Source organism: Schistocerca piceifrons, chromosome 5, assembly GCF_021461385.2.
Source record: "Schistocerca piceifrons isolate TAMUIC-IGC-003096 chromosome 5, iqSchPice1.1, whole genome shotgun sequence".
Classification (NCBI taxonomy): Eukaryota; Metazoa; Arthropoda; class Insecta; order Orthoptera; family Acrididae; genus Schistocerca; species Schistocerca piceifrons.
In genome coordinates this window covers 593,155,665-593,227,753 of record NC_060142.1, presented here as the reverse complement: position 1 = coordinate 593,227,753, position 72,089 = coordinate 593,155,665, and the positions used below count along the sequence as shown (strand labels likewise).

Sequence of the window (72,089 nt, the reverse complement as noted above, 5' to 3'; positions counted from 1 at the left end):
TTACACCATTAAAATTTTGAAGAAGTTCTTCTAACGTTTGCGGCCTGTCTGTTTCAGGAATGGTGATAGTATTGATTTGCCTCGAATGTAGGACAAGCCTGATCGATCCATTTTTCTTCTCAACAACATGTAATGGATTGTTGTATGAGCTTACTGCAGGCTCAATAATGCCCTCGTCAAGCATAGATTGTATTTCTCTTCTAACACGGTCCCTATAATGCGCCGGAATTACGTATGGTCTAACACAAAATTTAGTATGCTCACGAACACGAAATTGGTATTGAAATCCCTTGATTGTTCGTGTTTTGTGAGTAAAAACTGTGGAATGTGCTTGTAAAATCTCAAAAAGGTCTTGCCTATCAGTGTCATTACAATTCTCAATTGTTTGAATTTTATTCAGAATTAACTCATTAGTATCAAATGCGCCATCGATATCATCCCTGTCAGTAATTGCAGAGTGATTGTTAGTATCAAGTTCCGTCGAAAATTCCGAACTGTTGTCTAACAGGAGGTAAAGCCGATTAATTTCTTCGTCATGGTTTGAGAGCCAATCTTCAAATTTCAAAGCTATTGACTTACCTTCTTTCTATAAACTTATTTCAGCATCGTGAAAGTTTAAGATTGCTTTGTATTCATTCAAAAAGTATACTCCCAATATAATTTCCGTCGACAATAATGGAACAATAAGAAAGTTCATAGAGAAGCTGTGGCTTTGACAAAATAATTCTAAGTTGGTTTGTTGGCGTACATCTACACTTTTTCCAAAGATTGCACCTTGTAATTTCATCTTACGTAACGGAAGTGTGGGGCAATCGTTCGATTTGTTGCATTTGCTAAAGGCTGTTTCACTAATTACTGAAATGGGACTGCCAGAGTCAAGGACTGCCGTAAATTTTACGTCATTTACTGTAATGTGAATCACAGGATATGCAATGTTGTTATGTTTTACGTCGTGTTCCTGGAGTAAGATGTCCCTAATGTCTTCCATTTTTACGTAATTGCTAGCTACGGCAGCTGCGTCGTCAGTTTCAGAAGTACGTTTTGTGGCTGCCAGCGGTATGAGTCATTGCCTATTGTCTCTTTGTTGGCGCGCGTCGTTATTGGGATTTGGAGACCTAACTTCTACAAATTCACCTTGATGGGAGTGCCCCGCCCTGTTTGAATTCCGCCAGTTCTGATGCAATTCAGGTCTGTCGTTGCGGTCATATCGCCTGTCGTCATGTCGGTAGATTCCATAGTTTCTTTCTTGTCGGTTACGTGGTGGAGAATTTCTCCCTGAATCGTAACTGCGCGCTGGACCGTTGCGTCTAAAGTTATTCTGTCTCCCTTGATAATAATTATTTTGGTTCCCATATTGTCTGTTTCTCTGAGTGCCTCTGTGATAGTCACTACCGCGGAGAGGTGATCTTTCCCTGTAATTATTACTACTCTGCCAACGGTTGTCATATGGGTGGTGTCTGTTTTGGTCACGATTTGTGTTGTGAGAATAGCCTTGTCGCGTCCAGTTATTATTTCTTTCATCGCGGAATTGTGACGGATGTGACCCGTAATTGTTGTGTTCTGATCTTGTACTTCCCGGATTTCTCTTTTGTATTGCGTATTAATTTGATTCTAATTTTGTTTGAATTTCTTAATTTGTTCATACTCCTCTGTGTCAGTGATGGCTACAGGTCTTGTGTCATTCAGATCATCATCTACCTTTGCAGATAAGTTAGTGAACTGATCCGAAAGTTCAGCTACTTTCTCCGATAGTGTACTTATTTCCTCAGTGTGTTTTTCTGAACCAAGTTTCAGAGTGTCCATTTGTGTTGAAATCGTATCTACTGTGTTCTTTAAGTTTTCCTGAGTTTTTGCAAGTAGCGTAACCGAATCGGTAGATGCAACTGATTCACTTTTAGCCCACAAGGTCTCATGATTTTCATGAACAATGGTTTGCAGTTCTTTTATGGCTGCTTCGTGATTCTGTAATGCATTTTCATGCCGCGAAAAAATAGATTGAAAATGCTCGCAAATTTGTGTTTTTACGTCATTACAGAGTTTTTGACATTTCGATTCAATGTTATGTAACTCTGTAGTTAAATCTTCACGTGTTTGTTCAAGCGTGGTGTCTAACTTTTGAAGATTTTGTTCCATTGTGTCTAACTTTTGAAGATTTTGTTCCATTGTGTCTAACTTTTGAAGATTTTGTCCCATTTGTTGCATTAATTGTAATAACAATGCACTGGTGTCTCAAACATGTTCCTCAGTGCTTTTCGGCAGTGAATTTGCACCGGCAACATTCACCTTTTGACAAGCAGAAAATGTGTCTTGACTTATTTGAGAAAACGGTGAGGACCCAAAACCTGAATCTACAGTATTTGCGAGATTGTGTCCTGTCCTTTTGGATTCCTGAGGCAAGCTGTTGCCGACCGATCGATCGATAATGCTTCCCTGTTCACTAATTGTTTCACTGCCTACACCATTATTTGCAGCCTGCTCCATTTCCCTATGCACAATTACCAAGTTACTACTTTGAACATTAGTTAATTCATTACACGGTGGCGCTAACACACTGACTCCGTCACCACTGACATGTCTCAGTTTACTTTGGAGCCTAGTATTACGTTTTTCACACGCCATTATTGTCACAATATTTCACACGACAACACAGAAAAGCACAATTTGAAGAGCAAAATAAGAAAACACATTAACATAGCATTGAAAATAATATCTCGTTAATTGCAAGCGCAGCTGCGAAATACTTGGTGCAAATCTACATGCATGCCACAACTGTTTTACTGTACAAGAATGAAAACTACAACTACAAAGGAAATTCTCTCTATGGTTACGCGCTAGCAATAAACAATAGCTACACTAATTACACTAACTACAAGAACAAAATCAGAAGATTCCAGTGAGGTATCCTCGGCTAAGGGTCGACATATGAAACGTCCCCTTAGAGAAATTGTGCATGACTGTGCTTAAACTGACACAATATTTTTAGCGCAACGCAATCTGACTTTCAAAAATCCCTACTAAAGAATGGCCCTGATTAACATTAACCTATACCTTGTCTTACAAATTTCAAAACTCCGCCATTTCTCTCCTCACATCCACCACTGCTGGCGGCTCACCTCTAACTGCGCAACGCTACGCGCTGTTAACATCCAGCTGCCCAACACTACAATAGCCAACAACAATGCAAACCAGCCACAGACTGCACACAGCACAGCCATTGATTTTCATACAGAGCGCTACGTAACGTTGCCAATGAGAAAACATAAACAGCCTACTTACAAGTTCACAGACGGTTCCTGACAAACCCCGGAAAAAGCGCTTTTCATCATTTTTTAGCCGTCAGAGCGTATATCTAAATAACTAACAGCAGAAAATTGCTCAAATTTTAACGGTGTATTTTTTAGGCATTCATCTAGAAGTGTCATCTCGTTTTCAAAAATCTTTAACTTTTAGCGATTAAGAACCCAGTTACATGGTTTTTGGATACTAACACCGAGCCGCGGATCCCAAGACGGCTACACGCAGCAAATGGTTGAAATTTTTACGATGTGTTCCTAAGGTGCAGATCTCGAACAGCCTTGAAAATTTTCTTGATGTCCTCATCCGTTTCCGTAATACAAAGGTTCAAACTTAGCCTACCTGCACACGTAAAATCAGGTGGGAGGCGAAGCCGTAGTTTATTAAGTGACGTAGCGCGACGCACGGAGAAATATGCTCTGAACTCTAAAGGGTCTCCTTTATAACGAGAATGGTTCTTGGAGCCCCTATGTATCACTGAAGCACATGCAAAATTTTTGTACGTCTAAAATCCGGTCTGAGGTGTAAAATTACTTTTGCGTTATTTCAATTTTACATAAGCAAGCATCAAAATTTTACTGATTCATGGAGTTCAAATTCAAATGGCTCTGAGCACTATGGGATTTAACATCTGAGGTCATCAGTCCCGTAGAACCGCAGAACTACTTAAACCTAACTAACCTAAGGACATCACACACACAAATCCCCGAGGCAGGATTCGAACCTGCGACCGTAGCGGTCGCGCGGTTCCAGACTGAAGCGCCTAGGACCGCTCGGCCACTGCGGCTGGCATTCATAGAGTTCTTTTCATATGAGCGATGTGCTCTGCTGTAGGAGGGGAGAGAAGGGAACCAGCGGAAAAATGTTCCAATCGGAGCACAAAAAAGGCGAATGAGCTCCTGTTTAAAACACTCTGAAATGTGTGGCACCATCTGGCTCATTCTACCTTCCTGAGCAGGTTTACAAATTTTCCCAAATATTTTAGCATGCGAACATATTGTTGCATTCTTATGCTGAAAGTGAAGGAGACAGTGCCAATGGGAGAGGAATAAAGAGAAGGAGAAGTGGAAGCGGGTGATGGTCTTTGATAATGTGAGACGGAATCTGTCACAATGACAACGCAGAAGAGAGAGGCAATGAAAGTGAAGAGAGACAGCAGCAATGGAAAGGAGCGAATGAGGCAGTAGCAGTAAGAGAGAGCAAGAGGGAGACAGTGATGGCGAGATGAAACAGTTGTAGCAGAACAGAACGGAGGAGACTGCGGCTGTGAGACGGAAGACAGTGACGGAGAGAAAAAAAGAGACAATGACAGTGAGTTGGCCTCGTGAGAGAGTGAAATGGGTAAGTGAGAGTAGATGGGTATGGGCGACTTACAACGTCGAATGGGGGGATGTGAGCGAGTTACAATTAGAGGGGAGGTGAGCTGCATGTTAGAAAGAGTGCGAATACTTTCGTATCCAAACTTTTTGGTAAAGTTGTTAAACGGTCTTGAGGAGGAAAGAATAAGGCAGAAGATATCTCACTTTTCAGTCAGAGTCTTTTAAACAGGAGGATATTCGTCTATTAACGCTCCGATAGGAGCATTTTTCAACTGGTTATTTCTTGATTCACTATTAATGCAAGCAATGGCCGTCATTTCCTTATGACAGTCCGAAGAAAATAGATAATTTCACACAACAAGGCGAATGTTTGACTCCAATAGTAACAATATTTTGAAAGACTTTTCGAACGTAATACTATTCAATGTTTTCAGAATATTCCCGTAATACCTTTCTTAACACTATTACGCAGCTTGTGGTTTTGCGGTAGTGTTCTCGCTTCCCGCGCACGGGGTCCCGGGTTCGATTCCCGGCGGGGTCAGGGATTTTTCCTGCCTCGTAATGACTGGGTGTTGTTGTGTCGTCTTCATCATCATTCATCCCCATCACGGTCGGAGGAAGGCAATGGCAAACCACCTCCATTAGGACCTTGCCTAGTACAGCGGTGCGGGTCTCCCGCATCGTCCCCTACGCTCCTCGGAGTATGGGACCTCATCATCATCATCATCATCATCACTATTAATATCAGCCATTGCTTGGGACTAATAGAATCGTTATTCGTGTCACTCGCTCTGTTCTCATCTAATAGGATGGCGTGAATAATTTGACTTCTGAATATTACTACCGTCAATGATTAAAAATATATTCTTCTCACCACACGTCATTCTACCACTCAGACAAAAACGACATGTACGACAAGAAATATGCTTCTAACAATCGCAACATTGACTCAAAGACATACAATACGTGTTACCAGAATTAGTATTTTATCATTTCTTTTTTTTACGTTATTCTTTGAGAGAATCCAGTACGTCTTCTGGGCGCTGGCTGTCGGCTGGCCTCGTTACATCCATATACAATTACGTCGAGGGAAAAATGACTGTACGCCTCTACACGCGCCTTTGTCTCTCTCTTCTTATTCTCACTGTCCCTACGCGAGATGTCGGAGGGCGTTACATAAGATTTCCTTTACAAACGCTCTGCACTTACCTGGAACATTTCCAACATATGTTTTCCATTTGTCTTTCCTACCATTTATGTTTTCGTTCCATTTCATTTCGATTCTCTGTAGTACCTGGAAATGAAGTCCCATGCTTCTTTACAGAGCGTAGGGGAACGAGGCGGGAGACCCGCACCGCCTTACTAGGCAGGGTCCTAGTGGAGGTGGTTTGCCGTTGCCTTCCTCCGACCTAATGGGGATGAATGATGATGATGAAGACTACACAACAACACCCAGTCATCTCGAAGCAGGAAAAATCCCTGACCCCGCCGGGAATCGAACCCAGGACCCCGTGCTCGGGAAACGAAAAAACTAAGCACGAAAGTAAATTTCGTACTGATGTGTTACCGCAAGTTAACTTAGCTCATCATCGACCTACTTGGGCCGTACTCAGAAGCACGAGCTACGGTATGTACAGAAGGTAACGGAAAGAAATCAAAACTTCTGTCAGCCGCGCTGGTAAAAGACTGGAAGGCCCTACCGCAAGCACTCCTTAACAACCTTGTGGCCAGCTTGGGAGCACCTTGTACAGCGTGCTTCAGAATGGTTCAAATGGCTCTGAGCACTATGGGACTTAACATCTGAGGTCATCAGTCCCCTAGACTTGGAACTACTTAAACCTAACTAACCTACGGACATCACACACATCCATGCCCGAGGCAGGATTCGAGCCTGCGACTGTAGCGGTCACGCTTGGTTCCGGACTGAAGCGCCTAGAACCGCTCGGCCATAGCGGCCGGCTTACATCATGCCCTGCCGTCCGTGGTGATCGCACACCCTTTTAAGAATCATCTCCCGCCTTTTGTAACGTGCAGGGGAGCATCATAAATCGCGCTGACTTCAGTGTAATTATTGTCCTTGAATCAAAGTGTCAGTTCTGTTCGTTCCATTACATATTTCATTCAGTTACCTTTCGTGCTATACTGTGCAGTTCTTCCTATACTTCATCCACCTACGTTACTTGGCAGCGACACATCATGCGGAAGCTACTTTCGCCCTCAAGTTTTGCTCCTCAGTGTATTCAAACGATGTCATGTACTCTGGATGTGCGCCACGAATCTTGTAATTGAGCAAGATTGTTTGCTTTCTCTTTGGTATCGGCATTGTCGTCTATTTATCAGTATTTGAAGAAAATTGCCCTTCATTACACCAAGTGTAAATTTTTTCCAAGATTTTCTCCATTTCCTTAAGATCGTCTGGTCGACGGTACTGTCGGGTAAACAACAAAATCGCCAGCAAACGTTATGATAACGCTGCTCACTCCATCGGATCAATCATTTATGTACATTGAGAACTGCAGAAGCACTACTACGCTTTGTTGAAGTACATCTGATATAACTTTTGTTTCTGTGGAGCATTCGCCCTCCAGTACGACGTACTGGGTTCTATTAGCCAAAACCTTATGGACACAATCACATAACTGTGAAGATATCCCGCACAACCGTTCTACTCTTACACTTCTTATACGGCTAAGGCGATGTATACATTATACATGCATCATATATCTTTATCCACCGATTACTAATAGTGTATCACTGATAAGTAGTCGAGTTGAGAGTTGCATGCTAAATTGCCTAAGCATGTGCGACGTGCTACTCGGAAGTGGTTTTTCTTGTTTTCTGCGTCATGAGCAGCCTTATTGTGGCTGTAGATTTGCAGCTCTCTTAGCAATTGCTGCTGTCTGGCTCCGTTACTACTCGAGACGCAGCGACGGCATGCATGTTAAGTTCATGTTATTGACACACATTTGCGAACTTCGCTACCCTACTTCAGGTCTTATAGATATTTTAAAAGATCAGTTCGGATTCTCTCCAGCTCACAATTTAGACCCACTTCGTGTATTGTTAAATCTACGTTAGCTGCTTGCAGTTCTTAACATTCTTTCATCAAATTCTGTTTCATAAACCCCCCTCTCCCCTCGAAAAAATAATCACTGAGACTAACTTCAAATCAGCTCCTCCAATGAACAACTACTGTACCACACCCACCTCCTACCCATCACGTTAACAACAAAAGAGTTAGCAGCTTTTGTGTCCCTCAATCTCCAAACAGTTTATAAATGTGGACAGTGGCGGTTCTAGAAGTCGGTCAAGGGGGGGGGGGGGGGGCTAATTGGAGGATAGGAGGGGTTGGGGGAGTGGAATATCTCTTAACAAAAGGAGAGTTGGGGTCCTCCGCCGACAAACTGGTAAAATTTGGTGTTGCTTAAAGCAATTTTTGGTAACTCTTTTGGAGTTACGAGTAAAAGAAACTTATTTCCACATGGGAGATTTTATAAATTACATAAACCATGAAAAAGGTCACCTTACAACAAATAAGAGTTCATTAATTTTCTGGATACAGAAGGTGACATGAATGTAAAAACTTGAACTTGACATGAATGTAAACAAAATTCTGTAACAAAATTCACTGTATATTTCCGTCTTCAGCCCAATTTGTCTTGCTCATTTGCCTCTGTTTCTTTTTACTAAATATGTCAATGATTTGCAAGAGCCAATCCATTTAGTCTCACCTGCTCCTTTGTGTTACGCAAATAAATCTTTATTCGTCTCAAAGTAGAGAAGCTTCGTTCAGGAGTGCTTGTGGTGACAGGAATAGCCTCAAATATTTGAAGTAAAACATATACATTAGGGAAAAACTGCTTGTCACAGTTCTTTAATGCTTCAGTTACTGTTTCAGGTCTTTTACTTTCACCAACCCACTTTTTCTTCCATAGTTTCAGCTCTCCTTTCATTAAAAGCGAAGAAATTTCCAAAAACTGTTCATATTTCTCGGATGCCAGGATCACTTCATCCTCACTGTATTTTAAACAGTATGCAGGAATAAGACCTTCAGGTGGTAAGATGGCGCAAAAATCTTGGAGAAATCTTGTTTCTAGATCGGCAATAAAACGATCCGCAACAGGTAAAAATACTGTTCGCCTGAAGTATTCCTCGGCGTTTGAAGCTGGAACATTGTCTCTTTTGGTTTGTGTTGAAATAGTTCTTGGCATTGCTATTACACTTCCAATATCTTCTGCCAGTTTCACAGCGTCTTCAAAAATACCTCCGAATTCTATTTCCGAATCCATCCTTATATTGTTGAACACCTCAAGCACATCATTGACATGATTTAAGGCAGCTGTTAAATCCATTTTAGGACTTCGGAGCTGTTCGCTTAGTCTTAAAGAGAAGCAATATGCTGCAAAAGCTACTACGAAGTCTCCTCTTTGGACAGCAGAACTAAACATACAAGCTGTACTAGCCGTTTCTGCGTTGGTTTCATGACCACTTGAAAGTTCGTCAAGCAAGGTCATGGCTGGGACAAATAGCTCCTTGAAAGTAATAAGGGTATCGTTGTAAGACGTCGTGGTCTCCTGACCTTCATTGCTTACATATTCCGCCCTCACAATCATATTCCGCACATCAAGACGCTTCATTCGAACCCAAACTCGATAAGATAAAGTCAATGTTGTATGAATTCATGTAAACGATATGCAAATAACTAGTAAATCGCAAATGCGCACTGAGATTGAAATACTCGAGACTGGAGTACACACACACATTCCAGACACGACGGTTGCAGGGGCTTTTAGTTCGGGAGACGCAAACCGCACGCTGGGGCGCCGGTCCCTTCGGAGGACGAGACAACCTATCTACGTCGGCCGGCGACCGCCTGTAGAGCAGACAGCGTTTGCCCGAGTGAAAGGAAGAACGACCCCCTGTTCGGCTTAAAAGCAAATTCCGCTACATTGTGTGGGAGCGCCCAGCCTATGCATTCTTTACAAACATAGCACGCAGTTTCAGAGGTCTTCACAGGGCGACAGCAAACGCCAAACGCCGATGCTACAGATTTCAGGATTGGTCGCCTTAAACGAAACGTCATTCTCCCATTTTAGAAGAGCAATGCTGATTGGCAGACGATATTCCTGACGCCTTGAGCTGAAGGAGTAATGGAAGAGACCGAAAGATATACCCCTTCACATCTGGCGTGGAGAGGAGCCGTTCCATTGTCGCTCTTGGAGCGAGAACACGTAACGAGAGCGTGTGCGCTCGTATGTGTACTCAAAGAGTGAGGAACAAGTCTCTCCTCAGTACTTCACTGGGAGAGCACCTCTGTCGAGAGTGAATCGGAGTGCGGCTCTATATTGAGTCCTTGCGATTAAGCATTGTTCACTGTGTTGGCCGCCACACTTAATGTCCGGTGTGAACGGACAGAGTTATACTTAAACGCCTGAGAGCGACTTTTTGAGTGGCATTGCAGTGGACTGTTTATCTGATCAGTGTACCACGCCGATAGTTAGACTAGGGGCGAATAGGAGTCCTTGACTTCATCAAGGCATAGGGAGAGTTTGATTGGCGAAGGTCAATCCAGACAGAACGAGAGTTATCTTATTTGTCAGCAGCGAGCGGTGCAGGCAGCAGTCATCGCAGCTTACAGTATTGTGCGCTACAGCTCTTGCGAGCCCCATATTTCCTCCACAACAGTACACTTCACTGCATTTCACATGCGACAGCCTCGACCGTACCTAGCAACATTCTAACGGATAATTATTCAAGTTGAGTAGGCGTGGCTCTCAGCCATTCTGCCAAGTCAATAACAATCTTAAACTTTGAATAGAAATTTCATTAGCGAATCCTATCCTTAACAGGTAACTTCACATTCCGAAAAGAACCCGGAAATAACTTGTTCAGTTCATAACTGAAAGTGCCATTGTGATTTCTCAGAATTTTTGCAAAATAAATAATAATTTTCGTTAGTTTCATGTTTTTCTTGCACTAACTAGCACTACTCCAGTACCCAAGAATCCCACTAGTCACGTAAGAAATTTTGTGAATTTTTGTGTCATTCCTTACTCCAGAAAATATTTATTGCTAAAAGTTTTTCAGGTATTTCTCTTTAGAACGTTAGGATCGTCTGTCTGACTTCTGTAGTAGTGTGGGGGTGGAAATTGCATCTTGCAGGAGCCACAGGGTAAAGGGTACATCTCAGATTAATCCGTTGCACAGAATGACAGAATAGCACCCACACACTCTGCTGTGTCTTTCCACCCATCGTGTTGGACACATCGCTTTCAACTTTGTTTTCTTTGTCTCTGTGAACGGTAGTCGTGATATAACTTCCTCTAGGCAGCCAAGAATGCTGAAACTGATCCTACAATTCCCATCACATTACTAACTATTGGAGTATCACAAGACTTCAAAATGCACAAGTTGAAAGAGTGGCTAAAACAGTGGGTATAAATAGCCAACGGTTGTTTACTTAAAATAAGAGCTTGAACTCCTTTAAATCTTCCAGCCATGTTTGAACACCATCATAGCCCTGTCCACAAAGATACTGATGTTTCAGCCCCAGTGTCTTGAGTTCTTCATCGATGGCTTCTGCAGTCGAAGTGCCAGTAGTTGATTTAAGCTCAGTAAAACCCAGAAAGTCTTCTTTGGTAACAAAGGTCTCTATGTCAATGTACTTAATACAAAATGTCATCTGTTCCATAGTGGTGACATCAGTTGTTTCGTCACACACAATGCTAAAATTTAGCCTTTTTCACATTCCTCGATATTGAGGCGCGAATAGCGTCACCAATGCAATGTATGACTTCGTTTTGGACTGTGTTACTTATCATAGAACTGTTTCGGCCACATGTACTGAAATAATGTTTTAAACCTTCATCTCCAGCATCCACACTAAAAGCCAAAAGACTCTGAAATACTCCATGTTTTCCCTCTAGAAGATCATCAGTTTTTGGCTCCATAATGGTGTGGGCTGTGTTTGAATGGAATGGACTGGCTCCTTTGGTGCAACTGAACCGAACATTGAATGGAAATGGTTATGCTCGGCTACTTGGAGATCATTTGCAGCCATTCATGGACTTCATGTTCCATAACATGTCACTGGGCCGCAACTGTTCGCGATTACTTTGAAGAACAGTCCGCACAACTCGAGCGAATCATGTGGCCAACCAAATCGCCCTACATGAATCCCACCGAACATTTTCGTGACAAAATCGAGAGGTCAGTTCATGCATAACATCCTGTACCGGCCACACTTTCGCAATTATGGACGGCTATGGAGGCAGTACGGTTCAATATTTCCGCAGAGTACTTCCAACGACTTGAGTGCACGCCACGTCGAGCTGTTGTACTACGCCAGGTAAAAGGAGGTCCGACACGATATTAGGAGGCATCCCATGACTTTTGTCACCTCAGTGCATTAATAACGAACAAGAGACTCCCTTTTCATACACTACAAATACTATTTTATTTGTTTTAAAGCACTTTTTAACTGGGTACTTTCTTTACAGCACTGTCAAAGATAATACCTGCGACCACAACGGTAGTCCATTATCTCTTCTCATCGTATAAGTTGACTTTTCTAAACGAATGTACTTTCCAAAACGACAAACGGATTGCCGACTTGAATTGTTATTTACGCATTGCTACTACGGCTTATCGCACTTACTGCAACTGAAAATGTTTGTCGAGCTAAAATTATAGTAGGCTATGTGGGTCTAATGACAGTCCCTGATCTCTACCCGCGCACAAACCGAGAAAAACATTCCAAATACGACACACACTTCAGACACATGGAAATGTATATACAAGGATGTATCATATATTCATGACTATTATTTCACGTCGTTCGGTTCAAATGGCTCTGAACACTATGGGACTTAACTTCTGAGGTCATCAGTCTCCTAGAACTTAGAACTACTTAAACTTAACTAACCTAAGAACATCAAACACATCCATGCCCGTGGCAGGATTCGAACCTGCGACCGTAGCGGTCGCGCGGTTCCAGACTGTAACGCCTAGAACCGCTCGGTCACCCCGGCCGGCTCGTTCGGTTCATTTTTAAAGATGTTTTCTGATCATTCCCACAGTTACCCTTATACCAAAATTTACAGTTATTCAAAATACTGACATTATTTAAAAATATAAAAATGCGAACGTTTCGCACAGATCGCCTGATAATACTAAACATGGTTTCAAATGTGCTAAGCTAATCCATAGCATTCTAAACGCACTTTGCTTTTATTCTTATTGTCGTTGTTATTAGTGTAAGTTATTATCATTATTATTGTTATTATTATTGGGGAGGTTTTGTAGTATCTTTGGAATGTATTATTCCTGGCTAGATCTGAAAAAGTGCCTTAAGGCTGTAACCTGGTCACGGCAAAGAAGTAACAAATAAATATAGTCCGCAAACTACTTTTTCGTATATGCAGCATTGTCACTCTCCCGGTTTCCTGTTCCAGTAACGAATGATTCGCGGGAAGAACGATTTTTGGTAAACATCTGTGCGAGCTCGAATCTCTCTAAGGTTACCACCATGGTCCTTGCCGCCATATTACTACTGGAGTCTATGCGCACTCGTAATGACTTTCTTACTGTCTTTTCCCACGAGTTATGAAATAAGATATTCAGTGACATTACATTCTGCTGCAATTCGCTGTGTTTAAGAGACTTTATCATCTACTACGTTTTATGTTCATTTATCTTGCTCTTATCGGACGCGATTTCTTAACGTCAACGAACGGAACTCTGCCCTGTGTGACGGCTCAGCGCATCTCTGTGATGTCGTAACTGACCTTGTCAGTGAATGCAGCAAATGCTCACGTCTTCTCTTACATGTGTGACGCTGCCATTATTTACACTATAATTCTTTCTTTCTTTATTCACTGATTTTCCCATTACAGCAAGTATCGGTAATGACGAGCAGTAATCCATCCATGATTTACTACTTTTTTTTTCAGTAGCCGGAGGCCTGTCTGTTGCTCTAATCGTAAGTCACCCACACGGGAGCCAGCTCATGTGGGCCAGCTGTGTCTGTGAATCGTGTGGAAATCGTTTTGTACATGGCTCTACACCTGTACTCCGCCAAGCTGTCGTCAGGTGTGTGGCGGTGGGCGCATTCTATACCAGTTTCATTTTTCGCCTCTTCCTATTCCGTCTGCAGATGGTAGGCGCAAAGAAATTCTAACGCTATCTCTCCGTATGGGCCAGAACTTCAGCGTCGCGGTCATTATGTGCGGAATGCGTTGGAAGAGGTGGTGCATTTGTTGATTTACGCTATAACAGGTGCTCTCCGAATTCCTGAATAAGGCTGTGTCACAGTGGCAGTGACATCGAGGGATTCCCCCGATCACCAACAGCGGCCGAAGATGGCCGATCTTCCCAAAGCAGCCTGCCAGCACGTGCGCGGTCTTCGTGCAACCGATCTTAACCCTAGGATGCATATATAGGGCCTCCGAGGCCCTTGTATGTTTTCATTTTAAAAAAATTCTGTAATTTTTTGTTTGATTTCAAACTGCTTTCCAGTAGTCTTTCACTAACACTGTGACATTCCTCCTATCAAGTCTGAACGAGATACCTTTTAAAGTTTTTTGTATAATTCAATATATTTACCCATACACCGTGAATGCATTAGCAGGGCTTCAGAAGCCCTCACACATGTATAAATGTTCTTTAGCCTATATTGTCTTCAACATTTGTTTGGGAGCAGTTATTAATTCAACAATAACTGTAGTGGTATTTCCAGCAACAGGAGTGCCAGCAGCAGCAGTAGCTGTAGTAGTAATAGTATAACAAAAAAATAATACACACGACTTTCACATAATGGCGATGTCGGTGTATTATTGATCTTTTTGCTATCAGATGTTTTATTATTGCATAGTATTGTTATCTTGTGCTGCTCTTGTCAGCCTCATTGTTACTGCAGTTTATTTGTTGCTGCAAGGCCCATATTGTTACGAGTGTGACTCGTTTAGTGCTGCACAAGCTACTGTTCGAGAGACACGCCTTTTGCTATGGCTTCGACACGCAAAGCAAGAGTCAGTACGTGCAAATGCAGCTAATTTTGAAAGTGTTATGGCTCAGTGGTTTGAAGAAGATGATTCTTGCAAGGAAGGAAATATTTTCGAAGATGCAAGTAGTGAAGAATCAGCCAATGAATCTGCAGATGTGAATATTGAAGCAGATGACAGTCCTTCCGATAATATTACTTCATCAGAGTCTGAAAATGAAGAACCACCACAAAAAGGTATAGAAGATCACACATACATTAGTCGGAATTGAATGATTTGGAAATTAGATCCTCCTGAAACTTTGCGTACGCCTTTCCATAATATCGTAAAGAAGGCACTTGGTCCAGCCCGTGGTTTGAAACCTGTAAACATAAGGATGCCTGCGACTATTTCATCTCCAAGGAAATACTAGAGGAAATCATCAACTGCACAAATAATGAAGGCAGAAGAGTGGCTGCTTTACGTGGAAACACGTGGAAAAACGTTTCGCTTGCTGAAATGAGGTGTTTTCTTGGTCTTTTACTGCTTTCTGGTGTTGAGAAGAGTTGGGATGTCCCTATTAGAGAATTATTGGATGAAAAGGCAAATCCTACATATAAGGCCACCATGTCAGTAAATAGATTCTAGGATATAAGGAGAATGATTAGATTTGATGACAGGCGTAGCCTTGAAGCTCGATCTGCAGATGACAAACTTGCAGCTGTTCGCTTTCTTTGGGAACTATTTCTTGACAAGTGTAGAAATAGAATGATTCCCAATGATTCGCTCACAGTTGACGAACAGCTAGTCCCATTCCGTGGAAGATGCAGTTTCACCCAGTATATGCCCTCTAAACCAGCCAAGTATGGCATAAAAATATTTTGGTTATGTGATGCTACATCTGCATATACTTTAGACGGAATTGTTTACATGGGAAGGAAGCCCCATGAACCTATTCAGAAAAATCTTGAATTGAATGTGGTGAAAGATATTGCTAAAAGCATTGAAGGATCATAAATAAAATATTGCTGTTGACAACCTCTTTACTAGTGTGCAGCTGGCAGAAGAGATGCTTCAGAAGCAAATTACAGTGGTAGGAACAATCAAACAAAGTAAACCAGAAATTCCTGATGAGATGAAACCATCTGCCTCAAGAGCGAATTCAGTCCTCTTTGTTTGCATTTAGAGGTGACATTATAATGGTGAGTTATTTTCCCAAAAAGAAAAAGTCTGTAGTTATCATTAGCACAATGCATCATGACAGAAACATTGATGAAACTCATGCAAAAAAGAAACCAGATATAATAAACTTCTATAACTCTATGAAGGGTGGAGTAGATCAAATGGACCAGAAAATTCGTTATTACACTAGCAAGAGACAAACAAGAAGATGGCCATTTGCATTATGGATGAATATGATGGACGTCGCAGCAGTGAACAATGAAATTTTATTTTCCGCCCAACATCTGACATACCATAGTGGAAGAAGTGATAAAAGCGTTTGTTCCTAAGAGATTTAGCAGAGGAAATGGTAAGACCACTAATGGAACCTCGTATTCAGATCCCTAATCTTCCAAAGAAAATCGTTGATGCCATGCAAAGACGTGGTGTTCAAAAAGATGTCATATTGCCGAACCAACTACCTGTTTCAGGAAAAAGAAGAAGATGCAATTATTGTCCATATAATAAACACAGGAAAAGTGCTATGACATGCATTAAGTGTAAAACTAACATTTGTAAGGAACATAGTGGCGTTCTTTGTGCTTCTTGTTTGTCACATGTTGAAAACTAAGAAAAATGCAATTTTATGTGAACAATGAATAATAACTTTTTGTCAAAATATTGCCTATATACATAATATTGTGAATAATGAGATTGTTTTAATTGCAGAAATTGGTTGTAATAAATGTTATAAAATGTAAACTGCAACTTATAACAGAATTAATAAAATTATTTGTATATGTTGTATATAAATGGATGGAACAAATAAAAATTCACTCTTAGAGTTTTTTTAAAACATTAATAAAATGTTAATCAGGCCCACCAGATCTTGTTACTGTATCTTAGGAATCTTTCAATATGACAATAAATTTGACATAAATAAATTTAACTCCAAAGAATGATTATATGAAAAGAGGAAAATTTTAAATTAGGGCAGGTCCTTGGAGGCCCTGCATATGCATTCATGTGTGTTTTCGGCACCATGCATCCTAGGGTTAATGCGCCAACATACAGACTTCAGACAACAGTTGGAGGAATTAGATTCGGTTTGTTTTCTTCTGTCGAATTGAGCGACGTTCTCACGTGTAGAACACGAATTTTGAGAAACTTGTGAGTTTAGAACACGACAGGAGTTTGTGGCATCCTGAGAATGAGAAATGTAGTAACAGTTATATATTTCGGAACCCGCGGACTGAAATCGCAACTTTATTGGAAACCACGAGTTTCGAACAACTTAAAAATTTAATAACACAGGCCAACGAATTCTTTTTTAAACTTTTTTACTGTGATAGCTGATCTTTATAGATTTTTATGAGCTGAATACAAGTCTAGCCTTGGTTTTTTTGTATCACCCATAGTTTTCGAGGAAAATTCTTTTTATTATATAGTATAAAAATCCTGTTCTACACGGTAAATGGGGAAATTAATGAAAAGCTTTGTTACAACATAAGCATGGTTTATATTTACAGTAAGCTACTTAAAACAATGATATGTGTTAATAGAGGTTTCACTTGTCAGCTGGAATTGGTTTGTATTTTCTTCCTCTTTTTTCTTTGAAGCTCTATGTGTAGCTTTTTCTACGATAAATGAAATGTCGTGTGACGAGGGCCTCCCGTTGGGTAGACCGTTCGCCTGGTGCAAGTCTTTCGATTTGATGCCACTTCGGCGACCTGCGCGTCGATGGGGATGAAATGATGATGATGATTAGGACAACACAACACCCAGTCCCTGAGCGGAGAAAATCTCCGACCCAGCGGGGAATCGAACCCGGACCCTTTGGATTGACAGTCTGTCGCGCTGACCACTCAGCTACCGGGGGCGGACTTTTCTACGATGAGTCCCTTGCTTAACTTCTCGGTGAAGTGATCAACAATAGTCCCCCATCACGTTGGTGTTCCAGCGGCCTTGGTAGCGTTTTTCCATCACTTTAACGTCCTGGTGAAAACGCTCTCGTTGCTCCTCACTAACACCTCCCATATTGTCCGGGAAGTAATCAAGGTGACTGTCCAAAAAGTGAACTTTCAGGCTCATTAAACACCCTAAAGTTTTAAACTTCTTCAACATTGTAGCTATAGTAGAAACATAAGCTGGGTCTTTTTCATGTCCTAAGAACTTTGTAGCGACTTGCTTATATGATACCCATGCTTCTTTCTCATTTAAGATCATTTTGGATTCAAAGTTAACACCAAAAGTCAATTTTCTAATTTCAGGTTCGACAAAGACGCCTTCTTTCAGTTTAGCCCCTGAAAGGTGTGGGAACTTTTGGCAGAGATACTTAAAACATGGTCCATCTTTAGCCAAAGGCTTTACAATCTGTTTCATTAGGCCTAACTTTATATGTAGAGGTGGCAAGAGTAGCAGCCTACGATTTGTATCTACAAGTTTTTTGCGTAGAATGTTCTTCTCACCAGATTTTAAAGACACCCCCACAGGCCAGTTCTTTCTGCACCAGTGTTGATCCCTAGCCCTACTGGCCCATTCACACAAGAAACATGGAAATTTGGTAAAGCCACCTTGCTGACCAAGGAGCATGAATGTTACTTTTAGATCGCCACATATCATCCAACCATGAGCAGAATAGCCTATTTTATTTAGCACTGTTTCTAGGTTTTCATAGCTTCCTTTCATATGTACAGAATGTCCAACAGGTATAGATGCTACATGTTACCATTGTGTAATAAAACAGACTTTAAACTAGTTTTGGGTGAATCAATAAAGAGCCTCCAGTCTTCCTGTTTGTATTCGATACCAAACTCATTCATCAGACTGGGGATGTCTGAGCAGTATACTAAATCACCCTCTTGAAAAAAACTGGAAAATTGCTGCTCCCTCTTTCTACACATGTATATGCTGGTTCCAACTGCCAGTAAGTTCTTTTGTTTTAATCTAGAGCCAAGCAATTCATCGTTTTCTTTCGTTAAGCCCAGATCCCTAACCAAATCGTTAAGCTCGGTTTGAGTAAACAATTTGGCCTCTAGACTTCCTTATTTCAATGGAATTCATCATCATCTGGTTCATCTAAATCACATCGTACATCAGAAAATACTTCTGTTGGAATAGAATTTAAATCATTTGGCACACCATGCCCAACTGGTAGGATGGCGGATGGAAGGTTAGTGTAGCTTATTACCTTCTTGTTTTTCGAATTATGACCAGTAATATCAACACTGCAAAAGTAGCAATCATCTGAATGATTTCTTAGAAACAGCAGATCTAAAGGCGCAAATCTTCTCCTATTTGGAACATTTTCTCAAATCTTCCACACACACATAACATACCTTATGTGGCGCCCAAGACTTATCTTGATCACCAAGTTTAGATCTAAAGTATGATAGATAAACCTTTCTCACAAAGTCTGTAATGTTTCTTTGCTGTTTTTAATCACAAATTCACCACAAATATAACAAAAACTGTCAGCAGAGTTTTTACAACCACGATTAGACAATGTACTTAGCGCATGTACAGAAAACGGGAAAGTGGGGTTAGGTTGACAGTAAACCAACACGATTTGTTAACACAAAAATAGAATCGACCTTTTTTGCCAGCAAATGTTTTTCAGCAGTGTTACTAACGTCATCTACATTCATTACACTTCTTTTTAAAATTATTTTAACTATACAAAAGCTGTTAAATTCTTTAAAAAAATCGCTTAATTTAATAAATTCAACTGTAAAATGTGAAGAAATGGCGGTGATACAGTTTTTTTAAGTATCATATTTGGATTTCCCACCCTAAAAACATAAGAATAAGGTATTTTTAGCAACAAAGTTTTTCCATCGTTGGCCTCTGTAATTAACTGAACATTTCCTTGTATTACTTTAAGTGTATTCTGTGACTGTCTACCCATCTCAGCTTACCGCATTTGGTTATTGCAGAATGTCATTTGCAACACAAAGGAAATCTTCATCGGAAATTTTAGACCTAGATCATAACCTCAAAAAATTAGGATGTGTTAAAGTGAGAAAGGTGACTATGTTAATTTTGTTGTTTAAAGTTACAGCAGTGGATCTTTTTCAGTTTGTGGTAGCTGAGGATTAGCTGACTATGAATTACTATACTGAAGAGCCAAAGAAACTGGTACACCTGCCTAATATCGTGTAGGGCCCCTCGAGCATGCAAAACCGCCGCAACACGATTTGGTATGGACTCGACTAACGTCTGAAGTAGTGCTGGAGGAAACTGACACCATGAATCCTGCAGGGCTATGCATAAATACGCAGGAGTACAAAGGGTGGAGATATCTTCTGAAGAGGGCGTTTCACACGCCCCACACCATTACAGAGTGTCCACCAGCTTGAACAGTCCCCTGCTGACATGCAGGGCCCATGGATTCATGAGGTTGTCTCCATACCCGTACATGTCCATCCGCTCCATACAATTTGAAGCGAGACTCGCCCAACCAGGCAACATGTTTCCAGTCAGCAACAGTCCAAATTCGGTGTTGACGGGCCCAGGGGAGGCGTAAAACTTTGTGTCGTGCACTCATCATGGGTACACGAGTGGGCCTTCGGCTCCGAAAGTTTATATCGGTGATGTTTCGTTGAACGGTTCGCACGCTGACTCTTGTTGATGACCCAGCATTGAAATCTGCAGCAGTTCACGGAAGGGTTGCACTTCCGTCACTTTGAACGATTCTCTTCGGCCATCGTTGATCCCGTTCCTGCAGGATCTTCTTCCGGCCGCAGCGATGTCGGAGATTTGATGTTTTAACGAATTCCTGATATTCATGGTACACGAGAAAATCCCCACTTTATCGTTGCGTCGGAGATGCTGTGTCCTGTCGCTCGTGCACCGACTATAACACAACGTCAAACTCACTTCAGTCTTGATAACCTGCCATTGTAGCAGCAGCAACCGATCTAATAACTGCGCCAGACAATTATTGTCTTATATAGGTGTTGCCGACCGTAGCGCCGTATTCTGCCTACTTACATATCTCTGTATTTGAATACGCACGCCTATACCAGTTTCTTTTGCGCTTCGGTGTATTACCGCTTACTGATGTTTTTATGCCAGAAGTATGGTGATTCTGTCATATGAGTTGATCTGCGAATGTAGCGTATGTTTTCTCTTCTCAGTGCTTTAGGTGTTTAGGGTATCTTAATCTGAAATTTTTGTTTGTCTTTCGCCCACTTGCTGAGTGACAGTAATTGAAGCTTAACTTACATACGTCTGTTTCGCAAAATTTTTTGAAGCTATTCGTAATCTAGCTTTTCAGTGTCACCTCAGATCACCTCGACTGTGTAATAGAACTTTCCTCTCTTCATTTAATATATTTGTAACACTTGTCTGATTATTCCAGTAACTAGAGAGAATGTACAGTACTCACCACTTTCTTTTCGAGACAGATATAGGTCACTCAGAAGCATTCAGCGTCATTTTAACAGCAAAAGTCATAATTAAGCACTCGACTACAAGTTGGCATACAGAGGCGTCGTGGCGTACATCCCCTCCACAGAGGATATAATAGATTCTAATCTCCCTGACGTAACAGATTCTAACCTCACTGATCGCACCAAAAACTGACGCGTTGTCGGTGCCACTGCTACCGCAGCCTAATGACTTCCTCACACGGAATGATTTAGCTAATGTTGACGTGGAACTGAACGAGTTTTGTGAAGTCCCTTACTGCTATTAAACGTTAAGGAGCCATTTCGTCACGTGAAACACAAAATAAGTTCTACGATTTTTTGGCAATGTGCCGCTAAACTAGACCAATAAGAGGCAAGAAAGCTTCCTATGTCAAAAGGAGAGCTTGGGAGACCCTGTATTGTATGTGTACTTTTCAGTTGAAGCACGTGCTTTGTGGGGTTTTATGATATCACTTACAACCTATTACTATATGCTGTTCGTAAGCTCCAATATATTGAAGTTCTATCGAAATCTCGTCGTTATTGGTATGATTTGTTATAATTAATAACATATCGGCGATTAAAGTCTTCAGAAGATCGTAACATAAAATACCAGGTCGTTCATTATAGAAATTTAGCATAATGTAGTTTAGTTGGTAGACGCGCCGTGTTGAGAAAAGATGTGTAGTGGGCTTCCATCCTTCTGTATCCAGATTTTTTTCATTAAAAGTAAGTGTGCTGTCTCTCAGGAGTAAGTACACAAGTACCTGATTTTGTAACATTCTACAAGCTGATAGCCTTATTGACAGGACATGGAACTTTCTCCATTGTCTTATGACATGTGATGGATATTGAAGCTTTTATTTATGAGTACTATGGGTAGAGCGACATGACTGGCATACGGAAAAGGAAGGAAATGGGCGTTTTAATACAGCTAATGTAGAAATTTTACGCACGTCCATTTTCGTAAACAAACTGTGTGGTTTGCAAGCCAAATAAAGCTGGCAGCTGCTGCTGGAGAACGGTGAGAGCGTAAATCACTTTAATCAAGTCGCTCGGTGGGCCGGCAGTGCCGTGTCTCGTGAATCAGATGTCCCTTCCGCGTCCACGTCTAGGTCAGCTGCATCGTCCTGCATGAGCATTGCTCAAGCCTCCCCACGATGCAAGCCGTCTTGTAGCATCTCCCAACAAGGGGCACACTGCATCCAGGTGCTGGCTCCAGCGGGGAGGGGGGGGGGGAGGGGGGGGCAAAGGCCCAGCCAACACAAAAGGCGTCACTAAAATATTAATTTGTGTTCAAAGCCACGGCGCTAATAATTTTTGGATCACTAGTGCTGGATGAAATATTCAACCAAACTTCAACATAAGCAGGGTACACCAGTAGTTATCAAGGATGGGTACGAGCCCAAAGACAAGAGGGATAGGCAACCTGCTCATCCTTTGATATGATAACATTGTAACTGATAATCAGTAGGTTATCAAATAGACAATGGGAACAGATAAGGATCTTATTTCAAGGTCGCTGATAAGGACTCCTGGTGTTCAGTTACACACTTTGGTGACTCACAATCAAGATCATGCCCCACTCCCCTCTCTCCAGCAGGAAACCACAGGCAATTGATCAATGCCATCCAGAGCAAACCCTCACACACCTCTGGCAAGTGGAGTAGTTATATTCAAGTTCCTGACAAAGCTTGTCGTTGGTCGTATGATATAAAATTTGTGGTAAACCTCTGGACAGTGGGAGCACATTAAAATGTCGGGAATCCCTATGGACCAATGAGATTCTAGCTGGCTCACCACTATCATCCTCTATAACTAACTCAACTGTTTAAGGCTCTTCATTGGGGGCCTGTGCATCATGGGGGAGACACTAAGGTTTGTTATAAGCAAATGATTACTAACATTGGCAATGGCAGGGTTTAGAAATAATAGCAGTGATATAAGAAATTAGCTAACAGTTTATTAAGAACAATTTTGTTCTTGTAATACATTACTTTTTTACAATCATTTATTGTTTGTTAACAATTTTTCTTTTACAAAGCTATTACTTGTACACACAGCATTCTTTTATTTACAGTCAAAATGTTTTGTTGATGTACTTAGACAGCCATTACTTTTTCTTATATATAGGGTTTATTTACAAAGTTATTTTTCTGATAGCTTATGACTATAAGATAGAAGGTAGAAGAACTTACATCAGTTGCTATTATCTTTCTACATTCAGTATTTACAGTTTAATAATTTTATTTACATTTTATTTCTATGTACAGTATTTATATTTCAGTCATTTATTTCTACACATATACACAGAACTTGCATTTTTTCAGTTTTTATATATATAACCTGCAGTTACACACACACACACACACATATATATCTGTGTGTGTGTGTGGGAAATGGAGCCTAGCAGCAGCAGTGAAAAAAACCACAGATAACATAAAAGACATACACACAATATTTATGTGCATATTACATATGCATAAAATATATATGTCCAAGTAGTGTGCAATCAGGCATGTATATTCACTCACACACCTATACACAAACGCTGCTATGACAAGTGGTCTTCCAACTATTTCACACATACATTCACTATTTACAAATAAATTAAAAAGCCAACACTCAGTCACACAGTGAATAGTATGAGTACAAGGGGGTACGAATCCCATACTCACATATGAACCATTTGTCATCATCATGGAACTGTCCTACTTTCAGCTGTAGCACAGTATGTACAGTCTTAGACATAAATCTGGCTGCCATAGAGCCTAAGTCCAAGTCGTCTGCTTAAGGGAGCCAATAAAACCAGTCGCTGCTCAGAACTCTAAGACTGGCCATATGCACAATTTGGCAACATTGTAAAATTTGGGAGTATCTAGACGAAGTATTGTAACCCAAAAAAAGTGTTAAACGTTGCAAGATGTAGACACGATGTCTCAATTTCGTTCACACTCGCTCTCTTATCTTTCAAACTGTATTTTAGCTGTCTGCTGAAGTTATGTCACATACAACCTCAAAGATAATCTGCTTCAGTAGTAGCAAAAACTTCCACAAATAATTCTACAAAACAGCTGGCCACGCCACACCCACCATTTCAGGTCAAGTGCTGATGCAGTGTGGTATCGTGAGTGTGTTGCAGTTGTATCTTGCAGTTACGTATTGTATTTTCCATACTTGAAACATATCAACATTGTGTGTTGTTAAATAGAGCCAAAAGCGGAATATATCGTTCGCTTTGAGCTTAATAGAGATGTGAAGGCAACAGTGGCAACTGGAATCCTTCATATTGGGTGTCGGGCTGGTGCTTTCAAGCCAGACACATAATAAGGTTTTCTTGTTTGAAGAACGATAGTTCTGGCATGAATGGTTTTCAACATCCAGAAGGTCTCGATAACTGGCATATGTGGTGAATTGGGACTATTAAAACGTCGCGCTACGTTTGCATACAAAGGCCAAGATTCAGAAATTGGGTTTAGGAGTATTGCACACTTTAAATCAAGTTATGATGTGTTTATGTTAACTTCTTAAGAAGAATTTGACGGCTGAGCCCTAACAAAACACGTATACTCGAGCAAAAGACAGTGTCAACACAATATTTTTCATGTGGTGGCTCAAAAATGGTATTGTGTTCTATGAACTACTCCCCAGCAGTGTGTCCATCCCAGATGTTATTGGTTGCCAACAACTCAGACACGTTTCAGTCTCAGTGCAAGAAAACAAAACTGTATCATGTGTTGCTACTATGAAAACGGCATTCTACTGATGTCACAAACAAAACTATACAGGAGTTTGTTAACAAGTGCTCATACCCACAATGTACCTAGTTTGGGTCCCATGTTTACCGGATTTTTATTTTTATTTTTTTTTTGTCCATGCTACCAGCTCTCAAAATATGGAAGGCTAAAAGCTTGCAATAGAAGAGATCATTTGTTTCATAGCATCGAAGATTAAGAAGTGCTCACAGCTCTTAATGAATACATCTTAGAGCCCTTCTTTATTAGAATGTTTTGAACTGAATGGTCTTTCATGTCATCCTTGTGAGTTCTGACCGTTCCTCATGGGACATCTTCTATTGTTGATAATTAATTTCTCTCTGATGTTTACTGTTGTATTCAGTCAACTAATGGAAAACGCTATTAAAATATACTATACATTATGCTAATATAAATGAAATACAGCTTACCACATTTACCTTATGACGAAAGTCTATTTTAATCATATATAAAGTATTTGTAACACAAGTGTGCCTACACTTGCATGAATTAGTAAGACATTACTCACTTCAGACTTCCAGGCAGTCTATGTTTTTCTAGTTCTCATGTGTTACACATAAGTAGAAGAAAAATATTTTATTTTGCAAATAAAATTATGCATTCACAGTTAGTAATTGTATTGGCAGAAGTGTAAAGAGGCATTATTAGTTGTGCAGTATCATAAGTTTTCCGCCCTTACACCATGGGATACTGGAAATAGCCAGATGGCTTTTGATGGAAAATATTTCTTAAGGTTTCCTTGTTTGATATATCTGCAGACACTTCGACCTAGTGCTTATATCACAAAAAATTTCGATTATTTCCTATGAATAAATACAGATATTCTGTACGACGATGTCCTACCTACATTTTCTCAGACCTTTTGACATATTTTACCATCAATTATTTCATATCTCTCCACATTCTACATGTAAATGTACACATGTGAATACATTATTATTGCTTATATTATTAGGTATGTGTTACTATTTTTACCATCCATCTGTGGTACAGTGTGCCAACCCAGCCAGCATATCAACAAACTATACTTCTTCCAAATGTCAACTAACATAAAACGAAGTGCCAAGCCAATGCTGAAACATATGCACATACATGGATTGCTGTGGGGGTAGATAGTTGAATTTATTCTGTTACAAACACACACATAAATCAGTTACACTATTTTGTGTGGTGCTTTAGGGTGGGGATTCCCACTACCCGGGATGGGTTTAAAGTAGCATCCGAAACATAGATCTGCCTGCATTTGGTATGAGATATTGTTCATGGTGATCCAGAATGCGCTATGTTCAGGAATAGTATTCGGGGTGAATATACCATATGCTGTGTTTGGGGATATTGTTCAGGGTGTATCCATCAGTGTGAATTATGGGCTAATGGTTGGGTGGATTGATCTGCACAAATTCCAGGATAATATTCGGGATGAATCTATCTGTGCAAAAATTCTAGGTCGCGTCCAGAAATCGATCCACCTGTGGTAGGTCTGGGAGGTAGAGTGGGGTCCATTGCAGGAAGGCATCACACGAAATGGCGTAACTGAGCTCCGTGTGTGTTTGCAACACAATAATATCAACAATCTACTCCCGTAGAAATGTAGGTGTGTGATTTTAGCTGGATTGGGACTCTGATCACAGCTGGATGATACAAATAGCAACCCACACCTAATAACGTAAGCAATAATAACATATATACACGGAAAAATATGGAAAATGGAAAAAATAGAAAAAATATGTAAAAACGATAAAAATGCCAAAAAAAATTGTAAAATCCGGATAGGGCATGGTCATACAGGATATCTGCATTTATACATAGGAAATAGTCAAAAAATTTTGTGATGTAAGCGCTAGATCAAAGTGTGTAGATATCTTGGATAATTTCCTAGAAAGTTAGAAGTTTGTACCAAGGAAGAGAGAGCTATTAAAATGAAAGCACCAACTGCGCCAAAAGAGAAATGACTGCAAGATTTGTGGTTAAGACTGAGAGAGCACACATTCTCTTTGAAAAAAATATTTATTTACAAAGAGGGAAGGAGGGAAGACATGGTGTCACACACATACTCATAGAAATGAAAAAAAATTGTACAAATGGAGAAATCAGTAGAGAGGGAAAGAAAGACACCATTAGTGCTGTAATAGTGGTTTAAAAAATGGCTCTGAGCACTATGGGACTGAACATCTATGGTCGTCAGTCCCCTAGAACTTAGAACTACTTAAACCTAACTAACCTAAGGACCTTCACTTAAAACTTCCGGGCTGATAGGCCGTGGTCGAAGTATAAAACTCTCTCCTGACGTTTCGTCTCCGACTGCGGGAGACATCCTCGGATGTAAAGCGGCTTTACCTCCGAGGATGTCTCCCGCAGTCGGAGACGAAACGTCAGGAGAGAGTTTTATACTTCGACCACGGCCTATCAGCCCGGAAGTTTTAAGCGAAGACAATACCGGCCGTGAAAGCTTACATTGTATAACCTAAGGACGTCACACAACACCCAGTCATCACGAGGCAGAGAAAATCCCTGACCCCGCCGGGAATCGAACCCGGGACCCGGGCGTGGGAAGCGAGAACGCTGCCGCACGACCACGAGCTGCGGACGCTTTCTAGACAAGACTTGGTGACAAAACGGAACTGTCATGTGTGCACTAGTTCTGTGTGCATGAGTAAATGGTAATCTCATTCGCTCTGAATGCTATGGTATTCTGTCCCAGTACATGCCAGTTGCAAAAAAAATGGCTGTGAGCACTATGGGACTTAACATCTGAGGTCATCAGTCCCCTAGAACTTAGAACTACTCAAACGTAACTACCCTAAGGACATCACACACATCCATGCCCGAGGCAGGATTTGAACCTGCGACCGTGGCGGTCACGCGGTTCCAGACTGAAGCGCCTAGAACCGCTCGGCCACTTCGGCTGGCCATGCCAGTTGCATGTCATACGTATAAGATATCATAAAAACGTTTTGATGCAATTTAATATGGTATGATTTCTGAATCAATACACATGCACCACATATTGACATAACTGTAACTGAAATCAGAAGACGTTTGCTGGCCACAAGTAGCACATATTTTATCTATATGACTTAGATTAGTACCTAATGCTGTGCTTGGTATATGTCCAACTCTTTAATACCGTTTATCCTATATTTAAGCATTTTTCATTTGTTTTCTCCAACAATATCAGTTGTGGGAAATTTATCGCTTTCGACACATCTACAACTGAGTGTATTGGAGAGAGACGGCTGAAGATGCAGTCAGTGCAGATACTGCCCACATCTCTTCATCAATGTGTGGAAGGCTATGCTCAGCACTGCTGATTCATCACTTGATAGCTCCACCTGCCAGTCTGCAATCCTGTTACCATCTATGGTTTTAATGTTAACATTTTACCTTGATGCATTATTATTTAAATAAACAATTAAACTATTGATAGAAAGTCGGATGGTGTGGCGTTAAAATGATTTTCAGCCCTTGGTATGCATTTTGGTGGGTTGAGTAACAATTTGCATACAGAAAAAGATCACATCCTCCTTACGTGGTTGTGTTTGCTAACAGTACGACTTTGCCTGCTGCTCTTCTCCTGGGATCGACCACGTCGGTTGAACCTTGGATGGCTGGAAAACTGTGCCCTGGTCGGATGAGTCCAGATTTCTTCTGGTAAGAGCTGATGGGAGGGTTCGAGTGTAGCACAGACCCCACGAAGTCATGGACCCAAGTTGTCACCAGGCCCTGCACAAGAAACTGGTGGCTCCATAATGGTGTGAGCTGTGTTTACATGAAATAGACTGAGTCCTCTGGTCTAACTGAGCCATCATTGACTAGAATGGTTAAGTTCGGCTACTTCATTTGCAGCAGTTTATGGACTTCATGTTCCCAAAAAATAATTGAATTTTTGTGGGTGACAATGTGTCGTGTCAGAACATTCTGGCCACCTTGATAGTCAGACATGAATTTCGTCGAACATTTATAGGACGTAATCGAGAGGTCAGTTCGTGCATAAAATCATGCACCAGCAACACTTTCGCAGTTATTGACTTCTATAGAAGAAGAAAGGAAGGAAGATTGGGTTTAACGTCCCCTCGACATCGATGTCATTGGAGACAGAGCACAATCTCGGACAGTGTCAGGGATTTAGGAATGAAACCAGCTGTGCCCTTTCAGAGGTACCATCCCAGAATTTGACAGGAGCGATTTAGGGAAATCACGGTATACCTAAATCTGGATGACCGGAAGCGGGTTTGAACCATCGTCCTCCCGAATGCGAGTCCAGTGCGCCACCTCACTCGGTACGTCTATAGAGGCAGAATGGCTAAATTTCTACAGTGGACTTCCAGCGACTTATTGAGTCTATACTACTTCATGTTGCTGCACTCTGCTGAGCAAAAGGAGGTCTGGCACGATATTGGGAGGTAGCCCATGAGTTTTGTCACGTCAGGTTATTGTAAGACAAGTTAGGTTCGCTCGCTAACTTGCCAGAACAGCACTAACGCATGGTGTGGCAAGGCAGTACCTCCATGAGTAGGGTTTAAAATTGTATTGCCAAAAGTATGTGAGGAGGAGAGATGCGCTGTCACAGGTGCGCTGCCATCTGATGTAAATGACGTTTATTTTGAAGCAGATTCATCGGGAGTCCAGTAGTACCATAAGGTCGCAGGGGCTGCGACAGATAAGGAACTACAGGGCGACACTGGCCGCAGCCACGGTTTCCAGTCGGTACCTGCTTCCTACATTAAGTCCACCCACCAGTCTTGCTGCCACAACGCAGCATGCCTGTTGGTCCACTCCAGCAGCAGTCAGACTCATGCTAGGGAGCGGTAGGTCACATCCCGACCACAGCAGCCACCTTGGCATGTATCTCACCGCTCGTCCCAGCTGCCTGGGTTGGTCATCCATCGACGGTGGATTACCTCTGCCAGATATCAGTACGCGCCACTGGCGTCGAAGCTGCGCCTCACTCGACACAGCCACGGACCGGGCGCCCGGTGCAGGCGTTGGGGAAGCTGGGCGCCAGCCTGTGTTGCGGCCATCTGGACGGACGCTGGCCGTCGGCCGACCGACTACCGGACCACTCCTGAGGGGTAGGGGCGTGATCACCTCCACAACACGCCGCAGGACTAATAAAGAAGCTGGATATAAAGTGTTAATTTTGACAACCGCTTCTTCTTGGATCTCATCAGCCTGCCATCCAGTCTCACAGCTCGGCCCCCCTGACACCATAGCCGCCGCACGCAACCTGCGGATTCGGCTGCAAAAATGTCGATATATTTGTTTCATTACCCTTACGTGGTACAAGTTAACAGCAGCAGGTGATGTGACAATGACAGTAAACGGATGGACAATCTATTTATTTCCAACATGTACGAATATATTCTTTAGCAATATTGTTCCATTTTTCCTAGATGCACGTGCATTTTTTAACTGTTGTCAACATTAAAAGAATGAATTCTTGTGTCATAAATGGACGTTAACTACAAACATGTAAAAAAATGAAGTAAAACCTTAAAAATGACATTATGTTTAAAAAATTAATAAAGTGTGGTACATGTATGACGAAAAATGCAGAGTTAAATATTTGTATATCCAAAATAATAGGAATTTTAGTGCTTGTGAACAATGTATATTGAAAGGTGGCTACACTGTGCCACTGCGCCAGAGAGTGCGCCAAAGAGTACTATTAAGCCGCCTCCACAGTGCGTGTTTAGAGTTCGTGGCAGTCTGTGCTTGTTAAGAGATCGGAGAAGTCAGTGCCTGTTTAGAGTTCGTGGCAGTCAGTGCTTGTTGTGACATTGGAGAGGACAGTGTGTGTTAAGAACTCATAGAGACAGTGTGTGCGTGGGCAGAGCTCGTGGTTGTTGTGAAGTTGGAGCAAGATGTTGTAGTAAAGAGTGTAGTTCCATGTCCTATGCAGTTATTTGATGGGAGAGATAGCAGATGTTATTGTAATGAGTGGATTTCGTCAATATATATGAAGGTAAAATTTATAATGTTCCTTTATTAGTTGTGTATCTGAAATAATGTGTCACTACAGGTTCAGTCAACAAAGCATCTGGCTCGTGTTCTTGTATTAGAGTGAATTTTGGTTTTCTTGCGTAATTATAGTTTTTCTAAATTTCTTTTGTCACGTCAGTATAATTGGTATCAAAATTCTTGTCTTGTTGGAAAAGAACCGTGCCAGATGTGGGCGTTGAGTCACACTCCCACATACAGAACAGTTACATTTGTGCTTGGATTTTGTAGGTTTTATAGTTGCTGGGGACTTAATTAATTAACTGTGTTTATGAAAATTTTCTTACATTGTTCTTAGCAGTCAGATAGCGTAATAATACTAGTCAGGGCCAACCGTTTACGAGACTTACGTAATCGGACATACAGCAAAAAAATAATATTTTCAATCATCATTATATTTAATTAAGCCCCCATGCACGTGGCGACCGCTGCTTCGGATCGTCCCTTGGAATTTTTCTAATTGTGAAAATTGTAGACTGTAGTATTGTTGTAGTAATTTTGAGTTTAGTGATTGTAGTCAGTATTGAGTGTGTAGATTTGGTAATTGGCATTCTTCTAATGGTATTTTTCAAAATTTAATTTTTATTGCCTTGTATACGCGTTTGACAATTTTGTGCAATTATTTCAATTGTTCGTTAATCGTGTTTGAGGGAAACATCTCGTGTGAATAGTACTGTTGGAGATAAGGAGTCATTGTGTGTGATTTTCGTACAGTGACGAATCTTTCGTATATTTTGTAAATGATTACGCGATCAATGAAAAAGGCAAAAATGATGAATAGTGAGAATGACGAAATTGTTCACATGGCGAACTCGCCAACAGAGGAAAACAGTATGGTGGATAATGAGGTGGAAAACAATGTGATAAGTCGGGAAAATAGTCCGGAACCATTTCAAAATTTTTCTCAATCAGAAAATTCACAGAATACGAGATCAACGATAGAAGATTCTGGAATAGTATCGAACACAGATAGCTTTATAGCCATGCAGAAGGAAGCTGGTTTTGTGGGAAATGTGAGGGGTGAAAAGAATTTTGAAACAGTTACTATGGAGCAGTTGATGAGTGCTATATTAAATGTGGGATCACAGTTACGATCTGAATTAAAAACAGATATGGAAACACAAATAGGAACAATTAAAACTGATATAGGAACTATTAAAACTGAGATGGGAACAATTAAAACACAAATGGGAACAATGGAAACACGGATGGGAACAATGGAAACTCGGTTAGGATCTGAATTAAAAACAGAGATAGGAACAATTAAAACAGAGATGGGAACTTTGGAAACACGGTTAGATTCAAGAATAGGGACATGTTTCAAAAATATGAAAGATGAATTAAAGAAAGAAATCAGGGAAGAAGTACAACCGATTCTGAATTCTCACAATAATAGATTAATTGCAGTAGAAATCAGACAAAGGGAACAGGATAGAGAACAGGAAGAAAGAGATCGCGTGATAGCACAGAATTTTTCAGAGTTAAATTTACAACGTGCAAAGGATAAGGAAGAAATATTTGAGAGAATCGAAGGATCCGTACCAAATGACAGATTAAATAACCTAACACAACAATATGAACAGCTAGCTACCAAATGTGACAATACTGAAACCCGAGTCGCGACACTTACGGAAGACGTAAATAAACAGAAAGAACAATTTGGTGACTTATCGGAAAGAGTGGAGGAAATTTCAGATAAACTGACAAATCTTAGTTTACATGGGGACAGAGATTCGGATGATACAGCTCCATTACCATTTGCAGAAACCGAAGAATACCAGAACATAAATAAGCATGTTGAAAATCAGGGAAAATTTAATGAACGCGTGAAAAGGGAATTTGAGGCATTACGAAAGCAAGTCAAGCAGATCGAAGGGGAAATTGTAGGAAAAGATAGCAGAAGAAATTTGGAATCACAGGTAGCAGAGGGGTTTGAAGAAAATAATTTGTTTCATTTACAGGATGCAACAAGAGAGCGCCAGGCGCGCGAACTTTACAATAATCGTCATTGTGACTGGGACAGACGCGGTAGGTCTTTGTCGCCGCGAGGCGAAAACTTTGACTATAAACACTTTTTGACTGTCCGGAAATTTAAGATCTTCCGCAATTCTAAGAATGACATACATCCATGTGCATGGCTAGATCAATTTATGTACGCACTTCCACCAAATTGGCCACTAAGTCATAAACTGGAATTTATGTGTGGATATTTAGAAAACGAACCGGCGACGCGGATGCGCGCACTCATTAGAGATTGTAATAATCTAAATGATTTTTATCATGCATTTCTATCGGCATATTGGTCCGAAAACACGCAAGACAGAGTCAAACACAGTCTTATTATGCAGCGTAATTTCAAACAGTCTGAGTTCCGCACGCCGGCAGAGTACTTTGAAGACATGATTCGAAAGAATCAGTTCCTGTCCAACCCTTATAGCCCGACTGAATTAATTCGCATTTGTTTAACTAAGCTGCCACAATCCATAAGACAAATTGCTTTGGCCGGAAGATGTAAAGATGACATTGAGACTTTTAAGACTTTGTTGCAAGAACTGGAGTATGACAACGACGACGGGACCTCTTGTAACTTTTTCAGTAACAGTAATTACAATAGATTTTCAGAGAAAAGTGATAGTGGTCGGAACGGGCGTTATATGGGTAATTTTGAGAATGACAGACGTAACAGACACGACAATAGATACCAGCCCTATGACAATAACAGACGTTCTAACAGAAATTACACAGACAACTATAACAACGGTAATTCGTATCGGAATGATCAATCATACGGAAACAGTAATCGGTATCATCAGGACAGAAATCATTCATACAGTAATAGAAATTCTTACTACAGAAATAATCAGGGTAGTAGATACAACAATAATTTCAGAAATGACAGTCGAAATTACACAAGAAGTAGTTATGCAGACAGACAGGAAAACAGAAATTTTAATAACAGACACAACCAAGAATTTGTATCTAACAGACAGGAGGGACCTAATTGGCATCCTCCACGTGACAGAATTTCAGAGAGACAAGTGCAAATCGTAGAAATGGATCCGCGAAATGACGCGAATACTCAAAGACGTGACGCAAACAATCGACAATGACTTGCAGCTTCGGCTTCTGGCAGCAATATAGACGGCTCAGAAAGTAATGACACTACGACTTTACACTACGTACGCCTGGAAGACATGAGAGACATTTTGTTAGACGAAAAGGAAAATAATGTAGACGCATTTTTACATCCTGTTATTGAAGTATGTATGGGTAAGAATACGTTCACTGCAGTATTAGATTCTGGGAGCCCATTGAATGTCATTAGTGAATCAGTTTTTCGTATATGTGTAAGAACTATTGCTTGTCCTGTGTTACCTATTTCTAAAACTACAATTCGAGGTGCGATTTCTGGAAAAAGTGTGGAGGTCAGACAACAGACCAATTTAAATTTCGTTTGTCAAGGACACGAATTTTCTGCTAATTTTATTATTGTTCCATTACTCAGTACACAAATTATATTAGGTATGGAGTTTCTTAACGCACATAAGGCAATTTTGAACTTTAAAGAAGGAAGTGTAAATTTGACTGTTGCTGGAATGCCGAAATGTCTAAAATTCTTCGAGTGTTTAACAAGATCTGAGTCAGATACAAAATGTTTAAGGTTTCTTACTTCTGATGTTTTCGTTGAGCATTATGACGACAATGTGTTTATTCATGATAATGACAATAGATACAGAGACGCGATGGATGAGACAATTAATAGCGAAGAGTTAATTAATGAAAAGGTTAAGAAAGCTGAAGTGCCAGATGACGTTGCAAGAGAAGAGCTGCACCACATTTTGACTTCACATGCTACAGTGTTTAGTCATCACACAGGAACTATACAAGGCATACAATATTTATTTAAAGTAAAAGAACACACACCATTTCGCGGAAAAACCTACGCTATTCCTTTGGCTTACAGAGACAAGGTTAAGAATGAACTTCAGTACATGTTAGATCAGGGCATTATTGAGCCTGCAGTCAGTCCTTATACTAGCCCATTACACGTTGTTCTTAAAAAGGATGGATCAATTCGTCTGGTTCTGGATTCCAGACAGATAAATAATATCATCATTCCTGAAACTGACCGCCCACAAAATTTAGATGAACTTCTTCAACATTTCCATGGAATTAAAGTCTTATCCACAATTGATATGCGCGCAAGTTTTTGGCAAATAGAACTCCACCCTGATTGTAGAAAATATACTGCCTTTTTAGCCTTTGGTAACTGTTACCAATTTCGGAAATTACCGTTTGGACTTACTGTATCTTCAGCAGCATTCATTCGTAGTTTAAATGAAATTTTACCTGTTTATCTTCGTGACAACATTACTTCTTATGTTGACGACATTCTTATTGCTAAACGTTCTTGGAGTGAACACAACAAAATTTTGGATTCATTATTACGTATCTTTGCAAAAGTTGGCATTACAGTAAACTTGGAAAAATCTGAATTTGGTCGTTCTCAGGTGAAATTTCTCGGTCACATTATTTCTACAGAAGGTATTCTTCCTGATCCAGAGAAATTAGACGCTATTCGTAATTATGCTGTTCCTACCACAAAACGTGATGTTCGTAGTTTCCTTGGTGTCTGTAATTTTCTTAGACGCTTTGTTAAATTGGACGATTTGGCCACACCTCGTTTATGTGAACTATCTGGAAAGAAATCTAATTGGTGTTGGGATGAGGAAGCTCAGTCAGAATTTGAACAGCTTCGTGATGCTTTAGTTGCTGCTCCACTTCTTTCACATCCGGATTTATCTAAAGAATTTTGTTTGGCGACGGACTCATCATACAAAGGCCTAGGAGCACATTTATTTCAAGAGATAGAAGAAAACGGCGTTGTAGTACAGAAGACTATTGCATTTGGAAGTCGTGTTCTTTCTAAATCAGAAAAGAATTATTCGATTACGGAACTTGAAGCTTTGGCTGTTGTATGGGCATTCACAAAATTTCGCACATTTTTGTTTGGCAGACATACTAAGGTTTACACCGATCATCGAGCTCTGGAATTTCTTATGTCAACAAAATTAACTCATGGCAGATTGTCACGATGGGCGTTGTACCTACAGGAATTTGACTTTAGTATTGTTTACATACAGGGTTCTTCTAATATTGTTGCCGATGCTTTATCACGTGCACCTATAGGTTTGAAACGAAGTGCTGAAGAGGACTGCAAAGAAAACAATTATTGTTTGATGTATATTCAAGGTGTTGCGTTTGAGAACTTTATTTCGTCTTCGCTCCAGGATATCGCTAAGGAGCAAAATAAGGATCCAATCTGGAAGGACATTAAGGAGAAGTGGAGTAGAAAGGAAAGCGTAGCGATTAGACAGCATTATTTAGTTCGCAATAACATTCTTTTTAAACGAAAATCGGTCGACAACTCCGTTTGGTTAGTTTGTATTCCTGATGAGTGGGTCAATAAATTGATTTGGTATACGCATCTCAGTTATGCACACTTTGGTCCCCGAAAATGCTTTCACAAATTACGAGAAAATTGTTACTTCAGTAATATGGAAAAACGTATTCGATCTGTTCTTGCCAAATGTAAATTATGTCAAATGGCTAAGCCTCCAACGATTTCTCACAGAGCACCGTTGTTTCCCATCATTCCAGCGAAATTAAAGGAGATGGCTGCAGTCGATTTGTTTGGTCCAGTGGTTCGTTCTACTAATGGTTTTGCGTACATTTTCGTAGCAGTGGAACTGACATCAAAATATGTGTGTTTTACACCTTTACGCAAAGCAACAGCTCGTTCAGTATCTAACGCTTTCATCAAACATTTTCTTAAAGAAGTTGGTCATGTTGACAAGGTTATATCAGATAATGGATCACAGTTTCGTTCTAAAATTTGGCTTCGTACTCTACAGCGTCGTAAAATTAAACCAATTTTCATTTCACTTTTTCACCCTCAATCTAACGCTTCAGAGAGATGGATGAAGGAAATCAATAAATTGTGCCGTCTTTATTGTCATCAGAATCACAGAACTTGGGAACAGTATCTTCATATTTTTCAAAACATTCTGAATGAACTTCCTAATGATTCAACTTCTTTACCGCCGTTACTAATATTAAAAAATAAAGCACCGACAAATCGCATTTCTGAAATAGTTCCTTTTCCGCCTTCACGGAAACTGCGGCATTCTGAAGTTGTCAACCTGGCTCTGCAAAATATTGCATCTGCGGCTGCTAGAAGAGAGAAATCAGCCAAACGTACTGGTCGTTCAAAAATCTTGTCAGTTGGTCAGAAGGTATTAATTAAGTCCCACCATTTGTCTCACAAAGGAAAAGGCTTGTGTCGCAAATTTTTTCTGCTTTATAACGGTCCATATAGAATTCACAAAATTATTCATGATAACACTGTTGAAGTAGAAACTCTTAAATCTCGACGCTCTAAAGGAATACATCATATATCAAACGTAAAAATTTTTGTAGAATGACATACTTTGGAGAACTAACAGCTACATGTAAACACGCAGAGAGTACAAGGATACCGCGCTGTGTTTTGGCGGCGGCACATACTCAAAGCAACAGTCAAGTCTGCGCGCCGCACAAGGCAGTCGTTGACCGCGAACAATGACTTCCTACGTCACGCGCCTACAGCTGATCGAGCGCTCAGTGCGAATGCACTGACAGACGTAAACAAATACACAGTCTAATTTCTCCGACTAAATTCTGTATAAAGCTATAAGGATTTGTTGAATTGTGTTATTATCATTCAGTATTTTGCAGGATACGGTTGTATAAAATACGTCACGCGCCCACAGCTGATCGAGCGCTCAGTGCGAATGCACTGACAGACATAAACAAATACACAGTTTAATTTCTCCGACTAAATTCAGTATAAAGCTATAGTGACTTGATGAATTCTGTTATTAACATTCAGTATTTTTCAGGATACGGTTCTATAAAATATTTAAGAACTTCAGGTAAACTCTGTGTGTCTCCGACGTTAAGAGGACTTGCTATCGAGAAATTTTCAGGAAGAATGTAATTTCGATGAAGAAACTAATAAACTAAAAAGGGTAACTATTAATTGAGTTCATTTTTCAGGTAACATATTTCCACTTAGGTACGTACTTTAGACGTAATTTGCTGCTCGCGATTACGTGATTCATACTTTGTGCTAATTTTATGTTCTATGGATTTACTTGTGAAGCGACGTGCTTGTGTACATTTACTGATTTTGACAATTATTGATTAATGAACTGGGTTGTAACTTGTGTATATTATGCATCGCTTGGCTGCTATGCTTTTTCACTGACTGATTTTGACAATTATTGATTAATGAACTGGGTTGTGACTTGTATAGATTATGCATCGCTTGGGTGCTATGCTTTTTCACTGATGTCATATTTTTTTATTATGTGCCTGCTGTGCTTATTTATTTGAATTATAATTGTAACCAGATTTATTGTGCTGATGAGTTTAGTTATGTAAGTTATACTTTGTGATTTATCTGCTTGTGCCTTCATGTTTGCTTATTAAGATGACATATGAATATTTATTTGCTTATGCTGATATGATGCTAATGACCTGTTTATTACGTAAGATATATGTTTACTGCTATGCGTATGGATTACATATTTACACATTCTGTTTTGTTGCCATAACTGCTCTTTAATTTGGTGTATAGAAATGCTGATATACTGTGTATAAACATAGAGTTTAGGTCACACTATTGGATTAATTATAGATTGTTCGCTTGGCAGAGCCTCGTTGTAGGAATTGTGCTGCATCCACTTGTTGACATTTTGTTCTCTACTGGTATATTTACTCGCTATTGCAAGTTTTGCTTACGCTCAGTGCCATATATTTTTAAGATAAGAAAATTAACTGCTATAATTCGACGATCGACATTAGTACAAGAAAGTCATAGAAGTCACATGAGCTGGAGGTTTTATGGAAGCTGTATAAATTTATGCTAATAGGAAGGAGGCTAACGACATGACAGACCGAAACTAGGTTTAGACCATTAACAGTTATTACACTGCATTGTTCGTGAGCAATTGAAATAGGAAGTGACACTTGACACAAAAAATACTCCACATGTTTGCTTCTGTTTGCCATAATTCTTGAAGTGGTGTACACACTGTGAAATATTATGATCATTCACACTCCGTAATCGTACGTAATTACTGAGAGTTATTCGAACTAAGTCTGTTAGAGGTCAGGTATGCATTTCTTTTATTTAATGATGGACAAGGAACCAAAATGTATCTTATAATTTATAATGAGTAGAAAATTTGGGTCAGATGGATTACACAGAGGTTGTGTGTGGACACTGTGTCTTCGGATTGTATGGGATGCTGAATTGAAGTTGCATTAGGATTTTATCTGTACTTGTTCAAGGAGACTGACTAGAGGAAAGAGTTGTGTTGGAAGTGAGATGATATTGGCAATGAGGTTTATATGTAGCGACGTATTATTGAGGTATTGAGAGTATATTAGGAAAGAGTTGTTATGGAAGTGAAATGATATTGGTGCTGAGGTTTATATGTAGCGACGTATTATTGAGGTATTGAGAGTATATTAAGTTGTTGATTATTGGAGTTTTTGTGGACAAGAGGTAAGGTAAATGATATTAATGATAAGACGTATTGAAGAGATATTATTGAGGTATGATTATTGGAGTTTTGGTGTATAAGAGGTAAAGTAAGTGAGGAGCATATTTTTTTTTGTTGGTCTTATGGAACAAGGAGGATGAAGAGAGCAGACTAGAACACTAAAATAGAAGGAAGATAGTCTATACACACACTTTGTTAAATAACTAAGCAGTATATATTTTTTTTTGGAGAGAGGAAGTAATTGCATATCTTGGCTCACTGACAGTTGTTCAACAACAGTACATTTTGATCTGGCTTGGCAAACATTGGTCTTGACATGATGACTATGACGTTGACTAACTATTATTGACTGTTATACATTGCTGCCAGTACTACTTGATACACATGATGAACATCAGATTTTGACAGAATTACATTTACACAATTAACACTATTCAATTACACAGTAGTACTTAATGTGGATGAAGGATGAGTGAGTGTGTTCTGTGTGTTTTCCTTTACTAATCCTACCCACCTATCTCCTAAGTATTATTTTATTTGTTGGTAGTGGCTTGCACTGACACCCATGAATATTATAGGTTTACTGGTATTTGTGTATTGTAATAGTTAATAGGACAATTATCTGATAGCATTTGTGTGTTTGTTATGATTTGTATGTTACTGTAAAAGCATTTGTATGTGCATTCAAACTATTGTTCATGCCTGAACTGTCTGATTAGTGAAGATAAATATTCTGAACTGTTACCTGCACTTTTCAACATGATGTGTGACATTTGGTCGTGTTTAATTTCTGCTGATGAACTGTGTGATCAGTGCTAGTGAATTTTGTGGAACTGCTTCGGCTGAGAGAAGTCACTGTTGCTGTGTGCACCTGATCAACATTGCTGATGCCACTAATGGACTGTTTTTACTGAAATGGTGTCACTTGTTGGTGTTTGCACCTACTCAACATTGCTGGGTGCAACTGATGAACTGTTTTTACTGAAATGAAGTCACTGGTTGCTGTCTGCACCTGCTCAACATTGCTGGGTGCCACTGTTAGAACTGTTTCTACTGAACTAATGTGACTTGTTGCTGTGTGTACCTCTTGAACTTTACTGGGTGCAACTGATGGACTGCTTCTACTGAAAAGATGTCACCTATTAGTATCTTTTTGTTGTATAAACTAATCATTGAAAGCATTTTATGTGAACATTTGTATAAACTGATTTTTTGTATATTGTGTAAACTATTATGTAAAGTCACGTGTATGAAAAGAATTTGTATTGCCTACTGTATTTCATATATTAGGTTAGTGAAAGGTCAGTGCAAAGCCAAAATTTTTAACTAGTTATGTGATGTTTAGGTATTAATATTATCTTTTATTTTTGTCTGTCTTTTTCTGGACGAATTTGGTGGTATTTTCACCACCAATGCTGGCAAAAATACCATCAAATTCTGGCCTGTGGAGGAGGGGCATATGAAAGGTGGCTACACTGTGCCACTGCGCCAGAGAGTGCGCCAAAGAGTACTATTAAGCCGCCTCCACAGTGCGTGTTTAGAGTTCGTGGCAGTCTGTGCTTGTTAAGAGATCGGAGAAGTCAGTGCCTGTTTAGAGTTCGTGGCAGTCAGTGCTTGTTGTGACACTGGAGAGGACAGTGTGTGTTAAGAACTCATAGAGACAGTGTGTGCGTGGGCAGAGCTCGTGGTTGTTGTGAAGTTGGAGCAAGATGTTGTAGTAAAGAGTGTAGTTCCATGTCCTATGCAGTTATTTGATGGGAGAGATAGCAGATGTTATTGTAATGAGTGGATTTCGTCAATATATATGAAGGTAAAATTTATAATGTTCCTTTATTAGTTGTGTATCTGAAATAATGTGTCACTACAGGTTCAGTCAACAAAGCATCTGGCTCGTGTTCTTGTATTAGAGTGAATTTTGGTTTTCTTGCGTAATTATAGTTTTTCTAAATTTCTTTTGTCACGTCAGTATAATTGGTATCAAAATTCTTGTCTTGTTGGAAAAGAACCGTGCCAGATGTGGGCGTTGAGTCACACTCCCACATACAGAACAGTTACATTTGTGCTTGGATTTTGTAGGTTTTATAGTTGCTGGGGACTTAATTAATTAACTGTGTTTATGAAAATTTTCTTACATTGTTCTTAGCAGTCAGATAGCGTAATAATACTAGTCAGGGCCAACCGTTTACGAGACTTACGTAATCGGACATACAGCAAAAAAATAATATTTTCAATCATCATTATATTTAATTAAGCCCCCATGCAATATCTCGTAAGGAAAGGTAGATTACACGTCAACAAACTCTGGACGCTACTTATATGGTATAATAAAATGAAATAAAGCCGCTGATCAGCTGAGTGATGAACCTGCTACATGTGTACGTAATTCCATTGCGAAGGATATCTGTGGTGAAAGCTCCATCTCGGATATGTTGCCCTTCTAGGGAATGATAGTCACCCTTTGAGTTTCTAAGTCACCCGGTGCACACATCTTCGCAAGCCTCAAATTGCTATTATTTTAAGAAAATAAAAAAATATATAAAAAACCAGTTCCAAGACAAGATGCACTCGACATGAGCCTACTCCTTCAAAATGCAAAAAAATGCCTAATAGTTGTCAGGCACATTGTGTTATATTTCTTTTCATTTACTGACGGGGCTAAGGCTGATCGGTACTTGTCGGTGAACTAAGATAGTTCAAATGGTTCAAATGGCTCTGAGCACTATGGGACTTAACATCTTAGGTCATCAGTCCCGTAGAACTTAGAACTACTTAAACCTAACTAACCTAAGGACATCACACACATCCATGCCCGAGGCAGGATTCGAACCTGCGACCGTAGCAGTCCCGCGGCTCCGGACTGCAGCGCCTAGAACCGCACGGCCACCGCGGCCGGCGGTGAACTAAGAAGTCGTCGTCATTGGAACTGCTGCCAACACAGGAGTATGCGATTGGACAATGGGTGGCGTTCATTGAATAGCTGCTGTGCAACAAGCTTCATTCAATTAATTTCATGATCACTACTGCAAATACAATCTAAGGCAAAAAATCGAAAACACTCACCAGGAAGGAATTATCCGAATGGGACGAAAATCGGTAGATGTGATGTACATGTACAGACAAACAGATGATTACAATTTCAGAAGAATTGGGTGATTTATTCAAGAGAAAGAGCTTCACAAACTGATCAAGTCAATAACGCGTTGGTCCACCCCTAGCCGTTATGCAAGTAGTTACTTGGCTTGGCATTGATTGATTGATCCAGTTGTTGGAAGTTCTCCTGAGGGGTATCTCGCCAATACTGTCTAATTGGTGCGTTAGAAGGTCAAAATCCAGACTGGTTGGAGGGCCCTGCCCATAATGCTCCAAATCTTCTCAGTTGGGGAAAGATACGGCGGGCGAGCTTGCTGGTCAGAGGAGGGTTTGGCAAGCATGAAGAGACGCAGTATGCGGCCAGCCAGTATCTTGCTGAAATGTTGGCCAGGAAGGCTTTCCATGAAGGGCAATAAAACAGTGCGTAGAATGTCGACGTGCCGCTGTCCTGTTCGAGAGCCGGCCAGAGTGGACGAGCGGTTCTAGGCGTTACAGGCTGGAACCGCGCGACCGCTACGGTCACAGGTTCGAATCCTGCCACGGGCATGGATGTGTGTGATGTCCTTAGGTTAGTTAGGTTTAGGTAGTTCTAAGTTCTAGGGGACTGATGACCTCAGAAGTTAAGTCCCATAGTGCTCAGAGCCATTTGCACCATTTGAACCTGTTTGAGAGCCGCGAATGACAACCAAAGGGTTACTGCAGAGATTTGAAATGGCACCCTAGACCATCACTCCTGGCTGTCGGGCTGTATGACGGGCAGCAGTCAGGTCGCTATCCCACCGCTGTCCTGGTCGTCTCCACAAAAGTCTTCGCTGGTCATCGGGGTTAAATTCGAAGTGGAACTCAGCACTGGAAACATTCCTATTGAAAGCCAACGAGTTTACAGTCCGAAGACGTGGCTGGAGATGCGCTGGACAGCGATTGCGTACCAACCTGAATGTCGCCCGAGGTATGACCCGACAACAAGGAGCGATCGTCTGGGATGCTTTGCTTTACGTAACAGGACCCCTTTGATTGGCGTCCTCGACACCCTTACAGCACAGCGATACGTTGATGATCGTTATCCTTCATGGTAAGCCGTCCTAGCCCTATGTTATATAATGGGCTTAGAGAGAATATTTTAACTACTTACTGAACTGCCCTGAGCCGGAAAACAAACTGGAGAAAAGTTGCCCTCCAACAGCTGACCTTTTGTAACTGACCCAACATACAATGAGGTAACTCACCAACATTTTTAAAAAAAGTATCTAGAACTGACGGAATAACATACTAATTGCTCAAATGTTGCGGTCATAAAGTACATGAGAAATTGTTTCATCATATTCTTAAAATTTGGCGAGATGGAAAAATACCAGGTGAATGGAAAGAATCGATCATTATCACTGTTCATAGCAAAGGAGACGAACGAGTTGTAGAGGAATTACAGAGGAATTTTCCTGCCAGTCACAGCATAAGAAGTACTGTCATGTATAATATTGCAACGACTCACCCACCACACCGAGGACATTATAGAGACTACAGAATGCTGTTCGTAAAAACAGGTAAACAAGAAACGGCATGTTTTGCATCAAGACCATCAATGAAAAAGTGTGGGGAGTTATGAAGGGTGACATACTGCGGCTCGTTATCGGACTGTTTTAAGAAGAAAAACCGAACTGAAGCTATTTGATGTTCTACTCCTACGTGTCTTCAACCACGTCGTGGATAAATCATTAAGAGAAACCAAACAAGCAACAAATGGAAACATTACAGATAAGAAACCAAATATACTCGCCTATGTACATGACGTTTTACTAGGAAATAACAGTGGAGAAATTGAAACGTTGTTGAAGAAATTACGTGAAAACCGGTTTAAAAATTGATGAAGAAAAGCGGAATACATGATAGGGAGAACATGACAATAGAACAACGTGATGACCTACAGATAGAAAACTCTACTTTCAAGAACACTTCCAACGGAAAATACCTTAGTGTGAATATAAACGACTGAAATAGAAGACATGTCGATACCAAATTACACAACGGAAAGCAAACAAAAATTTACTTTTCCATCCAAACGTTTCTGTCCTCCAAACTCATGGCCAGGAAATCGTGAGCCCAGTACTGCTGTATGGAGCGAAAACATGGAGCATGAGCAAAAGAGAAGAGCACCATCTCAGTCTTCGACAATGAAGTGTACAGAAAGTCTTTAAGCAAAATTTGACCAAGCAACACATAGATGGATTTGGAGCTAGCCGACCAACTCTCTGTTGAGAAAATCGCCAAAACGCAGTAGTCCGTCTGATATGTGATAGGAAGATGGAAGGATCAAGACCTCCTGGGCGATCAGGATGTTGATGGCAAGATGACGTGACCTCAGACTGTAATGTTTTGGGTACCACTGAATGGAAGGATGCGGCGCATGACAGGAAGAATTGAAGAATTTCTTAAAGATGTCAATGGAGCCACTCACGTGTGTGTATCTGTATAACATTGGCCAGATATTAAAAGCGCACTGTAGAAACTAATAGGAGAACATGATGAGCAGATGATAATGTCCTCAAAAGTTCTAAATTACATGTGTGTGGAAAATGTTTTGCCTCTATTGAGATGAAAACCCGCGGACGCCCCTGCTCGCTAACGACGTTCATGCGGTGTGAAAAACAGCATTCATCGTTGAACACCGAGCAAGGTGGCGCAATGGTTAGCACACTGAACTCGCATTCGGGAGGACGACGGTTCAAACACGCGTCGGGTCAGCCTGATTTAGGTTTTCTGCGATTTCCCTAAATCCCTTCAGGCAAATACCGAGATGATTCCTTTGAAAGGGCACTGCCGATTTCCTTCCCCATCCTTCCCCAGTCCGATGAGACTGATGACCTCGCTGTTTAGTCCTCTCCCCGAAATCAACCAATCATCGTTGATCGCAATGCAATGCCATTCATGAACATTCCATGCTTCCCGGTCATGTGACCACTCCAGACGCAGTCGTTTGTATTGTGTCAACGGCAGCCTCTACATGGGATGGTGATTCCCTAGTTCTCTGCTGCTAGAGCTTACGATGTGCTTGGTACATTTGAGGAATGTTTACTGATGAATAGTGTCGGCAGAAAAGTATCGACAGAAAAGTATTGATACCTCAATTATCAAGACTTATTTTTGAGAAGAAGATTAAAGTAGACACTTGGGTCCAATGTCTCCATCCCTCTTTTTAAAATCTATCGATAATAGAGACAGGTAGACTATTTTCACGTATTGTAAATAGAATAATACAAATGTTAAATCAAACGTTGTTTTAGTTTTCACTCAGATGTGTTATATATTTTAAGAGTTCAGAGATTCATCATCATCTTCCTATCAAGGATTAGGATGCTGCCTGAACAAACAAAATCATTCCTATCTCTTTCTAGGTCTTCCAATATTTCTTTTGCCATTTGGCCTGTAGCTCAGGATCTCCTGAGGAACTGTGTGACCTGGCATTCTTGAGGTGTTGTTTCCAGTATTCATGATATTTTTGAATTTTTTTCATTCGTGCTGAAAATATTTAATTCTGTTCTAATATCTTCGTTCCTAATCATATCTCTCCTGGTGCAGCCGTTCGTCTTTCTTAGGAGTCTCATCTATGCTGTTTGAATTTTATTTTATTTTCCTTGTGGTAACCCAGCTTTCGCTTCTGTAGGATATGACAGGAACTGCCGTTACTTTATAAAATTTCATGGTGGTTTATTTTTGTGCTTTATGGCCCAATGTTCTGTTAATGGTACCACAAGCAGACCGGAATTTGAGTATTTTATATTCAATATCAGCGTCCAAATAATAACTTATACCACAGCCTAAATTGGAGGTTAGAGACACTTGTTCTAAAACTGAATTATCCAAAACAGTTTCTGATCTGACTAGATATTTTCCTCGGAATGCTATTATTTTGGTTTTGTTGCTAGAAATTCTAAAGTTGTACTTCTTGCAAATTTCGTTCAGCTGGTAAACTGAGCTTTGGAGCTCTCCTTCATTCTTTTGAATAATAACAATGTTATCAGCAAACAAATGTACATTTACGTATTCCTCATTCATTACCTTAATTCTTTCGTTTACTTTACATTTCCACTTACGAAGAAAGGAGGCAATGTAAATTTTAAAAAGGGTTGGTGATAGTCCACAACTTTGTCTAACCCTTTGGTTAATGATTATTTTTTTTTCTAATCGATTCCCACATGTGTTTATTACAATGCGTGTAGTTTTTACAGACTTCTCACTAACTGTATTAGGTGATAAGGATATCCACATTCAGACACAATTGAACCCTGGTACTACTCAGTTCTTTAGAAAATCAAAAGTTACAATCTCACCACAGTCATTTAAATGAAATAGGAAGCCCGGGATCACCGGTGATGGACAAGCTTGTGATTGTTTTACAATTTTAATTTGACTCAAAACAGACTTTATTATAAACTTCAGTTCGGACATTTGCCCTCTTACTGATGCAATATACAAATCTGCACTTTAACTGAATTACATAAACACGAATAAGAATCATATTTTGCTTCCGCAACCAAAATCATAGATAGTAGGCACAGCGAATAATCAATCATAAACAATCGTTCTTGTTTAACTATATCTCGAAAGACTAGTAACACTATACACTTCCAACCCAAAGTTACACAGCCACCTAATACCATAACTTCATTTAAAAAAAAAAAAAGGATCTTAAAGCTTAATAAACCTGAACTGCCCACATAGAGGTTCACAGTGAAACATGCTTATACTAAAAATGCAAAGTAGGCCAACCAAGGTCGCAAAACTGGCATGCAGGAAAAATAACAATTTGCACATTCATTAAAGATACACAAATGATAAACATAAGTGTTAAATAAAAGTGGCTAATAATAACTCAACCAGTAAAATAATTTACAGAAACGCTAATATTAACAAAGTGGCCTCACTTAACTTTAGAGAATAGGGGTAATGCCCACAGCAGTATGTGGAAGCAATGACGCTAGGTTGGCAGGCAATACGAGTGTTCACTCCCCACGGCTTGTGCACAGGCTCACTAGCTGGAGGTATATATTTATATATATAGTCCGACCGGCCTCACCATGAGCCGTCCTGACAAGAATCCATAACCGCAGCGATGCCAGGAAACGAGCAGACTTAACAAACGGCCTGCAGCACAAATAGATTGCAATAAAAACAAGATCAAATCACAGCCACACTGGAATGTATAATAAGCATGCCCCAAAATTCTTATGGAGTAATACTCTAACATTACCTGTCTCCTAGTAAATTAGCAGGAATCTTAGAGATCACTTCCACTTGCCTTAAGGCATTAAAAAAACATACCAAATCCTGCCGTGACAAATGATCAAACCATTAACTTTACGGCTTCCGGACGCGTACACAATGGCAACCGGTCCCCAAGCGGTCAATATGTCCTAAAACAAGTTAAAACTTGCATGAAAACCACATAAAACACACACTCCACAGATGATGAGAAACGAAATGAGGAACATCAGCCTCCTTAAAATAGCCACTATGGCCAGCCGGAGTGGCGGTGCGGTTCTAGGCGCTACAGTCTGGAGCCGAGCGACCGCTACGGTCGCAGGTTCGAATCCTGCCTCGGGCATGGATGTGTGTGATGTCCTTAGGTTAGCTAGGTTTCAGTAGTTCTAAGTTCTAGGGGACTGATGACCTCAGAAGTAAAGTCCCATAGTGCTCAGAGCCATTTGAACCATTTTTTTAGCCACTGTGGAACCAAGTTCAGAACCATCTCCGGCAGCTACCTATGCCACAATAAGTTTCAACAATCTTCTTCGTTAAACACAGAATAAAAGTCATACGTAACATGGAGCTTGCAAATTACAAGCTGGGAACCTGTTCAGAGTGAGACGACGAACCCACCACAATTCTGCACGTCAAGGCGCCCAATGATCGTCACCGTGCATCCAGCGCGCGCCAAAAGACAAGGGCGGCGAGCACGGCGAGGCCCATGCACCACGGTTAGCGACGCGGGCTTGTTTCCAACACAAGTTGGCTCGTTGAACGCCGACCGGAGACTCTCCCGTCACACGTTCACACGGAAAACCGCCGGGGGGAGCAGTCAAAAATAGCAAGACAGCCGAATATCGACATCAGCGGTGCAAGTAGGACACCCCAGCGCCAGCCGCCACGGCTCAAAAATCTTTCGTAAGCTATCACTGCTCATACGGTCAAAGGCCTTCTCAAAGTCGATAAAGGCCATATGGGTTTCTATATTAAATTCTCTGTGTTTTTTACAAGCACATTATCTGTGCATGAACGACCTGATCTAAATCCATTTTGTTCTTCAGAAATAATGGCTTCTGTGACATTCTTCATGCAGTTATTGATTATCTTTGAGTATAGTTTGTAGCCAGTGTTCAGAAGACGTATGCCACGATAGTTTTTACAGTTATTACATTTCCCTATTCTGAACACAGAGGTTACTTCTGCTGTATACGAAGGGTCTGGGATCTTGCAGTTCGTCCAATATTCATTTATTGACTGTAAAAGTCTTTTATCCGCCCTCCGTATTTAATTAGCTCTGCATTTATGCCATCTATTCCAATAGCTTTTCTATTCTTCATACCTTTCAAAGCCTCTTGTAGTTCGTCCGTAGTTATAAGACATATTGTTTCATTGTACATACTTTCTCCAGCGTCATCTACGGTCTTTTGAGTACACCACAAGTCTGCATAGTGATTTATCCATTGTTCATTAGGTATAACGTTCAGTGAAGAACTGTATTTTTCTTCCTTGTTGCGGGCTTTCATAGCCTTGTATGCACATTGCTGTCTGCTGTGTACGGCGTGTTCTAAGACGCTAATGAATGAATCCCACGACTCTTGGTGTGCTTTGTGCTCTATTTGTTTCGCAGCATTCCTTTTTATTTTGTATGTTTCCCAACTTTCTGGTTTTTTGTGTGTAGAAATTCAAATAAGCTACTTGTCTTTCTTTAATGGCTTCATTAATTTCTGTGTTCCAAATTCTGAATCGTTTTTTCCTCTCTGTTTTCTTTCTTTTACCAAGTGCTTCTGAGACTGCTTCAGCGTGCAAGTTCTGATATTATTCCATTCTATATCAATGTCTTTGTTGACTAGTAGTGAAGCAAGCTTTTCTTGGAGTCTGTGCTAATAGTTTCCTAGTTCTATATTCCAACAGTGGACATTTGCTTTGAACAACTCTTGTTGTGGCTGCTTTTAGAGTTTCTTTGTTTTATTTCATTTCGATAATAACCTTATCCTACTGCCTTGAAGGTAGTGGTCACTAGCTAAGTCGCTTCTTCTATAAACACATATATCTTACATAAGATTCTTCATTTTATCATTAATTAGTATGTAAACAATCACATACCTTACTCCTCGCGCACTCCAGGTAAATCTGTGAATGTCTTTCTTTCTGTAAAATGTTTAGCAATTTTAAGATTGCTGAAGGAGGCAAACTGGCATGGTTGACATCCATTATTATTGAGAGTCTTTTCTCCAAATAGTCCTACTATTCCTGCTATAGGTAGATTTCCAACTCTTGCATTAAATCACCAGCAATGACAATCTTTCCTCTCCGTTTATCATTGTCTGAAATTGCTACTCCAGCACTAGCTCGTTTTCTTTGTAGGACGCCACTGTGAGCCATCCAGTAGTCTCTCACATCTTTTTTTCGTTTTAGTTTTTTCTTAGTTTCTGTTATTATTGCATTGTCTGCTTTCCTCCCTTTGAGTACTTGATTTAACTCGCTTCCTTTGTTGGTCAGTTCTCAAACACTCCACGTTTCCAAAGACACATAATCCGCAGTGTCATATCGTTTGTCCGTTAAGATTTTCCCGTTGTCACCAGTTGATCCAGTCCTGTATCTGAGGCTGTTTGTGCGTTTGCCAGTAATTTTATGATCCCCTGGCTGCGTTACGAGCGCTGCGTGGTATTTAAAAGCGAATTATTCTGGCTAATCAAGCTTATCATGACAGCTTGCACTGCTAAGGTACAATTTCCTAGGACTGCTTTGTAGTGCCACAGTTTTTGAAACTCGGTCCTCTCAAATATACATTTTTGCTTTACACGCTTCTTCCATGCATATCACCATGTATTTTTTGGCAAATGCCTAACGCGCTATGCACTCTCTTCTCATCTTGTTGAGTAACTATTTTTACCCTCGTATGCTGGTGTGTGTGTGGGGGGGTGGGGGTGGGGGGTGGGGGGGTGGCGGGGTGTTTTCTTACATGGCTGGAATATTTCCCGAAGACTTCAAATTTTGAAGTAGATTTTCCACCTCACTTTATTATTACGTAGTTTACGAAATTACCGCCGCGATTCACTTTTGGTAGGCGTCCTTCTGTATGTCGATACAGTTATTCTTGCAGTAAACTGATTTAAACAGCGATTCAGAAATAAACAAGTAAGTCGAATACTGAATACATGGAATTTCATGTGAAACAAATGCGAACGGAACGTTGCCCTTGTTGGCTAGCGTCGCAGTTTTCGTACTCTTATCGCCTGCATGCACGCCGCTCGCTTATCTGTCGGCCTCCTGGTATTCGCGCTGTGAGTTGTTGGTTTTGGAACAGACGAATCAAGTGGCCAAAAGTTTGGGTAAACGATAAAAATGTAATTAGTCATTGGACGGACACTTCATAAAGTTGTGGAAAAGAAATAGGCATTCGAAAGTTTTGAATAGGCGTCGCCTGCGTGGCAAATCAACACCATGAGCGCATACCGACGACGCCGTTGCTGTTTCCCCTTATTTTTCACTGCACTTCTTGTCCTTAGACCGTCCGCCGTTTCTATTTTGCTTTCTGTCATAGTTCAGTACACCTTCTTCCTGTTTTCATGCTTGATCTGTATTCAGTTTTGACTGGCTATCATCCACTGGGTCATCTTATCACTAAATCTGAGGGGGTGCGATGGGAACTTTCTCTTGTCGCTACCAAGAAGTACAGATAAGTTTTCGGTGTCGCTAGGTATGGCAGCTCCTACCTTCGCTTCCAGAGATACACCTCCGTTACGGATGAGGCACTGAGTTCCGTTCAAAGGAAATCTTCATGCAAGGGCTTTCCGTTAGTCAAGAAACACATCAACCAGGGACCCGCTGCGCACTGTCTTCTAGATCTCCCTTTATGTGTTGCATTTGCAGTCATTAGTCTGTTAACCTTGTTTTCAGCCGAATTTTGTTTTTTGTTTCTTTAAACCAAACCCATTTAATTATGAGATGTAAAAACCACTGAAGACGGCAAAAACAATTAAGTGAAACAAATATGGGTCAGAAGCAAAACTAAAACTCAATTTCAAAGAAAAGTAATTCTTTCCTAAAAGATCAACATCTTGTGTTTGAGTTTCAGACGAAGACGGAAAACCGACCTGTACTTTTCTTATACAATATGGAAGAGGGTCTAGAAAGGAAAATCATAATCAATGACTGTTATCCAGTGCTGGGAATTGATCTAATTCAGACTCTCTTCCTAGTCTTATGAAGCCAGCCAGCGAGCTCATTATGGGAGAGGTGAGGCGGAAAGCAATTCTCCCATATGCTCCCTTCGTCACCGCGCATATGGGCAGTCTGAAAAATTTGCCTTACTACTGAACTTCATTGTCACTGCGTAATGTTTCGTTTATCGCGATTAAGCTCTAGATCTTGTGTCATCAGTATGTTTTATTTTTCAGTTAGTTATATTCGTATATTTTTGGTGTTTTGTTTTGTTATTGTTTTTATTTTGTCGAAAACAGTGCACATTTCAATGACTGGTGAACCGCTAGCCACGGGGATATAACTTCTGCCCCCACAGTGTCTTCAGACCGCAAAATGGGACAGATGATTCATCGTGAGGCTAGTGAAACAGTAACGAAAGTTATAAAATTATGCGATCAAGAAACGAAGCAGGACATTTTCAACACTGTACAGTGAAAAAAGGTTATCGAAATGTCGCATTTTATGCTGGCATGTCTGTATGATCTGTTACAAAAATTCGAAAAGTGAAAATTTTCATGAATGAAACCCTTTTTGCTCCTGGTAAAAAGTGTTCTCGATTAGAAGTATCTAAGTTTCACTATGATTAGTTGGACATGGATGTAATACGCGACGTACTACATGCATCCAGACATCACATTTTCACTGTAAGCTAGAAACAGTTGAGAAAACCTCACGCATGACAATGTTTTAATTGGTGTGTAGTGACAACAAAGAGTTTTTCAGTGGCTGCATGCACGTCAATTAGCGCCAATAAACTAATTATACAAAAGGCTACACAAATGTGGTCAGCATTATTCCGAAAGTACGGGTATCCTGAAAGAATGTGGTGGTTTGATACATTTGATTTGTTGAAATGTATTGCTGACAAAGGTAGGCCTACGTTCATGACAATGTTTTTCGAACGCCTCGAACTCTTCAGTTTAATTTAGGTTTAATTAGTTCTAGGTTCTAGGCGACTGATGACCTCAGAAGTCGCATAGTGCTCAGAGCCATTTGAACCATTTTTTTCCTCCCTCTCCCGCCTCTGTAGCTCAGAGCATGGGTGCGCTCTTGAACTATGTATAAATTTCCTAAGTAGATAATCATCAAGGAACTGTCATTTTGATACTCGAGGAAGCGCGAGAAGGGGGGGGGGGGGGGGGGGGGGGAGGGAATTGCAGAATTTATTTGGAGATAAACAGGCTCCGACAGGATGGACTTGCTTGGAGAGCTGCATCAGAAGTCTTGGATCTGCATCTCTGTTTAATGAAGTATTGTGCAAAGGTCAACACTTGCGCAAAAGTATCTGTTCAATATTACAGCCAGTGTTTCGCGCCTACGCTAACATGAGACAGTGAACGTGTATTGGATGCTGCTGGATCTCAGACTTCCGAGGAAAAACTAATACCTTAATCCACATTCAGGAGAAATTACGAAAATTTAAATGTAACGTAAACTTTGTTCCGTCATAAATTGTGTGAATTAAGTAAGACTGTTATCTGAAGTCGAAATTTTGATGCACTGCACCGCTGGCGATTTTCTGTTTTCTGGTTTGTGCTTTCCTAAAGCTTTTTAGCGTTTAATGGCGCAGTTACTAAAGTCTACAAACAGCCAACGTGGCTTGGAAACCTCGATTGTCGGATTTCGTCTTCGTCTTGTTGCGCGCATCGTGGAGGACACACTGTAAATCGTCAGCCATATCGCTAGTCGTTGCCTAGTCAAGGTCTGTGCCGCTTTATATTGGCCTGCGGAAGGCTTCAGCGGGAGTTCAGCCAGTCTTACCGGAGGTACCAAACCTGCAGCATGGTCTGCCGCCGCGACACAGTGATCTTAGCAGTGATTGGGCTCTTTGTGGCGTGTCAAGTAGCAACAACGGCTACTGTTTGTACTACTGCTGGCAGAAGTAAGTACCTATATTTGTGCTACAAGAGCTAATTACGTTACATGTTATTACCCTCATATTTGAAAATGCATAATTGTCGTACAGCTTGAATAGGAATTCATTGAAACTGCTAGTGTTTACGAAAGCCATTTGTCAGGTTTCACTAATTCCGTTACCAGTTCAATAATATTCCCGAGTTTACTTCTTATTTTTCTCACATCGGAGGTGCCACGAAAACTGCTTTCACAGCAGATCAAGCAAATATATTACAAAGATTACCGAGGCACGAGGTGTAAATAACGCAGTCTTCCTACAGATATAAAGTTTTCCTTTTGTCACTTACAAATCTAATCTATCTTTGCAGTTTGCTCTTTTACCTTGCCATACAAAGGATATTTGTTTTCGACTGCAGAAACCTAGACATTGCTTCATGCGCAGGCATTTATCTTAATGCTGTAGCATTATGCATATCTGCCACAGGCATCAGATATTAAAATTAGCTTCTGTTTTCACCCTGGACCTTGCAGTGATCGGAAACTCAACCTAGCAGACGTATAATCAGATCTGAGTATGGCATAAGAAGAATAAAAGCTGCGTATTGAACTGTGAAAGATTATTTTTCTCAAATAACAATGATTAGAATGTTTCGTCGATGGTAGTATGAGAGGTGACAGAAGCCCCCTCTCATATTTCTATCTTACTCTGAGTACTTCGATTTTCCTCTCTAATTGCATGCGTTGAAAAGTTGCTATTCCTTCACATGCGGACTTCCCACGCAGCGTCTCTCGTCACCCGGGTGGTCCGGTGACAGGCGGGATCTGCTGATCTTGAAAGGGTTAAGCCGACGGGTGTGAGGCAGTCGAGTGAATGCTTTCCAGACGCCGACATTGTCATAATAGCGGCGGAGACACGCCCGCAGGAGCCTGAAGGAGTTGCTGGGCTAGAGATTCCATTACTTCGCAGAAACTTAGCGAAAACACTGTCTGGCGGGCTACCAGCGAGGCGTGGGAATGACGTGTGTTCCCAGGCAGTCTGGGAGGGCAAATTCCCGCGTTTTCTACAAAATCGTAACTGTGATTGGCTTGCTCAGGGCATAGCTCCGTGACGTAGCAAAATCGGCGCCAAAAATCTCCATTGGCGGAGTGGTAGTGCTTTGGCAATAGAGTGGAATTTTCCGCCAGTTTTCGAGTTGCTGATTGGAACGCTTAACCACGGCCACTGTTGTGGGGGCAGGAATGTTCTGTGTTCGGCTTGTATGGGTGCTCTTGAGAGAGTCGGCTCTCGCCTTTTGGCCGGGGTAGGTTACAAGACTGAGCTCTCGCTGCTCTGGACAGCCTGCCTTCCGTTGGCTGTCTAATATACTCTTATTTAATTGTAACTGTTTGACGAAGTTGCTGAAGTTTCGACTTCAACGTAACTTTCCGAGTACAGTTGGCAATTGAGTGTTCTGCATACAAGCGGCCTGTGTTGTCTGTCTTGAGCAGTTTTGGCTAAAGTTGACTGTATTGGAGTTACTGTGTGACTTCGCTTGTTAAAATCAATCACTGTACCATCAGTGATTGCGTGGCGAGCCTTCTTCGTCTCCCTCAGAGGCGCATTTGTATTGCTAGGAAGTCTTTAGTCTGGAACTACCAGACCAGGATAATTTGTTTCGAGCTATACTCGCGACATTATCATCACCACGACGGGACGTTGAAGCAACCAGCCATCGCCTCCGGTACACCAGGTCGTGTCCTTGCAGTTAAGAAGACAGCTTGGTAATGTACGTCTGCAGCACCGGCAAAGCAGGCAATTTTGCTAGGTGATAATCAGAGCTCAACAGAGCGCGCCTGTTCATCTTTTCTAACTTTGTTCTGTCTTGGGTGTTCATTGTCTGAGTTCTCAGTACTGTAGCAGCAATTAATGTTGGGTTGGCTGTGTGTTTCTCTTAAGATCTGAGTTGCAATGAATTGGCTCCACATACCACTTCGTCATAAATGTCACAATCTAGTTTAGGGACAACTTCACCTTCAAAGCATTTATTTGAGTATCCAATTTGATCCAATTTGATGTATTGTAAATGTTTCATGTGTTCTGTTTATTATTTTGAGGTTAGTCGTAATAAATCATATTGTTATTTTGGACAGAACTTTCATTCTGTTAATCGGTAGAGCAACCCTATCATTTCTCACTACGTTAATGAAACTTTCCTTTATTTAACTTATTTATCAAATTAAATTATTGCAGGTGCCAAACTCTTTTCTACTCCACTTGCAGGATCAATTGCAATCAGTTTGCGTTTCCTTTTAATCCATGTGCAACAGCAAAAGTCGGAGTTAGAATAGGGGGGCTTAGAGTATCATTTAAATATGTAGATTCTAGAAGAATTTAGTGTTAAATACACTGCTAGCCCCGGCACCTCGCAAGTATACCCAGTGCGCACGGACAGATTGTAGTGATTAATTAAATTCACCCCGTTTACATGGGGTTCCCAAAACCGGACTTCGTAAACCGATTTCCCAGTACCGCTTCTGAGTGGTCATGTAAGCACTTCAAATTGTATTCTGGATATCCGCTTCTAGTTGCCGGTTTTCGTTTCCATGTAAACGCAACCGGTTTTGAAAAGTGCTTGATCTGCCAGGTTTCGTCTTACTTTTAAAATTTTTCGGCTAATATGGACGATGTGGCTTTTTGTACCGTGGAGGAAAAGTAGAAGCTTTTAGTTGAAGAGAGATAGCGATTGTGCTGACTAAATGAGAAACCGCAATAGCTGTTTTCCAGGCGCCATATTTAAATGGGCTAGCAAATCCACTTCAGACCTTAAGATGTAAACACGAGAGTGAAAAACGGTTTTCGAAATTCGGTTTCTCATCTTTCGGAAGATATGTCGCATGTACACTTAGTGAATGGGAGGTACGCTATATTTGACCAAAGAGAATTCGAAGCTACCTCGGTAATTTTGGTTATTTGTAGTATTTTCGATGTATTATCTTTTACAGACAATGAAATGGGAGGATAATATAGTTCGTGATTGTGTAGTAAGTGAAAATATGCCTAAGAAGCACAAACAAAGTTATTCTTTGTTACACTTCTTTGTATAATTTGCAAGAGATATATGCTGTTTCCATTCGTTATGACTTACAAACACGCAGAAAATCATCCGACATGAAACATTACGTAGGAATTGTGAGCGAATGATGCATGCATGATGCATGATAAGGTGCACAATGTATGTTAGCGATAATTTCGTTGGTATGGCTGTTTATGACTTCATTACTGTTACAGATGATAAATTTCTATATTTTGCATATGGTAGTAACCTCTTGGCTAAGAGAATACACATGAATAACCCAACAGCTGTTAGGACTGCTAAGGCCAAACTTGCGGTAAGTGTTAAAAGCACCGCTATGTAAACAGTAGTATACACGGTAGTTAATAACCGCCTCGACTCTTACAGGATTATCGACTTGATTTCGGAAACTGGTCTCGTCGCTGGAAATGTGCTGTTGCCACAATTGTTCCTGATCAAGGAAAACATGTATGGGCAGCTGTTTGGCAAATAGATAAATCCGATATGGACAACTTGGACAGGTAACCAAACATCTGTACCACCAAAGAGAATTTATCCATTAATACGGGGATACGATAATTTTATTATAACTGCAGATTCTTATACTCTATTTAGTATCTTACTTTCCTATAGAAATTTATTCCACACGTAGGTCTTCATAGATCTGTAATGTGGCATACATTCTTGCTTGAAATACTTCCAGACAGGAAACACACACACACCACCAGTCAGAAGTCATTTAATTTACTCTAAAGCTAAAGAGCCACTGATATAACTGTTTTGAAGCATTTTTATGATAGGTCAAGGGAAGTGTCCGATTCCTGCAGAGTTTGTTATTATTGCTTTTTGTTCGTCGTTTTGTGTGTTTTGAGATAGTGGTGTGTTTTTTTTACTCTTGTATTTAGCTTTTCCCCTTCCTAAAACCCCCAATTTACCACGGTTGTCCCGTTAGTTTGATTGTATTTTTGGAGGGAGTTGTTAGCGTCTTATTTATACTATTTTCGTGCTTGTTGCCGTGTGTATGTAGTGACATCACAGGCGCCATATTGGAGACGCATAGAATAGCCATTTCTACCATATTGATGAAGTCATGGGTCAAAGCACACGGAAGGAATCGGACACTTCCGTAATCCCGATCTTATTTATCGAATTTGTTTTGGCCCTGTGAGATCCTTCACCAATACAGGAAGTCAGTAGAAAATTACGATTATACAATAATACACTTTTAATGGACAATACAGAATTTGTCGATAAATATGTAAGACTGTATTACTCACATTACAGGTTGACACTCAAAATGATTTTATTGCAGGGTCATTCCACTATTACTCACATTACAGGTTGACAGTTTTTACCTTTTTTTAAAAAATGAATGAACTTAAGTTTCAAATGTCATGCTAGAGTGAAATAATCTTACTATTGATAAAATTTTCTTCATTTTAGTTTGTATTTTGCCTAATTTGCTTTTACCACATTGTGAAGAATGTTAAAAAAACTGTTACTCATATTACAGAAAAGACATGGCAATATCTTCTGAAACCTGATCAAATATCTCTGCTCTTGAATAAGTCTTTTTTCCACAGTTAGCCTGTAACACAGAAAGAAGAACTGTCACATTACATAACAAAGAGAATTGAGGGAAATGCAGCTATTACAGTGCATGCTTTTAAAAACAATATAAGAAAAGTAACCAAGAAAAACAGTAATGCTAGTGTTTCTGCCATTTGCCTTTGCAGTAACAAAATTAAATGGCATCAACTTTGACAGCAAAATTGAGGATCTGAAAGGACACACTTAATTTGCTCACTTTTTACAAATGATGTGTCTCTATCATTGACAGTGAAGTGTGATTACTCTCTCCCACTGTAAGTAGGCTGTTTAGGTTTTCTTGTTGGTAACGCCACGTAGCGCTCTGTATGAAAATCACTGGCTGTGCTGTGTGCAGTCTGTGGCTAGTTTGCACTGTTGTCTGCCATTGTGGTGTTGGGCAGCTGGATGTTAACAGCGCGTAGCGTTGCGCAGTTGGAGGTGAGCCGCCAGCAGTGGTGGATGTGGGGAAGTGAGATGGCGGATTTTTGAGAGCGGATAATCTGGACGTGTGTCCATCAGAAACAGTACATTTGTAAGACTGGATGTCATGAACTGCTATATATATTATGACTATTAAGGTAAATACATTGTTTATCCTCTATCAATATCTTTCATTTGCTAACAATGCATATCAGTAGTTAGTGCCTTCCGTAGTTTGAATCTTTTATTTAGCTGGCAGTAGTGGCGCTCGCTGTATTGCAGTAGTTCAAGCAACGAAGATTTTTGTGAGGTAAGTGATTTGTGAAACGTATAGGTTAATTTAGTCAGGGCCATTCTCTTGTAGGGATTATTGAAAGTCAGATTGCGTTCCGCTAAAAAAATATCGTGTGTCACTTTCAGCACAATCATGTACAATTTTTATAAGGGGACCTTTCACCACCTTTGTACATCCTTCAGTACCATTTGGTCATCAACTGAAGACTAATAGATTGCTGCATAACAATATGCAGTATGCCTTCCTTGTAGCTCCAAAGTGATAAACTTCCCACTAGTAACAATTTTTAACAAGTCTGTCCTTTTAGAGAGGTAAATCTTTCTCTGTATCGCTATGCTTCGACAAGGAATAAGTCTTCAATTCATTTTCGAGAATGGTGACATGTATTTCTGATATTCCTTAGGTACTTTTTTATGCCTTCAGGTACTTTTTCCTGCAGTACCTTTTTCATACATTTCACTCACTTTTACAGATGATACTTTGTTGGCTACTTTTGCAGATTGTTTTGCATAAAAATGCTGACAATTTCTTGCTGAGGTATGAGCTGCAGTGTAACTATTCTCGAACTGTGAGCTGGCACCATCTGACCAAGTACTGATTTTACTGACTTCAGATGGCATATCTCCAAACAGACTATCCGAGTAAGCAATCAAAGTGTTCTTTGCGTGACATTGTTCACTATGGGATGGTGTTAACTAGAGTACCAGACTCATGATTTAAACAGACTTGTGGTTCCACCCAGTGAAAACTCTAATTCCTCCTGTGCAGACCAAGTGCATTTTACAGAAAAATCCTCTTGCAAAAATTCCAAATTAGATTTAGCAGCGAAGATGAAATCATTGCTCTGTCTTTGTTGCATAGTTTTACATGCTTTCTTTTCACAAAAAAGTCCTCCAGGAAAAATGGCAACAAAGAAATTATGCATTGTGTCAGTTCAGCAACACTACGTTCCTGTTGCACCCTGATAAGATGGCCTCCTTCTTTTCATATTTGCCAGGAACAATTGAGGTTATATGCCTGAGCATCGTTAATAATACATCTCCGCCAAACTACAGTCAGTCACTGAATGTCGTAGTCCAACTGTCTTCTATTGGTGGCTAACATAGGATTGTGTTTAAATAGGAGGCTGACTATGCAGGAAGTTCTTGGAAAACTTTGCTTAAAGCTTTACAACCAATAATTGTCATGACACTTACATAAATGAATGTTATGTGTTACTTGAGAACTCGGAAGCACATGTTTAGGTCTATGTTCAGCAAATCTGTTCTTGCCAACAATCTTGCCATATTAAGAAACAAAAAGAACATGTGTCTCACTCGGAGAAGAATGCAAATGTGTGATTTCCAGTTTCTTTCGCGAACAATCTGGGTTACAAATGGGTTTCACGTCCTTCAGGCGTGGTGCTTAGCTACTTACACCATCTCTTGAATAAACTTCTTGAACAATGGAGACAGTAGTGCCAACCAGTTGGTTGGAAGTAGTGGTGAATTCTTTTGCTTTACTTCCAGTGAATGAAATGTCTCCAATAAAACTTTCAGTTTCTTAACAATGCACTTTATTTCGTGGTGAATTTAGTAGAGTTTTTTGCTCATGGACTGTGGCTTGCATTCTTTTAAGGAAATAATGTTCCTCGAATTGCACCAAAGGGTGGTTGGGTTTCGGGTTCCACTGAATAGGTCAGGCAGCTACACAGGTAGGAGGGGCTGTGTGGCGTGGACTGGGCGGTCTTTTAGGTTAGAGGGTCTCGGAAAAGAACAAGAAGGGCTTCAGTCACAAAAGGTGCAGGCCAAACACAGGAAGAACGTAGATACAGGAACCATCAGTATAACAAGTGTAAATTGTCGTAGCTGTGGTGGGAAAGTACCAGGGCTCCAAGCGCTGATAGAAAGCACGGATGCTCAAATTGTTATAGGCACTGAAAGGTGGCTAAAGCCGGACATAAGTTCAGCCGAAATTTTTGCGAAGAACCTAACGGTGTTCCGAAAGGATAGGCTAAACACGGTTGGCGTGGCGTGTTTGTTGCTGTTATAAGTAGTTTAACTTGTCGCGAAATTGAAGTAGATACTTCCTGTGAGTTAATATGGGCAGAGATCATTGTTGGCAACCGGAATAAAATAATAATTGGATCCTTTTACCGACCTCACAATTCAGATGATACAGTTGCTGAAAGGTTCAAAGAAAACTTGAGTTTGATTTCACACTTGTACCCGACTCATACAATTATGGTTGGGGGTGACTTTAATTTACCCTCAATATGTTGGCGAAAATACGTGTTTAATTCTGGAGGTACGCATAAAACATCAGCCGAAATTGTGCTAAACTCATTGTCTGAAAATTATTTCGAGCAGCTAGCTCATGAGCCCACGCAAATAGTAGACGGTTGTGAAAACACCCTTGACCTCTTAGCAACAAATAATCCTGAGTTAATAACGAGCATCAAAACAGATAAGGGATTAGTGAACACAGGGTTATCGTAGCGAGATTGAATATTGTAACTCACAAATACTCGAAAAATAAGCGAAAAATATACCTACTGAAAAAAGCAGATAAAAATTCACTTGACGCCTTCCTGAGAGTCAATCTCCGCTCCTTCCAAATTAATAATATAAGCATACACCAGATGAGGCTTGAATTCAAAGAAATAGTATCGGCAGCAATTGAGAGAGTTATACCAAATAAATTAACAAACGACAGAGCTGATCCTCCTTGGTGCGCAAAATGTTCAGAACACCGTTGCAGAAACAACGATACAAACATGTCTAATTTAAACAGACGCAAAATCCCCAAGATTGGCGTTCTTTTACAGAAGCTCAATTTATCGTGGACTTCAGTACGAGATGCTTATAAGAGTTTCCACAGCAAAACTTTGTATCAAAACCTGACAGAAAATCCAAAGAGATTCTGGTCATACGTGAAGTATGTTAGCGGCAAGAAGCAGTCAGTTCCTTCTCTCCGCGGCAGCAATGGAGATACTATCGAAGACAGTGGTGCCAAAGCAGAGTTACTAAACACAGCCTTTCGAAATGCCTTCACATAAGAAGACAAAGTAAATATTCTAGAACTCTAATCGACAACAGCTGCCAACATAAGTAACATAGAAGTAAATATCCTTGGAGTAGTGAAGCAACTTAAATCACTTAATAAAAGCAAGTCTTCTCGTCTAGACTGTATACCTATTAGGTTTCTTTCAGAGTATGCTGATGCATTAGCTACGCACTTAACAATCATAAACAACCGTTCGCTCGACGAATGATCCGTAGCCAAAGACTGGAAAGTTGCACAGGTCACACCAATATTCAAGAAAGGTAATAGGAGTAATCCACTTAATTACAGGCACATATCCTTAATGTCGATATGCAGCAGGATTTTGGAACATATATTGTGTTCCAACATTATGAATTGCCTCAAAGAAAAACGGTCTGTTGACACACAGTCAACATGGGTTTAGAAGACGTCGTTCTTGTGAAACACAACTAGCTATTTTTTTGCACGAAGTGTTGAGTTCTATTGTCAAGGGATTTCAGATCGATTCCGTATTTATGGATTTCCGGAAGGCACTGTACCACACAGGCGGCTTGTAGTGAAATTCCGTGCTTATGGAATATCACCGGAGTTATGTGACTGGATTTGTGATTTCCTGTCGGAGATGTCACGGTTCATAGTGATTGACGGAAAGTCATCGAGTCAAACAGAAGTGATTTCTGGCGTTCCCCAAGATACTGTTGTAGGCTCTTTGCTGTTCCTTATCTGTATAAATGGTTTGGGTGACAATCTGAGCAACCGTCTTGGTTTGTTTCTAGATGACGCTGCCATTTATTGATTAATAAAGTCACCAGAAGTCATCTGAGTGGTGCGAAAATTGGAATTTGACACTAAATAATGAAAAGTGTGAGAACATCCACATGAGTGCTAAAATGAATTCGTTAAACTTCGGTTACACGATAAATCAAATATAAAGGCCATAAATTCAACTAAATACCTAGGTATTACAATTACGAAGAACTTAAATTGGAAGGAACTCATAGAAAATATTGTGGGGAAGGCTAATTAAAGACTGCGTTTTATTGGCACGACACTTAGAAAATGTAACAGATCTGCTTAGGAGACTGCCTGTACTACGCTTGTCCGTCCTTTTTAGAGTACTGTTGCACAGTGTGAGATTCTTACCAGATAGGACTGACGGAGTACATTACATCGAAAAAGGTCAAAGAAGGGCAGCACGTTTTGTATTATTGCGAAATACGGGAGAGAGTGTCATTGAAATGATACAGGATTTGGGCTGGACATCATTAAAAAAGGTGTTTTTCTTTGCGACGGAATCTTCTCGTGAAATTCCAATCACCAACTTTCTCCTCCGAATTTTGTTGACACCGACCTACATAGGGAGAAACTATCACAACGATAAAATAAGGGAAATCAGAGCTCGTACAGAAAGATATAGGTGTTCGTTCCTTCTGTGCACTATACGAGATTGGAATAATAGAGAATTGTGAAGGTGGTTCAATGAACCCTCTGCCAGGCGCTTAAATGTGATTTGCAGAGTATCCATGTAGATGTAAATGAACGTTTGACTTTGTTCTGATAGATTTATTTTCCTTTCTGTAAGGGTTCACATTTGGCAACAAACTATCCGTTCCTTCCTCTTTCTCTGCTGTTATTCTTGTTTCTTTTTTGCAATACTTCAGCATCTGTCTCTTCTTTCCCCTTACATGTATTTGCATTTTATAGTTCTCCTCATCTTTGTTTCTCCTCATTTGTCCAAAGGTGATGACATTTTGCTAGCAGAGTAAAGAAAATGATTGTAAATATTACTTTCTTATCAAAATTTATGACGGAACTCCTATCAGTAATATAACTAGTAACATTTATTTCCCTAATATCAATACAGAGTCATTCACATTATGTAATTGCGATATGCTGTAAACCATTTAATAACAATAATAGAAGGCTGAAATTTTATTTAGGTTATGTAGATCAGAAGTACTTTGAACTACCAAATTTCTTTATTAAAGGAAATCAGTGAAAAAACATATTGTTGTCACTCACATTACCTGTAAATATGCATTGTCTCAATTTTGTGTAGTTTGGCTCAATTAGTACCATAATCCATGTTTCTGTTCTTATTTCGTAGATTAAGGTGTCAGTCAAATAATTCTTATAAATTTTGGTTGAAATGCTAGTATTTAAATTGTTAAAACCCTACCTTGAAAATGCTGAAAATGGTGCAGTAATCGCCATAAGAAATAACATACTATTCTTGGAGCCAAAACCTTAAACAAAATCACTTCCCACCAAAAACTTCATTGTTGACAAGAAGTTTGTAGTGTAGACAACAGTGCAAAAATAAATTAACAATAAATTTTTCACTTTAAAACTATTAATATAATGACCCTCTGACCACAGAATGACCCATGGCACCATAATTGTGTAACAGGCAGGGAGGGGCGGGGTGGGGGAGCTGCTTAGAAAGTGGTTTGTAATGGTCTTCTAAAAGAACAGACCAACAATCTTAGACCCGTTTTAGTGCTGTATTGTCAGAATACGTGGAATTGCTTAGTCACCTTTCATTATTAACGTTGGTTAATGTATTATGAAAGGCATATATTGTGAAGTGTAACCTAAAGTCGAGAGTATGCTGGAAGTTTATTGTATATATAAGTTTATTGTACATATAACAGTCAGCCAGCCTTGCCAAATGCAGAGAGGGTTTGTGATAATTTTACTTTACTCGCATTTGTCCATCTAAACGACCTCAAATGTTACATGCGAAACACTTATTCAATTGACATTTTGGCCTTATTTTGTATGCTGTCTTCCAGGTAGTATGTAGTTACGCTGAAAATACTAACACTTCATCTACCTCATCCTCGTTACATGGTCCATGGATTGTTTTGCATGATAAATTGTAAAGATGTGGAACAAGTCATTTTACACTTGCGACGCAAATTATTTTGTAAATATGGCTACATGCTGCTCTTTTTAAACTTCTCCAACCTCTCTTTCCTCCCCAAGGAAGGAACTAACAGTTTCAAAAGCAAGGATAAGGTGTCTCTTTGGGTGTGTCTATGGTCAGTACTCTATGTATTTTGTCTCCTGAAGGTAAGTAATGATCAGCAATTCTGTTTCATAATTTGTTAACCCTAATGCTGCCATTTTTGTCACAATATAAATTGAACTATTCAGCTATAACAAAGGCTTATGCTTAATGTAGTTCACCAAACTCAGTGGACTCCATAGTGGACCTTCCTTGCATTTCTCATAGTTTACATCTACATCTACATCTACAAACATACTCCACAACGCACTATACCTGGAATTTCCGAAACACTTGTGTGTTGTTCAGACCTACCAGTAACTAATCTAGCAGCCCGTTCTGCATTACTTCAATGTCTTCCTTTATTCCGACCTGTTGCAGATCCCAAACACTCGAACAGTTCTCAACAGCGGGTCTTACTGGTGTCCTACATGCAGTCTCCTTTACAGATGAACAGCACTTTTGTAAAATTCTCCTGATAAAATTGTTAAGGCTTTCGTGGCCAATTGGTGACAAACTGCCTATTGGCGAACCCGACATTTCTTTCTCTGATTTCTTACTTCGCCGAGTGTTTGGCTCTGTTACACTTCTAATATAATTTGAGCGGTATCCATTCCTCCTCAGAACACTTCTCAGGTGTTGCATTCTCCATCTGAGCTGCTACGGCTCACATATTTGTCCTGCTCGCGTTATGGGCGTATTAATCATGCCTCCTTTCTGGCTCGGATGGTGGTTTGATAGTTTGTGCAGGCATTGGTCCGTGTGTGTTGGTTTTCGAGACACGCTCTGTCCCAGGCTCTCGCCATGCCTTGTGACCAACACATCTAGAAATTGCAGTTTTTTGTCCTTTTCTACTTCCATGTAAAATTTTATGTTGGCATGGAGGCTGTTCAGTTTGTCAACAAGTGGCCATGAAAGCCTTAACAATTTTGTATTACGCCTCTACGGGGAGGAGATTTGCAGATTTTACCGACGCCTTGATCAACGACGGAAGAAGAAAGTGCGATTGACGTCCTCTATCGCCTTTGTCGCGGTGCCGAAATGAAGGTGCTACACCGAAGTTCTCGAAATTCTTCTTCTTGGTTGGCTCTACAGTCCTTGAAAAACCTTGGCCTCCTGTATCACCTGCCTCCATTCTTCTCTGTCCATCGCCTTCTTTCTCCAATTTCTTATTCCCATCGCCTTTAGATCTTCTTCCATATCGTCCAGCCACCTTTTCCTGGGTCCTACCTCTTCTCCTTCTCCCGTCAGGTTTTGCCATGATAACTTTCTTGACACTCCGAGTTTCTGGCATCCTCTGCACATGTCCTGCCCATCTTATTCTTCCCAACTTAATTTTAACAACAATATCCATCTGTCCAAAAAGCGTTTTCAGTTCTACGTTTGTCCTTACTCTCCAGCCGTCTTCCTCTCTCACTGCTCCAAAAACCCTTCTCAGTATTAACAGAATCTTCCGTCGGTTATTGGTAGAACAACATTATAATAATAAAAGAAAAGCACCAGTTTGCTTTTGTTCTGCAATATTGTAGAACAAAAGCAAACTGGTGCTTTTCATTTATTACCTTCTCAGTGTCTTTCTTTCCCATCTCAATAACCAGTTCTCCTCCTTTAATTTCAATACCCAGCCTTCTGATCCATATATTACTATAGGTCTTAATATGGCCGTGTATATTATGATTTTTGTATTCCTACTAACATTCCTGAAATTAAAAACATTCTGCAAGGAAAAATAGCAACTATTTCCACTCGATGTCCTTTCTTGAATTTCTACTGCTACTTTATTGTCCTCTGTTATTACAGAACCTAAATATTTAAATGTTTTCACTCTTTCATATTCTTTCCCATTCATTACTACTGAATTCTTTTGTCCGTTTATATTATGCTCCCCCGTCACCATATACTTTGTTTTGTTTATGTTTACTTGTAGACCTACTTCTCTTGCTGCTTCCTCTAACGTATCGTAGCTCCCCTTTAGTGCCCTCACATTCCTTGCCATTAATCCTACGTCATCTGCATATGCTACCACTTGAACTCCCCGATTAAGTATTGTTCCTCCTGGATTTATCGGCATTTATCGCATCACATTTTCTAAAACTAAATTAAGTAGCATTGTAGAGATCACATCTCCCTGTCGTAGGCCTCTCTGTACTTGGAGTTCACCATACAGTTCTTGCTCTATTCTTACTTTACACACTGTCGCTTTCATTGTCATTTGTGTTAAATTGACCTGTTTTAGTGGGATTCTAAATTCTTTCATGATCTGTATAATTTTCTTCCTGTGTAGGCTGTCGTACGCTTGCTTAAAATCAATTTACAACTGATGCAGTTGCTTGTCATACTCATAAAACTTGTTTAGCACTTGTCTTAATAAAAATATCTGATCCATCGTGGATCTGTTCCTCCTAAATCCAGCGTGATAGTCCCCCAATACCCCTTCTGTCATCCTTTCAAGTTTGGAGGCTAAAAGTTTACTAAATATCCAGTATGTTAGGCCCAGGAGAGTGAGTCCACGATAATTACTACATTCTGACTTGTCGCCTTTTTTATGTAACGGGCAGATAATTCCCATGTTCCTATGCATTTGCATTAACTTACATTTTTCTTTGTTTAGAGCCAGTTGCCGTTCATCACACCAACTAGAAATTTTGTCTAAGCCATCTTTTACACTCCTACAGTCACACATCCTCAATACTTTCCCATACACAACTGTGTCATCAAAAAACAGCTGCAGATTGCTGCCCACTCTGTCCTCCAGATCATTTGTGTATTTGGAAAATAATAGCGGTCTTACTACACTTCTCTGGGGCACTCCTGATAAGACCCCTGTCTCTGACTAACACTCGCTGTCGTGGGCAACATATCGGGTTCTACAGCTTAAGGTCTTTGAGCCTCTCACGTATCAACGAACCTATTCCATATGCTTGAAAGTTCTTTTACAGCCTGCATTGGGGCATTGTGTCAGACGCTTTCCAGAAATCTAGAAATACGGAATCTATCTGTTGACCTTCATCCGTAGTTTGCAGTATATTGTGTGAAAAAGGGCAGGCTGAGGTTTGCACGAGCGTTGCCTTCGAAAATCACGCTGATTCATGGACATAAGATTCTCTGTCTCAAGAAAATTTGTGATATTTGAACCGTGAATTTGTTGAAGAATTCTGCAGTAAACTGATGTTAAGAAAGCTGGTCTGTAATTTTGCAGGTCTGTTCGTTTGCCCTTCTTATATACAGGAGTCACCTGAGTGTTTTTCGGGTCGCTTGGGATCTTGCGCTTTGGAGACTTGTGATAAATGCGAGCTAGGTAAGGGGTAATGCTGTCAAGTACTCTTTGGAAAAACTGAATTGGAAATCCATCCAGACCTGGTGACTTATTTGATTTCAACTCTTTCAGTTGTTTCTCGACACCAGGGACGCTTATTGCTATGTCGTCCGTACGAGAGTCTGTGCGATGGTCAAATGACAGTATATCTGTACAGTTCTCCTGTGTGAACAGTTTCTTGAACATGAGGTTTGAAAGTTTGGCTTTTGTTTTATTATCTTCAACTGCTACACCAGACTGGTCAACAAGGAATTGAATGGAAGCCTTAGACTCACTTAGCGATTTTACATAATAACGGAATTTTCTCAGGTTCTCTGCCAGACCTTCTGGTAAGGTTTGACATTAATAATTATTGTTTGATATGCACATAGGTCTTTTCACAGATGCATGAATCTGTATTAACCTCTCCCTGTCGTCGTTTGCACATTCTCTTTCGAACCAGGAGTGCAACTGCCTTTGCTTTTCTGAATTTCATTACTAAAGCATGTTGGGTCCTTAATCCACTTACTAAGCACGTACTTGTCCATAGCACAATGTACAATCTGTTTAAACTTTGCCCATAATTCCCTTGTGTTCATCATACTGGAACAAAATGATTACCTTGCAGTTTTAATTTTTATGATGAAATGTGTGTTATGCAACAGGTCAGTCAGTTACCAAAACTTGTGGCATTCACCAGATTACCACCTTTCAACCTTACCTAGAGTTTGCACTGTGCTACAGATTTGTGTCCCCAAAGCAGGATTTGAGGGGGCATCCATTATAACATTCTCACTGTGTAAGTTACCTGGGAGCCTCCACCCTTTCTAATTAATTTATTTGACATCATAGGTTGTTTTTTCGCATTGTTAGTACCTTGCATAAACAGGACCTGTGTGCAATATTGCCCGTGCTGTTTGTGGTATGCATCATTATTCATTATTACAAGGTGTACAACTTTGCTTCCGCCGTTTTCTCCCCAACATTTGAGGCTTTAATGAAACAAACTGGTTACACATTTATCATTCAAAGTATTTTCCATTGCTGGCCACTACTTTCTCCCATCTTTCAGGCAGTGTACGAATCCCGCGTCGAAAAAATTGTTGATCTTTTGAAACGATCCACGAATCAATCCAATTTGTGACTTCTTCATGAGATCGGAAGTGTTGGTCAGCCAGGCCACGCGCCATTGATCTAAACTGGTGATTATCAGAGGGAGCAATGTCTGTAAAATACGGCGGGTGGGGTAGGACGAAGCCATTTTAACGTTTCCAAGTACGTTTCTGACCTCTTCTGCAATGTGGGGTCGAGCGTTGTCGTGCTGCAAAATCACTTCATCGTGCCTCTCGCTGTATTGCGGCCATTTGTCTTTTAATGCTCTGCTCAAACGCATTAATTGCATTCGATAACGAGCACCTGTGATTGTTTCACTTGGTTTAAAACCTCATAGTACACGACGCCGAGCTCGTCCCACCAAATGCAGAGCGTGATCTTGGAGCCGTGAATATTCGGTTTGGCCGTCGATGTGGAAGCATGGCCGGGATATCCCCATGATTTTTTGTGTTTAGGGTTATCGTAATGAACCCATTTTTCGTCCCCGGTCACAATGCGATGCAGAAATCCCTTCCGTTTTTGCCTCTGAAGCAACTGTTCACAAACACATAAACGCCGTTCAACCACTCACCACACGTTCTTTCACTAGTAGCGTCCCTGCCATACGTACTTGAGAGCATTAGATGAGACTCAGCCGCTGTTTTCTTCGTACTGAAACAAAAAAGTAACCCCCCCCCCCCCCCGCAAATGACGAGAATTAGGCTCATAAACTGTCATTTTCAATCAAGAACAACTTTATGATGCAGACACAAATCGACTAATGCTTGAATGAGGTTATATTGACCAAGGTCCAAGCTAACTGCCTGACGTCTGCGATCTGTTTCTTTTGACCGATACTTACCTTTGTCGCCGCCTATCGGCAAATGCCAGAAGAAAAGTTGCACACCTTGTAAAAAAATAGTGGATATTTGTTAAATTGTTAAAGTAATCGTATCCTGTTTTTCTCTGAGAAATACTGTAGGTATCTCAACAGGAAGCTTATGTACTTCCAATAAATTTGAGATAGCATTGCTGGCTGGTACTTCCCTTCGGGAGGTGGAAATGTCGAACTGTCCATAGAAACATAGAAGAGTAAAAGTGACACACTTCCTACTTTTTGGAACTGACAGCTCCTTCCTTGGGGAGGGGAGAGGAATAGATTAGGGAAGGTTGTTAGAAAAGAAGAGCATGTTACGCAGGCCCCAGTATGAACGGATTCCTGTATTTGGAGGGGGACACAGAACAGAGTGGTTCAAATGGCTCTGAGCACTACGCGACTTAACTTCTGAGGTCATCAGTTGCCTAGAACTTAGAACTAATTAAACCTAACTAACCTAAGGACATCACACACATCCATGCCCGAGGCAGGATTCGAACCTGCGACCGTAGCGACACAGAACAGAGGAATGGGGTTGGTACTATAGAAAGGGAAGAGGAGGTGAATGGAGGCGAGGTGGGAGAGATGACTTTGAGAGATTTTGAGACAGACAGAGACCCCCTCCCCCCTCCCCCCAGTTAACTGTACAGTACAATATACAGCTTATACTGACCTCAAAACATGACCATTAAAAAAATGCAGAACTGCCAGAATTCTGGAAACATCCCCCAGGCTGTGGCTAAGCCATGTCTCCGCTATATCCTTTCTTTCAGGAGTGCTAGTTCTGCAAGGTTCGCAGGAGAGCTTCTGTAAAGCTTGGAAGGTAGGAGACGAGGTACTGGCAGAAGTAAAGCTGTGAGTAACGGCCGTGAGTCGTGCTTCGGTAGCTCAGTTGGCAGAGCACTTGCCCGCGAAAGGCAAAGGTCCCGAGTTCGAGTCTCGGTTGGGCACACAGTTTTAATCTGCCAGGAAGTTTCAAATGCAGAACTGAATTACTTATACAGAAATTTATCACATTGAATTCTCACACTAGCCAGTTGCCAATGTCACAATTAAAAACTTGTAAAACTCTCAGATCTATGGCGCCATTTACATTTACCTTTTTAAAACAGTTACACAATTGCATGATCATTTCAAATTCAGGTAGTTCCTCCCTTACCCATCTCAAAACAGTAATCACTAGGGGCTATGTAAAACACAGTACAGTCAAAACAGGACAACATAAAATACTCAATACCCAAAACGTTAGGAATAAAGATGGCTACTAATTGTCAGAGACGTACTTAGAAAAAAACACAACTACAGCCATGCAGATGGCAATGTAAGTTGGCATGGAGCTGTCATAACATCAGTAATCAATAGAAAACTTTTATACAAATAAAGAACAAAAGCACTTTTAAAGTTGTCAGTATTGAAGTTTATAGGAAATTCGTAACTGAGTGCCCCTGGCACCCAACAAGACAAACCGAACTGAGCCGATGTTGAC

General features: G+C 40.4%; 1 protein-coding gene across 1 annotated transcript; it reads left to right on the top strand.

Moving 5' to 3' along the window:
• Window positions 1–14,678: 14,678 nt before the first annotated feature.
• LOC124799157 (gamma-glutamylcyclotransferase-like) lies at window positions 14,679–57,525 on the top strand. The gene is made up of 3 exons (XM_047262695.1): window positions 14,679–14,850; window positions 57,216–57,316; window positions 57,388–57,525. The coding sequence occupies exons 1-3, from the start codon at window positions 14,679–14,681 to the stop codon at window positions 57,523–57,525; spliced, it is 411 nt and encodes a 136-aa protein (XP_047118651.1).
• Window positions 57,526–72,089: the final 14,564 nt, after the last annotated feature.

Excerpts from the sequence above, each read along its gene's own strand:
- LOC124799157 (XM_047262695.1), top strand. The coding sequence starts at position 14,679 with ATGGCTCAGTGGTTTGAAGAAGATGATTCTTGCAAGGAAGGAAATATT. Across the intron at positions 14,851-57,215 it reads TGAAGAACCACCACAAAAAG|ATGATAAATTTCTATATTTT; the intron begins GTATAGAAGATC and ends TTACTGTTACAG. Across the intron at positions 57,317-57,387 it reads CTGCTAAGGCCAAACTTGCG|GATTATCGACTTGATTTCGG; the intron begins GTAAGTGTTAAA and ends CGACTCTTACAG.